Source organism: Nerophis lumbriciformis, linkage group LG30 (genome assembly GCF_033978685.3).
Source record: "Nerophis lumbriciformis linkage group LG30, RoL_Nlum_v2.1, whole genome shotgun sequence".
Lineage (NCBI taxonomy): Eukaryota > Metazoa > Chordata > Actinopteri > Syngnathiformes > Syngnathidae > Nerophis > Nerophis lumbriciformis.
This window is the reverse complement of record NC_084577.2, coordinates 2,125,533-2,197,621: the sequence shown is the minus strand read 5'-3', so window position 1 is coordinate 2,197,621 and position 72,089 is coordinate 2,125,533. Positions and strand designations below refer to the sequence as shown.

Sequence of the window (72,089 nt, the reverse complement as noted above, 5' to 3'; positions counted from 1 at the left end):
TATGTAATCAGGGAAAGTCCAAACAAACGAGGAGGCGTACAATCTTTCGCCACAGCGTGGTGAGACCGTACAAAGAGTACCGTCCAGACGTCTCTCCTCAATTGAGCCAAATTTAATTCTTTCTCTGTCTATAACAAGATCTGATAGCTCAGTTACAGCTCTTTTTATTACCAAATCTGTGTTATATGTGTTTTATGTTACACGATTGCACCAAGAAAAATTCCTAGTTTGTGAACCCGTTCTCAAACAATGGCAATAAAACGATTCTGATTCAGATTAATTCCTTGCTTCTTGTCTTGTTTAATAGATGTCATCAGTGTTTGAACCTGACATATATATATATATATATATATTTACATAAAAAACATTGTTGTGGTTTGACTCCGCCGTTGGGGTATTCTTTCATGAGATACGGCTTCAGGGGATAAGCTGGGCCACCCAAAAGAAAAACAGGGACTGGATCTTCATCTTCCAGCAGTTGTTTGGGACACGAGGGGATGGTTCCATCTTGCGGGCATCATGCACACTGCCTGGCCATTGCACAGTCACATCCATAAAGCAATATTTGTAGCCACACACTGCCTGTATCACATCCACGGGAGGAAGGGACCAAGTTCACTTGCCGTCTGAGATGTGTTGTATCCGAAATAGCTGCAATCGCGTGTTTCCTTCTCTTAAGGTATTCATGTGTGATTTCCACAAGCGTCTGTAGAAACACGGGCATGTCTGGATAACTCGCCTTCATCTTTTTAGCTTCGGTTATTATGAAGCTGGCTGTGGCGCGTTCTTTCTGTCTTTCTGGTGTCACTTCCTCTCCAAACTCACTTTGTAAACGATCAATGAGTCCATACAAAGCTAAGTGCCGGAGATTCAAAAATTACACGGCGCACTTAGCCGAGTAAAAATTTGTCCGAGGAGGGGGACCTTAAACGCTGGTTTAGTGTGGCTGAAACGGGGCTTAGACTAAATAATTATTCGTTTAAGGGGTTAAACGACTTAGTGTAGACATGGCCTTAAAGGACGACGGATGTTTTTCCTTAAATGCATTCTAAAGAGGAAATAAATGCGATCAAAAGTCTGCTTACAATGGAGCCTATGAGACTCGGAGCCGCTCCATTCTGCCTATAAAGCCCTTAAAAAAAACATACAAACACTTAAAAAAACATACAAACACCTCCATTAATATTTTACATATCGTACATGATGTAAGTACCGTATTTTTCGGACTATAAGTTGCAGTTTTTTTCATAGATTGGCCGGGCTCCAGTGCGATTTATATATGTTTTTTTCCTTCTTTATTATGCATTTTCGGCAGGTGCGACTTATACTCCGGTGCGACTTATACTCCGAAAAATACGGTATATATGTAATGTAGTAACACGCACATTTATAATAACATTTAATATACAAAGACTCTTGAACGCATAATAATAGTCCCTTCAATTCCCCCAAAACGGATTAACTCACTGGACTATAAAGACAATATAACATACATCCGTAAACGTGGATGTGTATATATGTATATATACCGTATTTTTCGGACTATAAATCGCAGTTTTTTTCATAGATTGGCCGGGCTCCAGTGCGATTTATATATGTTTTTTTCCTTCTTTATTATGCATTTTCGGCAGGTGCGACTTATACTCCGAAAAATACGGTATGTATATATATATATATATATAGACTTTTCTGTTACAAACAGAAAACAAGGAAATGGGATACAATTGCTATGATATGAACAAGGGTAGGATTAAATAAACTCTGCTTCTTCCTACTCCTTTTTGGACGTGCTGTAATGAAACAACTGGAATTTTGTGATGCATTACATGGTTTGGTTTAGTTTAGTTTAGTATTTATTTGAAGCGACAATGCACAGAAACATTAAGCTCAAAGACAGATTCTGTACCAGATTATAGCTAAATAGCTCATTTCCATCTGCAGTCCCTGGCTACCTAAATTAAAGGGATACAAAAATCATGCAATAAAATGATGACGATAAAATCATACTATAGCATGTAATCAAATTATTGTATCGTATATGCATGTTCCAAATAAACTGAAACTGAACCGAACTTTATTCAAATATTAAAAATGGAAGGAAAGTGTGTTTATAGTTAGTTTCTAACACAAAGCCTTTGCTATAAGGAGTTTCTCGGAATTCTAATGAGTTTACAGTAATTCTACTTACTGTAATTCCAATTACAGGAACAATTCAATTCAGTTCAAATTGCACTTTTTTTTTTTTAAATTAAATTGACATTCCAAAATCCAAAACATTCCGTTCTACTTTCAAAGTACTCAAAGCACTTTGACATTATTTCTGCATTGACACACTGAGGGCGGACAGCTGCCATCAGGAGCGAGTATGACTCAGAAATCTGCCTCTCATGTCCAAGCTTCAGCACCGTTGCTTATGTGTAGCAATGTTGCCCTCTTGTGGTGAATATGAAAAACGCATCCATAAAATAAAATGCAGTGTTTTCCATACAGAACAAGGAGACCTGGGTTCAGATGGTAGCATCATACAGCATGATTGTTTTTTATTAAAATATCATTCATATATTTGTATCATAATTAGTTTATATTCATATTTTTAACATGTTTGACCTTAGTATTTGCTTGAAAAAATGATGGCCCTTCTACAAATGGGCGATACTACAAAGTAGGAATTGATTTGATACAAGGCTAGAATTGACCTTTGATTCAACTTTTAAAAAAAATATTTTGATATTCCTATTTGTTAATCATAATTATAATCAGGATAATTCATGTGATAAAGACCACGCCTTGAGTTGATTATATACACTATCAGTGCACTTCAAAAATGCAAAGTGTGCACATTTTGACCCTTTTGTGCGGTTTCACATATGTGACTGTTGTAGTGTTCTCACCGGTAAAGACGATCAGAGATGGCGACCACAGAGGGCGGTAAGGGTCCTATGGTCCACTCCATGGATGTCCACCCACCATTGGTGGACTCGGTGCAACATCCGGGTGCTGATGGAACACTGCATTTCGCCAACCTTCTTAGATGTCAACATACTTGTACGGTATACCGGTATTAGTATAGTACCGCGATACTAATGAATCATATTGGGTACTATACCGCCTCTGAAAAGTATCGGTCCGCCACCTACCCGCGCGCCCGTCACGTCGTGTCATTCATTGCTCATTTACGAGTGTCAGGCTTGTCCCTGACAGTTTGGTTAGGTTTTAGTTTTTTCCTGTGTTTGTTTTATTTCCTGTCAGCACTCTTATTTTGGTTCAGTTTCCTGTTTGTCTCTCTGAGTGCTATCCCCTCAGCTGTGGCTGATTGACACCTGGCCACACCTGGTGTCAATCAGCCACAGCTGAGGGGACAGCACTCAGAGAGACAAACAGGAAACTGAACCAAAATAAGAGCGCTGACAGGAAATAAAACAAACAGAGGAAAAACTAAAACTTAACCAAACTGTCAGGAACAAGCCTGACAACGAGCTGACGAGCATGTTCGGCAGCGCACAATCACGGAGTACTTACAAGCAGACACAGTGTGTAGACAGAAAAGGGAGAACGGACGCATTTTGGCTTAAAAACTAAAGATAAAGGTAAAGTTATAACATTGAAACGCCCACCGGAAGAGGTACTTTAAGACATGCCAGTCCAGCCCCAGTTGGCAGTGTTTTAGCTTCTTCTAAATCACTAATCCTCGCCTCCATGGCGACAAATAAAGTAAGTTTCTTACAAGTATCATCCCTGCAGGACGAGGAATAGCTAAACATGCTTCACTACACACCGTAGCTCACCGGCGTCAAAATGTAAACAAACGCCATTGGTGGATCTACACCTAACATCCACTGTAATGATACCAAGTACAGACGCGTCTCTAGTCGATACTACTATGATTACGTCGATATTTTTTGGCATCACAACATCTTCTTTCATTTTTTTTTGTATTTATATTATGTTTATAAACTCGGGAAATATGTCCCTGGACACATGAGGACTTTGAATATGACCAATGTATGATCCTGTAACGATTTGGTATCGGATTGATACCCAAACTTGTGGTATCATCCAAAATTAATGTAAAGTATCAAACAACAGAAGAATAAGTGATTATTACATTTGAACAGAAGTGTAGATAGAACATGTTGAAAGAGAAAGTAAGCAGATATTAACAGTAAATGAACAAGTTGATTAATAATTCATTTTCTACCACTTGTCCTTAATAATGTTGACAAAATAATAGAATGATAAATGACACAATATGTTACTGCATGTGTTACTGCAGCTAAATTAGGAGCCTTTGTTTGTTTACTTAATAATAAAAGAAAAGTTGTCTTGTATGTTCACTATTTTATTTAAGGACAAAATTGCAATAAGAAACATATGTTTAATGTACCCTAAGATTTGTTGTTAAAATAAAGCCAATAATGCACTTTTTTGTAGTCCCCTTTATGTAGAAACGTACTGAAAAGTACCAAAAAAGTAATTGAAATAATTTTGGTACAACAACAAACACAAGAATATAAGACAATTAAATGATATCAACAAAACAATACAGTTATCTATTTGAGCAAATTGAAGTAAATAGTACAAAATAAATCAAGCTTTCAGGTTGTAAACAATCTATTTGAGACGCCGCCGAGACTTGCTGACAGAGGTCAACAGTCTTTGACGCCATAGCCAACGTCTTTCTCAGGCAAATACCGGCTGCCTCTTTCTTTCTCTTCGCCTTACTCATGCTTATCCAATCACCAGTCGGCGGTCAGCCTGTACTCGGGATGTAACGATAAACGCTAATAATGATAACCGCAGTTAAAATTACCGTATTTTTCGGACTATAAGTCGCAGTTTTTTTCATAGTTTGGCCGGGCTTTAGTGCGATTTATATATGTTTTTTTCCTTCTTTATTATGCATTTTCGGCAGGTGCGACTTATACTCTGAAAAATACGGTAGCAGTATTATCGTTTCAAATGATCGAAGAACGGTGATTGATAGCTGCAACTTGATAAACTTACAGACTGACTGGTGACAGCTTGCTAAATGAAATGCTAACATGAAAACAAGAGACATTAACGTCTTTCCCCATTAAGAAACGACATACCTCAATCTAAACTTATATAAACACATTGCTATCTGAGCAAATAAGATGTATAATTGTGCACATTGAACCTACAAGCTGTGCTCTCTTAGGACTGAGTGATCGTTATATACTCCCAGGAATACGAGACACAGGTGTTTTTAAGATGTGTTTAAGAACCGCTGAACAGAGTAAGATGCTACAACCCCTGCCAGAAATAATGAATAATAACAATGTATTTTATTTGCTGTGCATGTTCTCTTTAAATACATTTTAAAGTGCTACACTACTGTACAAACTAAGATTTAAAACAATAAAAGCCAACAAAACAGACAAAATACTAAGATTAAAACACTATCAGTGAAGCATAAGAAATATAAAACATGGAAAATAGTGGCTTTCCCAACAATGTGTAAATTTATTTTAGTTATAAAAAAAAAAAAAAAAAGATTTCAGAGTGTGTACTTTTGGAGCAAATTCAACAATACCGCAATAGTAATGACTGTGAAATGACATTTTAAACAAATCACAGCCTTACAGAAGGTCTTGAATGATACATTTCTTTAAATACAAAGTCAGTGTGGGGCGTAGGTCTACACCAGTTGGGAAGCGATAAGGTGACGGAACAGAGGACAGATAATAGAGCTATTCTTTTTTTTTTATGTTTATTTGATGTTTTACTGCATTTCTGCCCTTATGTTTTACAGTGATGTTAGCTGTGTGTGTAATAGCAGGTGTTTAATAGTGGGTTTTATGGTGGTGCATTTAAGGCTGTAATGTTTCACAGTTTTATTTTAAGTCACACATAAAGAAGTTGTCATAACATTAAAATCATAATCGCACAAACGTAGCACAACTGTTTCAGTGAGATTTGGACACAATACATTACCTAAAAGCCTTTACAGCAGTATTATTTAAAATTTTTTACAAACCCCGTTTCCATATGAGTTGGGAAATTGTGTTAGATGTAAATATAAACAGAATACAATGATTTGCAAATCATTTTCAACCCATATTCAGTTGAATATGCTACAAAGACAACATATTTGATGTTCAAACTGATACACTTTTTTTTTTGTTGTTGCAAATAATCATTAACTTTAGAATTTGATGCCAGCAACACGTGACAAAGAAGTTGGGAAAGGTGGCAATAAATACTGATAAAGTTGAGGAATGCTCATCAAACACTTATTTGGAACATCCCACAGGTGTGCAGGCTAATTGGGAACAGGTGGGTGCCATGGTTGGGTGAAAAAACAGCTTCCCAAAAAATGCTCAGTCTTTCACAAGAAAGGATGGGGCGAGGTACACCCCTTTGTCCACAAGTGCGTGAGCAAATAGTCAAACAGTTTAAGAACAACGATTCTCAAAGTGCAATTGCAAGAAATTTTGGGATTTCAACATCTACAGTCCATAATATCATCAAAAGGTTCAGAGAATCTGGAGAAATCACTCCACGTAAGCGGCATGGCCGGAAACCAACATTGAATGACCGTGACCTTCGATCCCTCAGACGGCACTGTATCAAAAACCGACATCAATCTCTAAAGGATATCACCACATGGGCTCAGGAACACTTCAGAAAACCACTGTCACTAAATACAGTTTGTCGCTACATCTGTAAGTGCAAGTTAAAGCTCTACTATGCAAAGCGAAAGCCATTTATCAACAACATCCAGAAACGCCGCCGGCTTCTCTGGGTCCGAGTTCATCTAAAATGGACTCATGCAAAGTGGAAAAGTGTTCTGTAGTCTGACGAGTCCACATTTCAAATTGTTTTTGGAAATATTCGACATCGGGGAAGTGAACCATCCAGACTGTTATCGACGCAAAGTTCAAAAGTCAGCATCTGTGATGGTATGGGGGTGTATTAGTGCCAAAGGCATGGGTAACGTACACATCTGTGAAGGCACCATTAATGCTGAAAGGTACATACAGGTTTTGGAACAACATATGCTGCCATCTATGCGCCGTCTTTTTCATGGACACCCCTGCTTATTTCAGCAAGACAATGCCAAGCCACATTCAGCACGTGTTACAACAGTGTGGCTTCGTAAAAAAAGAGCGCGGGTACTTTCCTGGCCCGCCTGCAGTCCAGACCTGTCTCCCATCGAAAATGTGTGGCGCATTATGAAGCGTAAAATACGACAGCGGAGACCCCGGACTGTTGAACGACTGAAGCTCTACATAAAACAAGAATGGGAAATAATTCCACTTTCAAAGCTTCAACAATTAGTTTCCTCAGTTCCCAATCGTTTATTGAGTGTTGTTAAAAGAAAAGGTGATGTAACACAGTGGTGAACATGCCCTTTCCCAACTACTTTGGCACGTGTTGCAGCCATGAAATTCTAAGTTAATTATTATTTGCAAAAAAAAAATAAAGTTTATGAGTTTGAACATCAATATCTTGTCTTTGTAGTGCATTCTATTGAATATGGGTTAAAAATGATTTGCAAATCATTGTATTCCGTTTATATTTACATCTAACACAATTCCCCAACTCATATGGAAACGGAGTTTGTATGTGAAAAATGTATAGTGTCTATCTTTTTTTTTTTGGAGCACAGCAAATAAGCAGACTTCCAACCAGCTAAATGCTGATTGTACCACTTTTAGTTCGCATTCTTGGCTCAACTAGCTTGCCTGATGTGAATGGACCTAAATGAGCTCGACTCGCTTTCTTATGTGTATTTATCAGTAAGCGATTTATTGACCGGCAGCAGCTTTTTAAAAGCCATCCTGTGCCTCATTGCGAGCCAGCAAACTTCCAGCAATGGCATTTTGCACGGCATTTACAATTTCCGTACTCCAGTATTTACAGTACAAATGACTACATATACTCTACGTGTTATCATAACTAACGGTACACCCAAACATCTAAGAAGAAAAACAACAACAACTCTTTACCTGTTGCAGCAATGTGTTGCCCTTTTGTTTAAAGGGAAACTGCACTTTTTTGTAATGCTGCCTATCATTCCCAGTCCTTATGTAAGACAAGCACACACATGTTTTTATTTTTTTCATGCATTCTAAATAGTAAATACACGTGAGCAAAAGTCAGCTTACAATGGAGCCTATGGGAATTGCTCTAATCTAAGAAAGCCCTTAAAAAAACATCCAAACACCTGCATCGAGGTTCTATATACATGATGTAAGTATATATTGTATGTAATGTAGTAAAAAGCACATTTATGATAACATTTAATAGTTAAAAATTTTAATAATTTTAGGCATACTCGGCGGATTCATTTCAAAACTGCATCGCGACAATCACTTTTACCTTGGATAACATTAGAGATGTCCGATAATTTCGGACTGCCGATATTATCGGCCGATAAATGCTTTAAAATGGGATATCGGAAATTATCGGTATCGGTTTCAAAAAGTAATATGCATGACTTTTTAAAACGCCGCTGTGTACACGGACGTAGGGAGACGTACAGAGCGCCAATAAACCTTAAAGGCACTGCCTTTGTGTGCCGGCCCAATCACATAATATCTACGGCTTTTCACACACACACAAGTGAATGCAAGCATACTTGGTCAACAGCCATACAGGTTACACTGAGGGTGGCCGTATAAACAACTTTAACACTGTTACAAATATGCGCCACACTGTGAACCCACACCAAACAAGAATGACAAACACATTTCGGGAGAACATCCGCACCTTAACACAACATAACAAATACCCAGAACCCCTTGCAGCACTAACTCTTCCGGGATACTACAATATACACCCCCCCCCACCTCAACCTCCTCATGTTAAAAAAAATAATGCACTTTGTGACTTCAATAATAAATATGGCAGTGCCATGTTGGCATTTTTTGCCATAACTTGAGTTGATTTATTTTGGAAAACCTTGTTACATTGTTTAATGCATCCAGCGGGGCATCACAACAAAATTAGGCATAATAATGTGTTAATTCCACGACTGTATATATCGGTATCGGTTGATATCGGAATCGGTAATTAAGAGTTGGACAATATCGGAATATCGGCAAAAAAGCCATTATCGGACATCTCTAGGTAACATCACTCATTATTACTCATGAAGACTTAATGAGAACCAACTAACATAATACAATATAACTTACTGTACAAGGTCTGCTCTCATTGGGATGCCGACTAATAGAATGTGGATATATTGCCATTTAGATGAAGAATGACTCATAATCCTAGCAAAGAAAAAAGGGGGTTGGAACCAAGCATCTTTTCGTGTCTTTTTCCTGCATTTCTGTGTCTAAACTGGCTGTCAAAGTTGACCAACTTGTGAGATTACATCCTCATCCTTCTACTATCCAGGTGAGAGGCACTATTTATGATCTAGAATAGACTTTCACGAGCTCCGAGGCGAGTAAGCAGCTCACCAGTTGATGACTTCAATACAGCAGCATAAGCTAGTTGGCTCTCTGTGACAATATGCCGCTGAAATAGCTCCTAAACGTTAGCCCTTGTAATAACAATATCGCTAATACTTGGTAATATTCAGGTCAAAAAATGTATATGAGTTGTGGGGGTTTCCCTCTTGTGGGTTCTCCTGACCGTGATACCACTTCTTGGAAGCCCGGGAGTCTGGGTTGAACAATCTTTGATTTTGTATGCACACGCCAGGATAGCACTCCGCTCCACAACTTTTCAGTATATTCATGTCCAGCGTGCGTTTGCTCAGAACTCCCACTCCCAACCACGGTGTCTCGGCCCGGCTGCTTCTAATAAGTATGACAGGTGAGTGGATGATCAGCCCCAGCTGGGTAATCCAATCACCTGCCAGCTGTGCTTCGAGGCCGTTCCTTACACACCCCGCGCCGCGGCAGGCCCACAGACCACGCCCCCCTCCACAGAAGTATTGTTGGCGCTTTTTGGATGTTTATTTAGAGGGCCTCCCATTGACTCCATCGTGAGCTGACTTTTATTTACGGATTAGAATGAAATTAAAAAAACAAAACATGTTTTTTCCTCGAATAAAAATTGTGAATTAATTGTGAAAAAAGTGCAGTTCCCCTTCAACAGCGATAAATAAATAAAAAAGACTTAAATGAGTCTACATGATTTTGGTTCTTCCCTGGGGGAAAATATATTGTTTTCACAATGTCATAATTGTGAGAAATTACAGATAATATCGTCTCCGATAAGGAATCACGCCTTCTAGTTTACCTTTGACCTTCCACATTCAGTAATCAGCTCATCAGCAGATAATCAAACTGTTATTGCTGGTTAAAAAAAAAACCTACACTGCAGCTTTATTTTCATGTGTTTTGTTGACCAATATATCAGTTTGCGCTAAGGTTCCGCAATATTTACAATATAAATGATTTTGCAGACAATCGCCATATTCTCACTGGTAAGTTAGCGGTGCAAAGCTGCTGCTGAGTCAACATTCCTCACCTCCATACTACATTACTTACATGTAGTATTATCACTGCAGGACGAGGATTAGCTCAGCATGCTACACGACACACCGTACGAAGATATGCTCACCGCTAAGTTAGAGCTCTTGAATGTAAACAGAGGTGGGCGGATCGATACAAATATTAACAGTAACGATACTAATATTTTGTTGTTTTTGCTATTGTTTACAAACTCAGAAAATAAGTCCCTGGACAAAGTAGGAATTTAAGGGCAAACACCAAAGGATTTCAATTGCAGCAAATAGTCAAATTTAAATATTTAATTGATATTGTTACACCGCCAACCTGTGTTTCTGTTTGATTATAATTGTGATCAAAAATTAATCAATCAATCAATGTTTATTTATATAGCCCTACATCACAAGTGTCTCAAAGGGCTGCACAAGCCACAACAACATCCTCAGTTCAGATCCCACATCAGGGCAAGGAAAAACTCAACCCAGTGGGATGACAATAAGAAACCTTGGAGAGGACCCCCCCTTCTAAGGCGACCGGTGCAATGGACGTTAAATTAAAAGTTCAATTAGATTGAAAACTTGAAGTACCAGCACTTGGTCTTTGATCGATACCTACTGTAAATTTGTAGTATCACCCAAAACTAATGCAAATTATCAAAACAACATGATAATAAGTGTTTATCACATTTTAACAGACGTGTCGATAGATGCATGTTACAACAAAACGTAACCAAATATTAACAGTAAATTAGAAAGCAGATTAATATTAGTTTTGACAAAATAATACAACTGGAAATGACGCAATATGTTACCGCAAACAGTGGGTCTAGGTTAGCTTTTGCCTCATCCATCACTTAAAGGGGAACTGCACTTTTTTGGGAATTTTGCCTATCGTTCACAATCATTATGAGAGACAGGAACGCAGGGTTTTGTTTTTGGTTAAACGTGAAAGATGCGGCTAATGGGAATCATCGTTGTAACCTTTAAAGCCCTCTGAAACCCTCCATCAACGTTTTGTATACACACTGCAAGTCTACATATAATGTAGTAACAGACGCGATCATAACAATGTGTAATATGTTCAATATTTACCGTATTTTGGTCATTTTAATCATTGCCGGAACTGACTTCTTCCGTGCATTTATTTTGGTTTCCATAGCAGCGCACGTCCGAATCCCGGCAACAAAACACTTGTGTGTGTTCAAATCATGGCAGGCTTGGAAACAAACAACGAAGTCGACTATTTTTGGACAAATGAGGATTCACAACCTTGTCTTTTTGAATCTGAATTAACGGAGGATGAACTGCTGTTTCTAGAAGCCAGCACGAAGAAGAGGGTGAGACGTTGGAGCAGACGGAAGCCAAGAGAGTGCGGTCAGAGTGACACTAGGCTGCAAATGTGGACTTTGGAGACAAGCTACTTCGACATAAATGGAGTGCCTACCCCCAAATAATCCGGAAAAAACGTCCCCGGCCAGCTGGACCAAACAGACAACTGTCAATCGAGTGAGTCACACTTTATAATGATGCGTGTATCGTGACAGACAGCATATGCTGTCTGGCTAGCTGTGTACACACAAAACATGAAATGTGGGCTAATACTTTACAAATACTGTAATGATTGTTCATGTTTTTCAGTCAGTACAAATTAGTGTCTTATTGAAGTGTTGTGCATTACAAACGCAAACACGTTTCGTGCTGACGTAGAATTTAGCCTTTCCGTAGCTAGCTTTTACGGCTAATACCGTAGCACGCTAGAAAACGAGTTCCTTAATGATCGCTCTTACATTAACAATGTTGCTACAGCTTGGTTATTATACAAGTTCCGGAACGTAAATTAAGTATTGGTAAAGGGTTTTGAATGCATTTTTAAAGTGATTTAGAGGTAGAATTGATTGCTCCTATTAGCTGCATTGCCAGCCACCAAGAACGGGACTATTTTTACATGTTGGAATGCAAAAAAAAACAAAAAACTTTTGTCTTCCCGTCTCTCATAAGGATTGTGAACGATAGGCAAAATTCCCCCCCAAAAAGTGTGGTTCCCCTTTAAAACGTGAGTGAAGAATGCATGAGGAATGTATTACCGACCTGATAAGTCGGAAATAGAAAGAGATGATACGTTATTATCTGCTCACAGATACTACCTGGTGGTTGTCCTGGATAGTCCCACTCCTTAATGCTTCAAACACACAAAGGATTCTCACAAGAATGAGGCAAAAACGAACCCAGACCCACTGTTCATCAGCAGCCTTTGTAACACGTTTTGAAATGGTACCTTTAATATTTATACCAAATAATATACTGTGATAAATACTTTCTAGATCAGTAATTCTCCAACTGTGGTATGCGGGCTCCATCTCGTGGTATGCCAATCAATCACTTGATTAATACAGTGTTTTACTTTCCTATATTTAAAATGTGTGATGTTAAAGTGGCCAAAATTATTAAATTAACGTGTTAAAAAAACTGGGTAAAACACGGCACACTGACAAAGCTTAACCTATGGTTACTATAACAATCTACAAGGTTAATATAGTTGGCTTCTCTTTCTTCCCCTCCATGTACCTGCTTTCTTTTGTATTTCAAGTTATCATTACATATATGTATTGTAGCATTTGAAACATAGAGATAATTATTGTTATTATTCATAATCAATAGTGGGTATTTCTATTGGTATTTATATTGCTCCATTTGTGCACAATATTGTTCATTGTCATTTCTGTGTTATCATTTATTTCACTAACTGCTTCTTTGCTATCACTTTTACCATCATATTTGTACTTATCCTATTTGCTGATGTTGTTCTCTTGTTGTTGTTGTAGTCTTATCCCTGTAATTTCCCCCTCTATCTTCCCTTTTTTTCTCCTTCTTTCCCCTCCTGCTCCGGCCGGCCCGGCTGCACCAAATAATAATATAAATCCATTTAATAAATTCAAATACAAATAAGGCAACAAGAGAAGTGTCCCACACTTCTCTTTTGTAAAGTAAATTTGTACAGCCGATATGGGCATTTACGTTAAATAAAACCTCTGCCTTGTTTTTAATTCTTATTTAGGCCTACTATGCTACTGCTTCTTAATGTTAGTCATTATGGTGGTACTTGATGAGCCAAGTTTTTCCTGAGGCGGTACTTGGTCAAAAAAGTTTGAGCCCCACCGTTCTATAGACCATATCGCCCATGCCTATTCTCTGAGGGTAAAATCCCATTCTCTTACATCAGGCACCTTAGAATGTACGTTCTGGTGCCAGTAACAGCTCCCTGAATGGGAGGGAGAAGGGATGTGTTTCCTCAGTCTGCACACTCACACTTGCTACTTTACTTGCATGGAGGATGAGGCGGAGAACACTCCCAGTCTGTAGTGAGGGAGTGTGTTCACAAAGCACCTGACCTTTATATCTCATTGTATCTACGATGACTCCAGGCAATTATCAGGCGGACCCTGTCCTTCAGTCCACACATTCAATCAGCGTCTATAAAAAGGCTCCGGCCGTAGATTTGGTTTTCCTCAGCGTGACGGCAGGGACTAACCTCGACACCCACACACTCATCAACATGCCTGCAGACTACAACGGACGCTGGGAGATGGTGAGCAATGACAACTTTGAAGACGTCATGAAAGCTCTGGGTAAGATGGGTATATACTCTTCTTTTCTGTAAAAAAAAAAAAAAAAGAGGCTGTGGTAGTTTGTACAAAAAAGAAACCGCAATTAGGAGATTAACAGAAATGCGCGGTGAAAGATTTGGAGAGATTGAAAGCCTACATCCTGCTTTCAAGTCAAGTGAATCTCCTCGCTGAACTGCAGATGCCTCTCATTACCGCGCCAAACTACTATTGATCGACCGCTTCCTATTTCTAAGGAAGGATGAGAAGATTCCCACTCAGGAGCCAGCTTGTTTAGGTGCATTATTGATCAGGCCACGCACTTTTCATTACATTATCTGAATTTAGCTCTCCACAGCACCTCATTTCTACCGATTAAGATTTGGGTTGGAACGTTTCCAAAATGTGGGACTATGTGAGAATGCCATCCATCCATTTTTCTACCGCTTGGCCCTCTCGTGGTCCAAGGGGGTGCTGGAGACTATCCCAGCTGCACTCAGGCGGAAGGCGGGTACACCCTGGACTGATCATGAATACATATGATTAATCTAGTATTTTGCAAAATATTATTTGTCTATAAAATTAGTATTTTGCAACAGAATTATGCTTATTCATGTACAGTACAGGCTAAAAGTTTTCTCATTCAATGCATTTTCTTTATTTTCATGACTATTTGCATTGTAGATTGCCACTGAAGGCATCAAAACTATGAATGAACACATGTGGAGTTATGTACTAAACAAAAAAATAAATAACTGAAAACATGTTTTATACTCTAGTTTCTTCAAAATAGCCACCCTTTGCTCTGATTACTGCTTTGCACACTCTTGGCATTCTCTCGATGAGCTTTTCACTTCCTGTGACAGCCTCTTGAAGCTTATGTGTCACAATCGTAATTTTTGAATTGGCCATAAATTGTTTGAAATAAATAAATAAATGTATATATATATATATATATATATATATATATATATATATATATATATATATATATATATATATATATATATAAATAAATAAATGTATATATATATATATATATATATACACACACACACACATATATACATACATATATACCGTATTTTTCGGGGAATAAGTCGCTCCGGGGTATAAATCGCACCGGCCGAAAATGCATCATAAAGAAGGGAAAAAACATATATAAGTCGCACTGGAGTATAAGTCGCATTTTTTGGGGAAATTGATTTGATAAAACCCAACACCAAGAATAGACATTTGAAAGGCAATTTAAAATAAAGAATAGTGAACAACAGGCTGAATAAGTGTACGTTATATGACGCATAAATAACCAACTGAGACCGTGCCTGGTATGTTAACGTAACATATTATGGTAAGAGTCATTCAAATAACTATAACATATAGAACATGCTATACGTTTACCAAACAATATGTCACTCCTAATCGCTAAATCTGATGAAATCTTATACGTCTCGTCTCTTACGTGAATGAGCTAAAAAATATTATTTGATATTTTACAGTAATGTGTTAATAATTTCACACATAAGTCGCTCCTCTGTATAAGTCGCACCCCCGGCCAAACTATGAAAAAAAACTGCGACTTATAGTCCGAAAAATACGGTATACAAATATATATATATTATACACACACATACAGTACAGGCCAAAAGTTTGGATACACCTTCTCATTTCAATGTGTTTTTTTTAATTTTCATGACTATTTACATTGTAGCATCAAAACTATGACACCTGTGAAGTGAAAAACACTTCAGGTGACAACCTCTTGAAGCTCATCGAGAGAATGCCAAGAGTGTGCAAAGCAGTGATCGGAGCAAAGGGTGGCTATTTTGAAGAAATTAAAATATAAAAAGTACCAATGATTGTCACACACGTTTTCTGTTATTTCACCTTTTTTTTTGTTAAGTACATAACTCCACATGTGTTCATTAATAGTTTTTATGCCTTCAGTGACAACCTACAATGTAAATAGTCATGAAAATAAAGAAAACACATTGAATGAGAAGGTGTGTCCAAACCTTTGGCCTGTACTGCACGTATATATTGCAATTATTTTCGAGTGCATATGTAAGCACATGAGATGTAACGAAAAAATAATATAATATATTAAAAAAGCCAAATTTCAATGAAACTGTGGAAGAGCCAGTAAAAGGCAATCAGACCGTGTGTGTAGATTTTACACCTTAGCAGTGCAGCATTACACCCGCACCCTCCCAAAAAGTACTGAAAAGTTCAATGTTGGTCTATCCTTGTGTGCAGACATCGACTTCGCCACCAGAAAAATCGCCTCCCATCTGCACCAGACAAAAGTCATTGTCCAAAACGGTGACAAGTTTGAGACGAAGACCCTGAGCACCTTCAGAAACTATGAAGTCAACTTCACTGTGGGGGTGGAGTTTGAGGAGCACCTTAAGGCCCTCGACAGCCGAAAAGTCATGGTGGGATACTTCTTATATACAGTACCGGTACTGTAGTTTCCGGACTTTACGCTACTTTTTTTTTTTACACTTTGAACCTTGCGGCTTATAAAACAGTGCGGCTAATTTATAGATTTTTCTTTTCTAACGGTCATAATTTTTTGTATTCAACAAATAATTTTCATAAAATACAGACAGACACTGAAAAAGTGTGTTATTGTCTGTACTATTGTGCCATTTTTGGAGAAGTTCACTTGTTGCAGGTGCTGCGGTTTAAACGTCTACAATATTTCCTTTTGTTTAGCGCCTTGAACTGGAAGTACAAGTGCCATTCCGTCTACTAGTCCAGTGGTCCCCAACCCTTTTGTAACTGCGGACGCTTGAAAATTTGGGGTGGTGGTGGTATTTTTTTTTTGTTTGTCATAAAAAAATACAATCATGTGTGCTTATGGACTGTATCCCTGCAGACCTCAATCTCGTTACCTTGCGTAATGACAATAAAGCTGATTCTGATTCTGACTGTGTTGATCTATATTGATATATAATGTAGGAACCAGAAATATTAATAACAGAAAGAAACAACCCTTCTGTGTGAATGAGTGTAAATGGGGGAGGGAGGTTTTTGGGGTTGGTGCACTAATTGTAAGTGTATCTTGTGTTTTTTATGTTGATTTAATAAAAAAATATATTTTTTTTAAATTTCTTGTACGGCAATCGATCCACGGACCGGTACCGGGTTAGTCGACTAAAGCGTTTCTACTTGAATGGTTTCTTCATTCATCACTCCAAGCGACGTTTGTAAGTTTTACAATACAATTAATAATTCATACTTACTAAACCGTCACGTTTGATAGGAGTATTTTCATGCATATTTGTAGGTGCTATTGTAATGTGATCAAGCCAGCGTCGTTAGTATTAGCTAATATGCTAACAAGTGTCTGTGTTAGTATTAATCGATGGCATTCTTTTTGTAGTGTTTGTTTGACAAATTTGTCAGTAAATTCCCCGAAATGACACTGTGGCGTTATTGTAGCTGATTGGAGAGCTCACCTACGCAGCTGGTGGGTCCATGACGATGACTTCTGTTTTGTTTGATCAGCTGTTTTACTGCCGTGTGACAGGCACTGTTTTAAAACAATTAAGTCATGTAAATAAACATTTACAAAATCTTTCTGTGTAAATAACTCATTTCACAACGTATATATTTGCGGCTTGAGTCCGGTGCGGCTAATATATGTTTTTTCTTCTAAAACTTATATACCGGTGTGCTCTATAGTCCGCAAAATACGGTAGTTATAGCAATTGAATTAAGAGTTACTGAGTAGTATTGTTATTTGTTTCACTTCATCATGACAGACACTGGTCAACTGGGACGGGGACAAACTGGTGTGTGTTCAAAAGGGGGAAAAGGAAAACCGTGGATGGAAACATTGGATTGAAGGAGATCTGCTACATCTGGTATGAACGGAACAACTATGATCAAATCAGGAAAATACTGTTGATGTTAACGTGACATTTTTGAGTTGACTCAAAGGCAATATTACGAGACGACAGCAGATAAAAGATCAGCCTGATTATGTAAGGTAAAAGTGGTATGTTGTCAGTCTAAAGGTCTCTCTGTTTTTTCAGGAACTCCATGTCCTGGACAAAGTCTGCCACCAAGTATTTAAGAAGGCTCAGTAAGCTTCGTGTGCACAGAACGCCACAATAAAGCTTATTTCTAAAGTAAACCAATAAACTGATAACATATTTAAAAGTGTCACTTTATTGTGTGTTTGTTTCTAAGTCCTGCAAAAGTAAACCATTTTCAATAAACTCAAGTTAAATATTAGGACTACAAAGTGGGATAAGACGGAGATCACCTATGACCCTGAACAGAGTAAGCCACAAAAAATGATTACCCGTAAATATAAACAGAAGGGCAATTTCCAGATGTTCATTTTATTTGAGTGCAAACTATTCTTTGTATGATGCATGAAGAAATATGATATAATAAGACGGTTTGTGTTGACAGTCAGTGGCATGTTGCATGTTTTGTAATTTCCGGACTATAAGCAGCAACTTTTTCCCCATCTTGGAACCTTGCCTTTTATACAATATTCCGGCTAATTTATGTATGTTTCGGGGTTCACAAGTTCCACATGTCGCCAATAAATTTAGCCTCGTCACATTAGACCAATGGAATCGTTCACATTAAAGAGGTCATATTATGATTTTTTTTCTACATTTAAAACACTTCCTTGTGGTCTACATAACATGTAATGATTGTTATTTGGTAGAAATTGGGTATAGATTTTGTTTTACAGACCATTTTCAATCTGCTTTCTGACGGTCTCTTTAGAAAGCACCATTTTGTGGTTGGTCCTATTCACGTGCCAAAGCCTTCCTCCATGCCAAGCCGCATTGAACTGTGCCTACACTAAAAATGTGACATCACTAACGTATTGTTACATTTGTTAATCTACTGGTTATTTTGTATCTATCGTCTCAATAAATTGTAGGAACGGTCTGAGCAATTAAAATGTAGTTTTTGGTAAATCCTAGGGATCTTAGTCTTAGTCAGCTGGCTCTGTGCTTCATGTCTGGCTGCAATGTCCACATTCTCTCTGGCTCTGCATCAGATGCACCGAGGAGGTACATTGTCACAAAGCACACAAGTTAACCCGGGATTTCTTAATTCTTCAGATGAGACGAAAAGTTTGTGTAGTGACCTGTGCTGGTTAATACAACCAATAAAAGAGCATTTTCGGTCATCGGGTTGCATTGTTGACATATTTTTGTTTAGACTACAATTGAATAAAAAGTAGAGATGTCCGATGATATCGGGCTGCCGACATTATCGGCCGATAAATGCTTTAAAATGTAATATCTGAAATAATCGGTATCGGTTTCAAAAAGTAAAATTTATGACTTTTTAAAACGGCGCTGTATGTAGTGGTACACGAACGCAAGGAGAAGTACAGAGCGCCAATAAACCTTAAAGGCACTGCCTTTGCGTGCCGGTCCAATCACATAATACCTACGGCTTTTCACACACATAAGTGAATGCCAAGCATTATTGGTCAACAGCCATAAAGGGCACACCGAGGGTGGCCGTATAAACAACTTTAACACTGGTACAAATATGCGCCACACTGTGAACCCACACCAAACAAGAATGACAAACACATTTCGGGAGAACATCCGCACCGTAACACAACATAAACACAACAGAACAAATACCCAGAACCCCTTGCAGCACTAACTCTTCCGGGACGCTACAATATACACCCCCGCTAACCCCTACCCCCCCACTAATCCCGCCCACCTCAACCTCCTCATGCTCTCTCAAGGAGAGCATGTCCCAAATTCCAAGCTGCTGTTTTGAGGCATGTTAAAAAAAAAATGCACTTTGTGACTTCAATAATAAATATGGCAGTGCCATGTTGGCATTTATTTCCCATAACTTGAGTTGATTTATTTTGGAAAACCTTGTTACATTGTTTAATGCATCCAGCGGGGCATCACAACCAAATTAGGCATAATAATGTGTTAATTCCACGTCTGTATATATCGGTATCGGTTGATATCGGAATCGGTAATTAAGAGTTGGACAATATCGGAATATCGGATATTGGCAAAAAAACATTATCGGACATCTCTAATAAAAAGTATAAATTACAAATTACCAAAGCGCTTCAGTTACCTTTATGGATTTTATATGGAGATATCCAACAACATCAAATATGTAACAATCCTCTCAAATTCAAAACTACTTATTTGGAAAGAGGCAGAAGTCTTTCATTAATATCTCTGTCATGACTCCAGGGTTTTAATTAATATTTTCTAGAGTTTTGGGGATCCCAAATACACAAAAGCAAGTGGAAATAGGAAAGAAAAGTTGATTTCGCATAATATGACCTCTTGAAATCAAATGCACTCACATAATCATTCAATCAGCCATTTAGCATGGTATGGACTCCCCCTCATCATGGAGACGAAACAAAAAAATGGACAAGACAGCCCCAAAGCCGAAGGCCATCGACAAATTAAACAGCTTGCGCACGAACGGAAATCCCCCACCATTAGCGAGTATGGAAGACAACCTCTATGGTTTCAGTGCGCAGGTGAACAAGGACAAAGACAACGCTCAATGACTTCTCCATTAGGCTACTGTATGCCGTGTTACAGGCTCTGTGTTTTGTTACATTTGTGAAAGAACACAAGCGCCTGTGTAAATATTTCATTTTATAAGTGTACACATGCGGCTTTCAGACTTGTGCGGCCAAGATATGTACAAAATAAAATGTGTCCAAAAATTATATTATATTTATGTGTGCTCAATAGCCCGGAAATTGTGGTATGTAATCATACATACGAAAGCATATGCACACAGATTTGTGGACATCTTTTGTCACTGCAGTGTTTACGGCAGAACATTCCCAAAACATTTCTGATTGGTGAAGTCAGAAACATCTGATTTAGTTATCGAGCTCGAAGATCACCTTGCAGCCTAGTGCGGATGTTTGTCTTGACCTGCAAATTCGAGTAACACGCCATAACATATTTCCTGATATAAAGATAGGGGAAACACTGTTATTCTATCACATTTACAAATACATGTTTATTCATTTCTTTACAATATGCGGTTATGATGCAAACTCTTTAAAAAAACAACAACAGACCAGGATTTGTCAAAGAAGAAGCTATGTTGCCTGTCCTTCAGGTTTCATTGTGGGTTTGTAGAACACGCAGTGGGAGGAAGCGGGTCAAGCAGAAGCGCTCTTACCCACAGTCTGTTGATATGCCTGCAGGGCCAGCTCAATGTAGCCTGACCTCTGGGATTCGTTCTGGGCGTAGATCTGCAGAGACATAAGTCAAGCACACCAAGGTGAAATAAATGTCCCATCTATTGCCTTAGGATGGAGCACATCCTGTTTTGCACATCGATAGTAGTTTTGGAGATTAATTTGAATATTGCATCCCACGGCAACGGGCAGTCAAAAAAGTCCTCCCATTTTCCATATGTGTTATATGGGGCAGCCTTCAGAGATTTCTTTATTAAATTAAAATGATATATTTTTCTATTTATTTTTGTTCCTTTTTGCCAACTAGAATTTCTTATTAGAGGTTTACAAACTAATAATTTGGTAGTTCCATAATTAATTATTTGTTTCCATCTTTTCCCAATTCCTCCAGTTAATTGATTAAATGAAAAGCTTGAACAAGCATCACCATACATAGTTCTAAATTCATCATACTCCATAATCTTACCATTCTCATTGATAATGTCATTGACAAAAATGATTCCTCTTTCAAACATATTTTTCCAAAAGAAAGGCTTTCCATCTATTACAGTATTAGAGTTCATCCATATTATCTACTGCCAAATGTCATCTCTTTTTTCTGGCACATAAAATTGAAAACACCACCATGAGTGGATTGTTTCCTTTATGAACCCCGCCATGTTTCCCAGCAGACTCTCTACATAAGGAAAATGGGAGGGCATCACTTGTAAAAACGGATACAATTTATTTTGATACAGTACATGTTTTTTGTCCAACAGGACACTTGTGTAGCACTCAGTGTTTAGATACATCTTTGGAAACAATTGATGCTTTTAAAGACACATAGCTTCAAGGTTAAGAAGTTTCAGGCCCCCATATTCATATTAATTGTACAAAACCTTTCTTTTAATCTTTTCTGGTTTGCCGTCCCAGACAAAATCGAAGACCCTGCGCTCATAAACTTTAAAAAAGTTTTGTGATGGATCTGGTAATGACAAAAATAAATAAATAGAGGAATAATTAAAGAGTTGACAATAGATATTTTACCATGCAAGGTTAAGGATTTCCCTTTCCATAATTGCAGAATTTTATCCAGCTTTCTTAGTCGATTATCGTAATTTATTGAGCCTAGATCTTCCAGATTCTCTGGGACAACAACACCATGTATGTTAACTGGTCCATCTGTCCACAAAACAGGCACTTTGCATTCCATTCGAAAGGATGTTCCCTTTAAATTTCTGATCCTTAATATTTTACATTTATCATTGTTGTGAAAAGATGTCCAAAAGATTTAGAAGGTTCTGCAAACAATGAGGATTGGGGCTGATAAAGAAGCTTGTATCGCCTGCATAATTGTTATTTTACTTTCAATATTATTATCACTGAGCCCTTCAATATTTTTATTCAATCTAACTTTAATCGTCAATATTTCCATAGCAATAATAAATAAGTATGGAGACAAAGGGCACCCTTGTTTTAGACCTCTTAATAGAGGTATTGCCCCAGAGATGTATCCATTATTGATAATTCTACAGTTTGTTTTATTATATAGCTTCTTGATTCAGCGTAATAAGGAGTTGCCAAAATTGAAAAAAACTAAGCTTTTACAAATAAAATCTAAGCTAATTTTGTCAAATGCCTTCTCCAGATCGGCAACAAAAATGTATCCTCTTTTATTTTACATATTATAATTTTCTATGATTTCTAATAACTGTCTCATATTGTTCCCTATGTTTTTTCCTTGTAGGAAACCTGATTGATCTTGGTGAATAATATTTGACAAAACAGACTTAAGTCGTGTAGCCAAACATTTTGCCAGGATCTTAGCATCGTAATACTGAAGTGTTATTGGTCCCCAATGTTTTAGATAAACTGGGTCTTTATACCAAACATTTATTTCCAGTTTCAATAACAAAGAAATAAGACCTTCTGTTTGAGAATTAGAAAAAAACAATGTTTTATATGAGTAATTAAAACTAGAAAGCAATGGTTTCTTAACCTCTTCATAAAATACTTGATAAACCCCAATAGGTATTCCATCTAATGCTGGGGTTTTCCCTGGATGAAAGGACTTCACATGAATGGCTTTCTTCTGAGTTACATTATTTTTCATAATTTTATGGAAAAAAATTTGTAGTTTCAGGAGGGATTACTGGATTTCAAAAAATATCTTTAAAGTAATTTTCCATTTCTTTCAACAATGTGGTGTGTGTAGCCAATACCTTTCCATTTGTTTTAATAGGCTTGGAAATGTTCTTTTTAGAATGATTTTTTTGTTTGGATATTCAAAAATAATTTTGAACACTTTTCATCCAGATTGCTCTGTTGCAGTCATAACTCTTCAATAATTGTTTTTCAACTAAGTCTGCTAACTCCTCTTGTTTGGCTGTTAAGGAATTCAGATTATCATGACTATCAATGAGTGTTTGTAAATTCTCAATTTCTTTCTTTAATTCCTGTTCTGCCATTTTAAGTTGTTTTATTTTCCATGAAGAGTACGCAATGGCATATCCACTAAAATAACATTTGAAGGCTTCCCAGACTATTTGGGGATTTGATGATCCTACATAATTTGTGAAAAAGTCAGTAATAAATTGCTTTGTTTTTTCAATAAATTCATCATTCTGTAGAAGCATTTGATTAAACTTCCAATATCCGGCCGGGCCCACGTATCAAAAAATAGTCATTACGACTTTCCTGGTTTTGTCTTCTCCATGTATATCGTACAAATCTAGGATTTTTGAATCTCCAGATATCAATTAAATCAAATGCATCCATAACATTTTAATTGAGGATGATAATCCATTGAAGAATTCCCTTTTCGGTCCAGAACTTTATTCAAGGCAACATTAAAGTCCCCCACAGTAATAATTTCCCCGTGTAGTTCTTGCAACATATCACTTATTTATTCAAAAAAGGAAGGTTCATCAACATTTGGCCCTTACAGATTCAAAACACACATATTTTGACCCTGAACAATCATATTCAATATTAACCAGTGTCCTTGTGAGTCTTTTTCCATAGAGTTAAATTGAAAATGTAATTGTTTTTTTTTTTAATCAAAATCATAACACCTTTTTAATTTCTGTGACCATATGAAAAGAAAATTGGACCATCCGATTCTTTTCTCCATTTTTTTTAATCAAAATTTGTTGGATGCATTTTTTGAAGACAAAAAATATTTGTTTTTTTCCTTCAGCCACATAAATGTAAGTTTTCTTTTTCTGTTGTCTGCAAGACCATTGCAATTATAACTAATTATTACAACTTCATTATCGTTCTATAAACCATGTGACCTGAGTAAATTAATTATATATTTTATTGATTCTCTTAATACCATAAGTTTCATAAACATGAAAATCTTGTAACTAAAAACTGCAGTTTTACCTGCTATTTCCGAGGAAACCAATAACCCCTCTAATAAACCCAGACACACCATTCACACCACAGCACACAAGACAAACAAACACATACTACGCAAAATAAATTATTCGCTGACCGTTTCCCCAACATCTAACTACATTGTCCAGTCCCAGATTAAACTGAAAAGCTCCAAACAAAATGTCAATTCATATCCGTCAAGTCGTCACCATGGCGATGTCACGATGACGCAATCACTGCGCGACTTTGTTATTGTTCCTCACATGCTTCTGTACAGCTCACCGTTAACGTACAGTTTATCCACAACAAATGGGTTGTACTTGTATAGCGCTTTTCTACCTTCAAGGTACTCAAAGCGCTTTGACACTACTTCCACATTTACCCATTCACACACACATTCACACACTGATGGAGGGAGCTGCCATGCAAGGCGCTAACCAGCACCCATCAGGAGCAAGGGTGAAGTGTCTTACTCAAGACACAACGGACATGACGAGGTTGGTACTAGGTGGAGATTGAACCAGGGACGCTCGGGTTGCGCACGGCCATTCTCCCACTGCGCCACGACGAGCTTGTTGTCCTTTCTGCCTTAAGGACTTCATAATTGGAATCAACCTACGTCGTTTCTACACCACTTCAGTTGGGTATTGGCTGGTCATGAAGAATGTAGTACCTTTCAGTCTTCTGGAGAGAGCAAGCACTCCGTCTTTGCATTTGGAGTTGGTAAACTTCACAACCGTAGGTCTCGGATTAGCATCCTCCTTGCGTTTGCCAATCCTGTGTGCTCGTTCCATTTGGATCCTCTTGACTTCTTCCTCCGAGATGCCGAGTTGCTCCTGCAGAAAGACTCTAACGAGGTTCTCCGCGATGCTGTAAGTTTCTCCTACATCTTCGCTAATCCCCATGATCAGCAGGTTGTCCCGCATGCTCCTGCAGCGGAGTTCCAACAAGTCCGCCTTTAATTTCTCGTTCTCCGTTGTCAGTCTAGTAGTTTCGAGTTTCAGGCTTGTTACCTCTACTTTTAGCGTTGTCTGTTCCCTTTCTATCTCCTACATTTCAGCGTGATTGTACTCGACTGATCTTTTCAGCTCTGAGACGTCAGTTTTTAGTTCATCCAAAATGTCCAGTTTTCCAAGTTTTTCAACCATAGCTTGCAACATTTTTCGATCGTCCGGAGTAAACGTTGCATTTTCGTCCAAATCACTAGAGGACAATTGATCACGGACACGCTAAGATTCCTTTGATCCGCGTTGTGGCATGGTTGCAGGGGAACAATGGGCCACTCAGCGTTCGAGGGACCTTATCTTCAGCCAAATCACCCTTGTGAGTAGTATATATCTCACCAATTGCGTAGAGGTGGATATATGTAGCAAAAACTACTTCAATCTTGTATCACTGCCATTTATATCATTAAATACTGGGACTTATGTAGAGACGGTCTCAGCTCACGTTGCTCACGGCGGCCATTTTTTCTTTCTGTTCTTTAAGAATTGCCATTTTTAAACATTACAGTTAAGAATGTCAAGAGTGAAAATAAATTAACTAAATGACGTCTTTATGAAATTTGCAGAACGTGCCTTACTACGACTCCGTCTTCTCCCCATCATCCATGTTGTAGTTTTTAGCGCTTCCATAGTAAGTTTATTGACAGATAGAAGTTTGAACGACAATATATGCTAATTTGTATTAAAAACAACAACAGCGGTGGATGCATGTGCATGTACAAGCCAGTCTGCCCCACAACATGAGGATAGAGAAAAAGAAGAAGCTTACTCACTACAACACAGACTACAATGGCGGACTCGCGCAAACCACTTTAAGTAAATGTCTACAATATCTGGAGATATATGCTGAAGTCACAATTGGGAAATATGTCACAAAAGGGGTAAATTCCAAACGGCTCATTTGGAGGAAGTATGAAGGAAGGCAAGATTGTTTTATAAATATCTCTGCAATGCCTCCATGGTTTGATTTAAAATTTTCGGGACTTATGCAGATACCAAATAAACAAAAACAGGTACCAATAGATAAAAGTTGGTTTTGCCAAATAGTTTTCCTTTAAATTGGGTTTGCTAAATACCAATCCATGTTTTGGAAAGGATAGCTCTGTGGTTGGTGACCCTGCTTCATATGTTAAAGTTAAAGTTAAAGATAAAGTACCAATGATTGTCACACACACACTAGGTGTGGCGAGATTATTCTCTGCATTTGACCCATCACCCTTGATCACCCCCTGGGAGGTGAGGGGAGCAGTGGGCAGCAGCGGTGGCCGCGCCCGGGAATCATTTTGGTGATTTAACCCCCAATTCCAACCCTTGATGCTGAGTGCCAAGCAGGGAGGTAATGGGTCCCATTTTTTTTATAGTCTTTGGTATGACTCGGCCGGGGTTTGAACTCACAACCTACCGATCTCAGGGCGGACACTCTAACCACTAGGCCACTGAGTATGGCAAAGAGCCTGGGTTCAAGTCCTAGTCAGGATAAAATAAAACATTGGTGGTATTTATTTTTTATAATAGATGTAACAGTGGTTTGCTGATGACAATTGAATCCCTTTTTTTTTTGATTTACCATATTTTGTAATGCACATGTCGGCAGGTAGAGTATGCACATGTGAGCAGAGGACATCAAAGTACAAAAATTTTACAAAATTATAAGTTACATTTTGAAATACGAATGAACCTTTTTTGGTCGCTTTTTCTGGTGTTTTTTAATTGATGTGTAGGGGCAGCAGAACACGCTGCTTGTCAAGAGCAATACATACTTTTGTGCAAGTCTCCTAAAGTGTCCAATAAGATTAGAACATTTTGCTAGGTTTGAAAAGAAAATCTAGATGCGTCTGAATACTCACTAAGTATAGCGACTGATCCCACAACTTCATTCTCTAGCAGACCAGGTGATTATGAAGTGTGTTAAAAAGCAGCATTACAAAGTCATCTCTACTGGACAAAGCTGTATTCAGACCGTCCCATTAAACATATACTGAACAAAAATATATACGCAACACTTTTGTTTTTGCTCCCATTTTCCATGAGTTGAACTCAAAGATCTAAAACTTTTACTAAATACACAAAAGACCTATTCCTTTCAAATATTGTTCACAAATCTGTCTAATTGTGTGTTAGTGAGCCTTTCTTCTTTGCCTAGATAATCCATTCCACCTCACGGGTGTGGCATATCAAGATGCTAATTAAACAGCATGAATATTGCACAGGTGTGCTTTAGGCTGCCCACAATCAAAGGCCACTCTGCTTGATCGGAGGTGACATGTCCCGTGAGTATGAAGGTCCTGCAAGAACTGGCATGGTTTCAGCTTCCAGGAATTGTGTGCAGATCATTGCAACATGGGGTCGTGCATTGTCATGCTGCAACATGAGGTGATGGTCTCGGATGAATGACACAACAATGGGCCTCAGGATCTTGTCACGGTATTTCTGTGCATTCAAAATGCCATCAATAAAATGCACTTCTGTTCATTGTCCAAAACATACGCCTTCCCATACCATAACCCCACCCCTAACATGGGCCACTCGATTCACAACATTGACCTCAGCAAACCGATGTCCCACACGACGCCACACAAGCTGTCTGCCATCTGCCCTGAAGAGTGAAAACCGGGATTCATCCGTGAAGAGAACACCTCTCCAACGTGCCAGACGCCATGGAATGTGAGCATTTGCCCACTCAAGGCCGATTGGATGTAAAGTCAAATTCTCCGAAACCTTTGGAGACGGCTTATAGTAGAGAAATTAACATTCAATTCACAGGCAACAGCTCTGGTGGACATTCCTGCAGTCAGCATGCCAACTGCACACTCCCTCAAAACTTGCAACATCTGTGGCATTGTGCTGTGTGATAAAAGTGCACATTTCAGAGTGGCCTTTTATTGTGGGCAGCCGAAGGCACACCTGTGCAATAACCATGCTGTTTAATTAGCATCTTGATATGACACACCTGTGAGGTGGGAGGGATTATCTCGGCAAAGAATAAATGCTCACTAACACAGATTTAAACAGATTTGTGAAAACTATTTGAGAGGAATAGGTTTTTTGTGTACCGTATTTTCCGCACCATTAGCCGCACCTAAAAACCACAAATTTACTCAAAAGCTGACAGTGCGGCTTTTAACCCGGTGCGCTTTATATATGGATAAATATTAAGATTCATTTTCATAAAGTTTCGATCTCGCAACTTAGGTAAACAGCCGCCATCTTTTTTCCCGGTAGAACAGGAAGCGCTTCTTCTTCTACGCAAGCAACCGCCAAGGTAAGCACCCGCCCCCATAGAACAGGAAGCGCTTCTTCTTCTACTGTAAGCAACCACCCGCCCCCGGAAGAAGAAGAAAAAACGCGCGGATATCACCGTACGTTTCATTTCCTGTTTACATCTGTAAAGACCACAAAATGGCTCCTACTAAGCGACAAGGATCCGGTTCATGAAAAGACGCAATCTCTCCATCCGCACACGGATTACTATTTCACAGCAACTGATATTCCTGTGAACCGCACTGTGGAACGGGAGCACGTACGGTGAATATTCGCACCACAGGGAATGAGAAGTCATCCTTCACTGTGGTTCTAGCTTGCCATGCTAACTTCCACCCATGGTGATATTCAAAAGGAAGACCTTGCCAAAAGAGACCTTTCCAGCCGGCGTCATCATAAAAGCTAACTCGAAGGGATGGATGAAGAAAAGATGAGCGAGTGGTTAAGGTAAGTTTAAGTTTACGCGAAGAGGCCGGGTGGCTTTTTTCACGCAGCTCTGTCCATGTTGATATACCGGTACGTATGTTTGTGATTGCACATTTGCGTACATTTTGGGAGTGAACAGAGTTGTTAGAACGCTGGTTTTTAATATATTATTAAAGTTTGACTGACCTATCTGACTGTTTTTTTGACATTCCTTTAGCGCAGTTAGATGCGGCTTACAACACGGGGCGGCTTATTGGTGGACAAAGTTTTGAAATATGCCGTTCATTGAAGGCGCGGCTTTTAACCCAGGGCGCCTTATGATGCGGAAAATACGGTATATAGTCAAAGTTTTAGATCTTTGAGTTCAACTCATGAAAAATGGGAGCAAAAACAAAGGTGTTGCATTTATATTTTTGTTCAGTGTATATGCAATGTATTTTATGAGCAAGGGCATAACTAATTGCAACAGTCCTGGTCCAAAAGTATTTGTGTCAGACCACCATAAATAACTGAAAAAATGGGAAATACTTTATGCTGATTGTGAGATTTTATACCATCTCTAGGGATTAATGATGGCAGTAGAATGATAAACATGTCTACTGCACTTCCGTTTTTTTAAATTAAATGTTGTCACTTTCCAATGCATCAAGGCCAAAGAGTTGTGAGTACTACTACGACATGATGTGACCGAAACCTGGACCTCAGCGATGCCAACGCAACCTTGATTTCTGCTCTTAACAGCAAGACTGCAAGAATCAACCTGGGAACGCCTTTTATCAACCCAGGACAGTTTTGACATTCACAAGGTTAACACTCAATAACCTTGGTTGCAATGTTCTCACCGTGAGAAGGTCAGTGCCTGTGGCCTGCTGGCTGGAAGCCTCCTGGGCCGACTTGCTGTGAGGGTGTACGAGATGGAAGAGAGATACGAGGCTCACCGCATCCTGCACCCTGAAACACAAAAACATGTTTGTTTTACCTCGTAGGACTTTACATTGGCTTGTATACTGGACAGAAATTGGCTATTATTGGACAATTAGTATAATTGACTCAATCTTATGTTGGTTTTGAAGCTGTAATAGCTTGACATATTTAATTTTATCAATCAATTAAATTTAAGACCTTTCTCACACCTCATGCTCACATTTACACAACTAGAAAGACTTCGTGTAGTTACTTATTGATGATATTTTTGGCTTGTAAGTAAAACAACATGTGTAATTTATGGAATATAATCTCCTCTTGGAAGAGGATTTTATTGATGATTTAGCTATTATTTGTATTTATTATTATAATATAAATGTATCATTACTAGTCAGAATAGTCCGCTAGGTAATTATCTCCAAATGCATTTCATTAATATTGCCAGAGAATGTACAGTATTTATCAAAATCAAAGAAAAAAACAGGAACAGTTTTTATACTGCTTATAGTGTTTTGGTTGGCTCAATTGTCCTTATCACAAATCTGTCAAAATGCATTTTAACGAGGGCGTCCAATGTGTTACTGATATCGGAAATCAGTCCAATATCAGCAAATAGCAAGTATTAGATTATATCGGCTTGCATCTAAAATCTTACACAAGCTGTCCTTGTGCAAAGCTGCACAGTCAGTTGACATATAAATGTCATCCAATAAACACACAAGGTTGGTCTTGTCTTGCATTTCAGTGAAGTCATTTATAAAAGGTAAACATGGTAGGCTATAGTCTACTAGGAGCGAGCAGCTATGCAACAGCTAAGCACACAATAAGTATCCTTAATTCAGCAAATTCAGCAGTCTAAAAACATTTGTCATTAAAAATATCAAAAAATTATATTTGCATATTACTTACATATACAAGTGTATTAAAAAGTATCCAGTACCGAAAGTGTCCGCATCATTTAACTTATGACATCATGAGCTTAGTTTATTGAATTATTGTGGCTACTGTTGCCCAAAAAAATAAAAAATACTACTCCACTTCAACTTTAAGACAGCATAAGACCATTCCAGACAGCTAATAAATAGGTTTCTGTTTTCATAACTACCATTGTTCTCTGAGTAATTTCACGTGATCAAGCCTTTTCTAACAATGAACACTACAAACAAACCAACAAACCAACTTACAAACCAAACAGTCCAGTTGCGATCGATTGAATGCCCTGAGAATACAATAACCTGGATGAATGAGACCAGCCATAGACAATGCATCCATCCATTTTCTACCGCTTGTCCCTTTCGGGGTCGCGGGAGTGGTGGAGCCTATCTCAGCTGCATTCAGGCGGGGGTACACCCACACTAGGAAATAATAAAAGCACTGGAAGTATGATTTGTGCTGATATCGATATTGTTAGTATCCGTATCGGTCAATACTCAAAGCTCCAATTTTGGGTGTTGTATTGGAAGTGAAAAAGTTGTAACGGGACACCCCTAATTTTAACTGATGTCATGTGGCACAACAGTAAAGAGACGCCTGCTAAGTCAATACTGGCCAAGTATGTAGAAAAGCAAAATGCAGCATAGGAAATAATAGAGAATACATTGAATAAAGCCTTGCATGTAACATGTAAACTGTTTAAAACTCACAATTCCTTTTTCAGCATGTCCACAATGAGGCCATCAATCCTGTGTGCGTTGACCAGGTACCAGGCCATGCCACCGAAGTGCCTGGTGGAGCGAAAGAGATCATATTTCCCATGTTTGTCCAAATCCTCATAGGTGGCAGCGTGCACCTGAAACACACATTTGGCAAATCCTATTGTTTATGTAGATGCCCATATCTGCTGTACAGATTTAATTTAGAAAAGAGAAGTGTGGCATACTTCTCTTGCTGCCTTTTTTGTATTTGACTTTATTAAATGTTTGGGTAGCATTTTATTGAACAAAACAGTTTTCTTTTAAGTAATATAAACATTATATAAACAGACACCGTCTTTTAAAAGGCGCACACTCGCACTCACATGCTTCTCTCCTAAACTTCTCTCAATTGCATTTGACTTTTATTTAATTTTTTTTTTTTTAAACGTTAATTACTCTCCCTACTAATTATTTACATTTATTAAAGAGTACTTTCATTAGTAATTAAATTACTTGTTTGGTTAGGTAACAAGTAAATATAAAAGCAATTTTCAGAACACTGGTAGTAACGGTAATGTGGTGTTGTGTTTAAACAATTTGCACATTTTGTTTAAAATACAGATACATATTGTATATAGCGAGGATATCAGTTTTGGTCCAAATCACCCAGCCCTGGGTGAGGCCCTGAAGGTCATCATGTCATGTGTAATGAAACAGTCTAATAAAAAGGCTATATAAACATAATACATATATTTTAAGACAAATCTGTATGTTTTTGTTCAATATTAGTATTAACATTTCATCATTTCTATTTCCTGCCGCCAGGGATGTGAAAGTGCCTGATTTGATATGCAGTTGAGCCTGCTTTTTAAACGTTAATATTGCTGAAGATCACCATTATTTAATCATGGAAACTAAAATTGTTGTGATTAAAATGTGATTAATTGGGCAGTCTTGGACTGAATAACCTTTGGGGATTTTCCTCTCATTTAATTTCAAATTTTATAAGACAATAAAATTAAAATGTCAGCACGAACACTGATATTAGCTATCAGCACATCTCCACAACTCTGCAGCTTAGATAAGAGCGAAGTCAAGATTAGCTCACCTTGATGTACTCTGATGAGTCAGGTTCAAATTGAACCAGGCATAAGTCCAACACATCCTTGTGTCGGTCCTGGGAGAATAATATCTTGGGGAAAAAAGGAAAAAGTCTTTATTATGGTTCTGAGGCCGTACAACCAACTTTTTTTTTACCCATTTTTAACGGTTTAGGTGTAATTGGGATCCCGATAAATCCCGTAAAAGTGAAATTAAATCATGGACGCAGAGATATTTATACAATAATCTTGCCTTTTTCCAAACTTGCTACAAACGAGCCGTTTGGAATTTGAGACTTTAGTGATTTCCAAAAAACATAAAAATCACGTATAATGTTTGGGCTTCATAACTATTGATAAAGGTGACGCTTTAAGCGCTGCAAGCGCGGCTTTAAAACATGCCTCGCTAAAGGTGGCAATTATTGTTACCACGTTAGCGTCAAAGTTAGGTAAACATTTAAATAACAAACATTCAGATCTACACAAGGAGTTTAAAGAATGACATGTAATATTGTAGTTAACTAGCTCCCCTGTTGGGCTCATACAGTTACGGAGATGCGCACACAGCTGCTTGGCTTGTTGCCAATTATTATTAGCGCAGTCCAAATCGGCACCACCCACGTATCGTGAACTAATGCAAGTGAAATGACAGAATTTTGTAACAAATTCCTCCGATTTGTGTTTTATGTTTTACAATGTGTGTTTTACCTGCTACATGTGGACTTTTAGCCCCAGTATTTTTTTTTAGTATTTACCGGTACTAGTCTACAGTCCCCCGCAACCCCAAGAGGGACAGGCGGTAGAAAATGGATAGATGGTTGTATTTGTTTTATAGCACAGAGTACATACAGACCAAGAGCGGCAACCATAAATCATGGAGCATTTAATACAATGTCAGTAAATATTTCTATTGTGTTATAACCTGCGGTAATCTGAGATTATGGCAGACTATGTTATAAATTGTTCCTTGAGTGCAATAATAAAAAGTCTAGTGCAATAGGAAAACGTATGTTTATTGTATCGTAATATTTTCTGTTAAAAAGAAGCCAATAATGACATTTTTTGTGGTTCCTTTTATTTGGAAAAGTATCGAAAAGTATCAATACATTTTTTGGTACCAGTACCAATACATTGGTACCGGGACAACCTTAGCAGTATATTAATTTCACAGACACTTCACAACGTTTGCTTTTCCCTTCAACAAATACTAATAATCATGACAGACTTCATGAGAGATAAATATGACTACATTGGAACAAATGTTGAGCCATAACCTTATATTTTTGAGCCTGAATATACGGAGTATGATCTACAAATTTTAAATTGCTAAACAGATGCAGCTTTAGTGAAACATTAAGCATAATGCAGCAGTATTCTTAAGTGCTGAACAAGATATACAAACTATGAACATAATAAAACAATCACATACTGGACAATGTTTGCTCTTACTGTGAAGCAGACAGATGAGATGTTCATATCTTCCCGTTTAGATGAAGGATTAATCATAATCCTCATGAAGGGTTTAAAAAAAGTGCTGCAAACAAGTGTTTTTTTCGTGTCCTTCTCGCTATTGGATGTCAAAGTTGACCAACTTCTCAGTTTATGGCCACAGCCGTCTACTATCCAGGTGAGAGGAATGATTTATAATTTGGAATTAACTTTCACCAGTTTGCCGGCTCAATAAATCAATATAATAGCATAAGCTAGTTAGCTCTCTGTGATCAATGCACCGCTAAAAATAGTTTGTCTGTGTTAGCGCTTATAATAACAATGGCAGTTTTTGATATTTTTTCTAAAAGGCTATATGAGTAGAATAGAGGACCTCCCATGAGCTGCATTGTTAGCCACCTTGTACTTGCCGTATTTACCAACTTAGAATGCAATAAAAAAAAACAGAAAAGAAAACCATAAATTCTTGTCTTACATAAGAATTGTGAAAGATTGGCAAAAAAAAAAAAAAAAATTGCAGTTCCCCTTTTAGTTTAATAAGTTAATTGCTGTACTACCATAAAAACCAGATTGACAGGAGTAGAAATAATCATAATGTGAAGAGTATTCCACCCTGCCTAGTCTTACCTTTACATTCTCCTCCTTGAAGAGGGGAGGTATGGTAATTCTGCGTCCATCTTTTGGGAAGTACACTTGAATCAACCGGTCTCTTTCCTCCCAGGTTGCTTTCCTTAGCTTCCCGTCGGTCTCCCTGACAACAATGAACCTTTCCTAAAAAAAAAACATTTATTTCACACAACCAAACTAGGAAACATAAGGGAGCACAATCACATTTGATTTCAGTACACATGACATTTACACACTTAAGAGTAATTGAGTACTGTACTACTTTTACCATAGCAGTGATGTCCACTTGACAGCTATCATCTGCATTTACATCTATATAATACATTCAAAAGTGAGCAAAAAAAACTGACTATACTGACATACAAGGGTTTCCCAAATTGTCACATTTTTCTTGAGGATCAAAGCACTTCATTTAATCAATCAAATCCACAATCTTTATTTAATGTTCCTATTCTGAATTTCTTGTTTATATTTTGTCTCTGGTAAAATACAATTACAACAAAAATAATTATTTGTTAAGTGGAGGATCAAATAATTACTTTTCCAACTGTAATATTTGTAATTAAGTTAGTTGTTTTTTTCCATTTCTGATGGCACTATCAAATAAATATTTTGTGTCGAGCGTTTCCCCTAGAGTGACATTACATGTAGCGGTGGGGGCGTGGTCAATATGACATCATTTGGATTTGCAATAATGCATTTATTTTCTTTAAAAAGGCTAAACACATATGTTATGTATGTTTAAAAACAAATGTGTTATTAGTTATCAGTAATAACTAGTGATGTCCGATAATTGCTTTATTGACGATATCCGATATTGTTCAACTCTTAATTACCGATTCTGATATCAACCGATACCGATATATACAGTCGTGGAATTAACACATTATTATGCCTAATTTTGTTGTGATGCCCCGCTGGATGCATTAAACAATGTAACAAGGTTTTCCAAAATAAATCAACTCAAGTTATGGAAAAAAATGCCAACATGGCACTGCCATATTTATTATTGAAGTCACAAAGTGCATTATTTTTTTTAACATGCTTCAAAACAGCAGCTTGGAAATTGGGACATGCTCTCCCTGAGAGAGCATGAGGTTGAGGTGGGCGGGGTTGGGGGTTGATATTATCGGACAGCTCTAGTAATAACATATTTGTTCTTATGTTATCAGACTTAGCTTTATTTGCAAAGTATGTTTAACAGAATTTGACTTGGTAGACTGCTGTGCTCTCTTTGTTCAATGCAATTTCAATTGTTGCTGCTTATTGGAAAAGGTAAAACAGGCAACACTATAGTATGTCCTCCTTGAATGTTGCAATTTACTTTGCCAAATATGTAAACAGTCCTTTGGATTAGAGATGAAAAAAATAACTTTGGGCTTTGTTGATATTCTCTACAATGAAGTCACTGTAAAACTAACCACATTAAGGAAAGTGCATTATATATACACATGAAGTGCACATACATGTAGTAAACCGTTAAATTAATAATTTTGTTTGGAATAAACTGAAAAAAACAATACAATTATGCAGGATGAAGGTTGAGCTCTGATGCCGTGTGCTTAACGCTTATGTATAATGGACAATCTCTGTGACAGGCTAACCAAAATTAGCATGGACGATCGCAGGGCACATACTGTACATAGACAAACAATTATTCACACTCACATTCATACCTATGGACAATTCACAGTCTCCAATGAAACTAACATACTTATTTTTGGAATGAAGAAGGAAGCTGGAGTACCCAGGGAAAACCCACACACGTTCGGGACACTAGTGATGGGTCCGGCAACACCGATGCATCGGCGCATGCGTCGAGCTCAAAGAGCAAAACCCTGTGTCGGAGCGCGTACCGCTTTTAGAAAGTCACGTGACCGAAACAGCTCATGATCGGTCACGTGACCGATACGCAAACTGTGTCGCACACCCGCCTCCTCTGTGCCCTGTGAGCGGGTCTTTTCTACAGCCGGAGAAATAATAACTAAGAAGAGAAATCGTCTAAAATGTAATGTGTTGGAAAAACTGTTTTTTTTTTAATAAAAGTGTGTAAATAAAAAAAATTAAAAAATCCCAGTCCACAAGCATCCTCATTCACAACACGTTCTCTTAGATTTCCATGTTTTGATACATGTTCACATTATTTATTGACTGTATCTAAAAAAGATAAAAATATATTTTTATTTAAATGAAGATATTAAATAATCCTAAATGAAATACAATGACTTGGTTTATATTATTGTGTATACTAGGTCATAAAATCAGTGTCAGTTGAGTCGGTCCATAGGTTGCCTGTAGGGATTTTTAATGTCCAGCAGATGTCAGTATTTAGTGACACATTATCAATACAGTTTTGCAATGTGTCGAAACGCTTCATGACGCCTCATCAACCCATCACTACGGGACACCATACATTCACTACACAGAGACGTCCTAACAAAGGTTCGTAGACGCAGTTTAAAGTTAGACGTTATTGTTGGTAGCAATGTCAAATGAATTTGGGTAGTTTACACAGACTTGAACAAGAAATGCTTAAAATAACTTGAACTACCTTTCTCTTTAACTTTATCTCCTTAAGTTTGCTGGGTGTCAACTCCGTTCCTGACAGGAGATTTAGATGCATGTTTTTTTGTATGATATTTGAGATGTTTTTCAAACGTATGTAAATAATAGACTATGAAGTATATACCTGTATATGTATACAATATATTACTAAAATTAGTTTCATGTAAAAAAACACGTATTATGAATGTGTGGCGGCATTTATCTTGCAGTGGCAATGCGCCACAGTCATTTACAAGTAGGGGAAACCATGGTGTTACGAAAACATCTTCAGACAGCTGGAACAAAATGTGGTTAATCATCCTGTTAGAATAATTTACCCTTTTAATTGCATTTCTACACAACTGCAGGCTGTGATTCAAACTAAGAAGCATTGCTGCATGCATTGTATCGTACGTTAGAAGACAATTATAAAAAAGTTGAACTCCTTGCAAGAGTACAAGTGTACTGCACTTAATGAAGTACATACCCTGTGTGGAATATGATAGGTTATGTCTGTGAAGACATATTTGGCTGTATCCATGCCATCCAGGACTGTGTCCACAGACAATACATCATTGATGGGCTTCCTCTCTGGTAGAACAGGAGGCATTTGCAGCATCTTCTTAGCCTTCTCTTCAGCTGACTTCATTGCCTGGAAACATATTTATGTGAAACACTTTTAAGTTGCATGTAGGGATGTATAGCTGTATATTTGTTGGTACCATTTCCTTATGAGTCAGTACAAGAGGACCGTTAACATTCTGGACTAACAATAAGGCTATATATACTTTTCTTTTATCCAGCTGACCGTCGGAATTATGACACGCATGCTGTCCAATTGTTTTAGGTGCCACTGCAAAGCATAAAAAAGACACGGCAGAAAAAGCCAATCAGAGTCAAATTTTTACTGCCCCCTTCCGGGTACCAGGTACGCAGAAGTAAGCCGAATCATAGATTTAGGAGTGATTGGAATCGCGTCAAACAGAATCGAAATGTGTAAAGTCGTGGTAACGGGCTTAATGTGACTGAGATGCTGTCATTGAGAGGAAAAGGTGAAATCATGTTTACGTGGACCCTATATTTGACAAACACTCCCCTCCATGAAGCCTGGCCAGCACTCTAGTCGGCAACCCCGCTCCCTTCTCGGGCCATCTCTGTGCCTGCTTCTCTTTGACACGCGGCACAACCAAACTAACTCCAAAATGCAGAGCCAAACCGTTCCTAAATTACTTCTACGTGTCAGGTGATATGCTTCTTTTGCAAATTTGATGACTACTTGTCATCCAAAAGCTGTGTGAAAAATGAATTGGTAAGGTAATGACAACTCGACAGCTTCTAATACTATAGTTGGACCATTAATTACTGATGCATCTTTGCATGTGCTTTCTTTTACTTGAAAGCATGTGAATTCTAATTTATTGGTGTATAATTATGTTATTTTGCTTTTTCTTATTTAGTTTAGTTTTTTACTTGCTAATTATGTTAATACAATGTTGCACTAATCCTGAGTTGATTTGTTTTTGTACAGATGCTGGCAGGTTAAAAACAATTAAAAAATTAGTGATATTAATCGAAATTGGATGATTTTTTTGTTTGCCATATTGCCCAGCCTTAGAGTCTGATTATCAGCCAAGAATAATCCCAAATAAGGAAGCAATCATATAAAAAAAATAATACATCTAATAAAAAAAAATGTTAAACTCTGCCTCTCTTTGACATGCAGCACTACCAAACTAGCTCCAAATTGCAGAGCCAAACCGTTCCTAAATGACTTCTACGTGTCAGGTGATATGTTTCTTTTGCAAATTTGATGACCACTTGTCATCCAAAAACTGTGTGAAAAATTATTTGGTAAGGTAATGGCAACTTGACAGCTTCTAACACTATAGGTGGACCATTAATTACTGATGCATCTTTGCATGTGCTTTCTTTTACTTAAAAGTATGGCTGGGCGATATTACCTTTTTTATATTTTAAGGCCATATCGCGATACACGATATATATCTCAATATTTTGCCTTAGCCTTGAATGAACACTTGATACATATAATCACAGCAGTATGATGATTCTATGTGTCTACATTAAAACATTCTTCTTCATACTGCATTAATATATGCTACTTTTAAACTTTCATGCAGAGAAGGAAATCACAACTAAAAAAATCACTATTTTTTTCATACGGTGTTGATCTGGAAATGTTTACCTCTGCATTTTGATGGTGTGGGCGTGTGGCACCGAACGATGTTGACGTGCGGAGTGAGCACTTTTCATTCTCTAGCAGGTGACTTTTCAAATGATGCTACATATTAGCAGTGTAGCCGAGTGTCCTGGGTTCGCCTATACAGTGTATTTATCTAATAAAATAATAAACGGGAGACATTAGAGCAGGTTTGGTAGCCACCGCTTCTTTAATGTCAACATCACACACCTCCTTCCACAACCACACACACCCTACGTCACAGCCCTACGGCAACAACTCTGGAGGGACAAAACCCCTCCTCCTTACCTAACACACCTGAACTGTTTGTTACAGCAGTAATGCTACTTTTTATAGCAACGCTTTTGCCCCACACTTGACAAATTACGGTTGTCTGTACGACATATTCCCACTTGAAGTCAAACCACCGCCAGACGATGGACCCCCTGCTGTTTTTCTTGGGAATTAATTCTTCCTTCATTTGTTACCAGATTCGCACCTTCTTTCTCTCGTATTACCGCTGGCATCACAGCTAACGTTAGCTATGCTGCTACCTCTCTGCTCGGGGAGGGCGTGTACGTATGTGACGTATGTAAGAAGGCGAGCTTGTTGTCTGTGAGAAGCAGAGACAGGAAAGAGCGAGGAGAGCTTGTAGTGTAATGTCCGCAGCTAAAAGCAACTGCTTGAGAACGTATACTTGATATCACGATATAGTCATTTTCTATATCGCACAGAGAAAACCCCGCGATATATCGCGTATATCAATATATCGCCCAGCCCTACTTGAAAGCATGTGGATTTGAATATATTGGTACATAGTTATGTTATTGTGCTTTTTCTTATTTAGTTTAGTTTTTCCACTTACTAATCCTTTTAGTAAAATGTTGCAATAATTCTGAGTTTATTTGTTTTTGTACAGATGCTAGCAGGTTAAAAACAATGTAAAAATGTGTGATATTAATTGAAATTGGATGTTGTTGTTTTTTTTTTGCCATATCACCCAGCCTTAGTCTGATAATTGGTAACCTGACTCTCGCCAGATTTTTGTAGTTTGCTGAGCTCCACACATGAATCTGGGATTGAGGGCAATGCAAAGTCCTTCAAGATAGAATAAAATAATAACCAATCAGGATCGCCGGGCGGGATTTCATAGATGTGACGTAGCGCCGAAGCGACTGTTTGATTCAAACAACAATGGCGGCACGCAGCGAGGAGTCGTTTGCTGACATTGATTCTGCTATTGCAACTGTTTTGTCGAATCAATCAGATATTCATTCTTTAAAAGATGAACAGAGAACGGTTTTGAAGGCATTTATTAACTTTTCGCTCTGTCGTTAACCAATATGTCGGCTGTTCTGTTTTGGATTTCCCAGCTTCGCTCTCATCAGCATCACGGGTTGATTTTGATGTGAGTGGTTGAAGTAGCACGTCATTTAAGATAACGAACAAGTGGTTTATCCAATCACATACAATGATTTTTTTTTTTTTTTACAAGGCCCCACCTTCTGAAATACATCTCCTATCGAGAAGTCCCAGATCCTTGTGTGGAGCTCAGCGAACTACAAGGATCTGGCGAGAGTCAGGTTAGATAATCGGCTAAGAATAATCACAAATAAGGAAGCAATAATATACAAAAATAATACATCTAATGAAAATTGTAAAAACTGCATTTTATTTCCACATCTTCATTTACACTAATTGTAGAGATGTCCGATAATGGCTTTTTTGCCGATATCTGATATTCCGATATTGTCCAACTCTTAATTACCGATTCCGATATCAACCGATACCTACCGTATTTTCCGCACTATAAGGCGCACCTAAAAACCACAAATTTTCTCAAAAGCTGACAGAGCGCCTTATAACCCGGTGCGCTTTATATATGGATAAATATTAAGATTCATTTTCATAAAGTTTAGGTCTCGCAACTACGGTAAACAGCCGCCATCTTTTTTCCCCGTAGAAGAAGCGCGCGGTGCATGCTGGGATATGTGACGTTTCATTTCCATTTGTGTGTTTATGTAAAGACCCCAAAATGGCTCCTATTAAGTGTGTTGTCTGTCTAATTATAAATAATGCAGACGAGGCGTGTTAACTGAGTTCTCAACGTTTACTTACAGCGTGCTCATAACCACATTCTAACTCCCAGCATACAACGCTTCTCAGGGCTACCGCGCATGCTCGTAACTATCGTTGCATGCTCGGTAGTGTAGTTGTTATATTTGCTAGCTCATAACAGCACATTGAGAGACACGCTTACGCGCTTAATTCAATACTCGCCGTCATTCCGGGTGGATTGACAAAAGACCTCCAGCCGCTAGATATTGGTGTCAACAGGGCATTCGAAGCTAGACTGCTAACTGCGTGGGAACAATGGATGACAGAAGGCGAACACACCTTCACTAAGACGAGGAGGCAGCGCCAGACGACGCCAACATCTGCCAGTGGATCGTAAATTTGCCCAACTTTTCACTTCGGACACCGAAGACGAAGGATTTACGAATGAAGAATAACTTCAGAAAGTGAGCGCTATGTTTATTTTGTGTGTTGTGACATTAACGTTCGAGCAACATTATGTTGCTATTGCTCTGCACTATTTTGAATTTTACTATGTTTGTGATTGCACATTTGCGTACATTTTGGGAGTGAACAGAGTTGTTAGAACGCTGGTTTTTAATATATTATTAAAGTTTGACTGACCTATCTGACTGTTTTTTTGACATTCCCTTTAGCGCAGCGTAGGCGCGGCTTATAGTCCGGGGCGGCTTATTGGTGGACAAAGTTATGAAATATGCCATTCATTGAAGGTGCGGCTAATAATCCGGTGCGCCTTATAGTGCGGAAAATACGGTATATATACAGTCGTGGAATTAACACATTATTATGCCTAATTTTGTTGTGATGCCCCGCTGGATGCATTAAACAATGTAACAAGGTTTTCCAAAATAAATCAACTCAAGTTATGGAAAAAAAATGCCAACATGGCACTGCCATATTTATTATTGAAGCCACAAAGTGCATTATTTGTTTTAACATGACTCAAAACAGCAGCTTAGAATTTGGGACATGCTCTCCCTGAGAGAGCATGAGGAGGTTGAGGTGGGCGGGGTTAGGGGCGGGATTGAGGTGGGGGGGTATGGGTTAGCGGGGGTGTATATTGTAGCGTCCCGGAAGAGTTAGTGCTGCAAGGGGTTCTGGGTATTTGTTCTTTTGTGTTTATGTTGTGTTACGGTGTGGATGTTCTCCCGCAATGTGTTTGTCATTCTTGTTTGGTGTGGGTTCACAGTGTGGCGCACATTTGTAACAGTGTTAAAGTTGTTTATACGGCCACCCTCAGTGTGACCTGTATGGCTGTTGACCAAGTATGCGTGGCCTCTCTTGTGTGTGTGAAAAGCCGTAGATATTATGTGATTGGGCCAGCACGCAAAGGCGGTGCCTTTAAGGTTTATTTGCGCTCTGTGCTTCTACCTACGTCCGTGTACACAGCTGCGTTTTAAAAAGTCATCAATTTTACTTTTTGAAACAGAAACCGATAATTTTGAAACCGATCATTTCCGATATTACAATTTAAAGCATTTATCGGCCGATAATATCGACAGTCCGATATTACATCTGATAAGAGCACCTATGAACACACCAGTTTCGATAAGGAATATCGATATTGGTATCGATAAAATCCTAACGATATACATCCTTAGTTACATGTGGGAATAAAAAAAATGAAGGTACCTGCTGTAGTTGCTCATCTGTCATAAGTTTATAAGTAGGTGGCTTCAGCTCCTGTTTAAGGGGCTGGAACACTTTATGCAAGTCCAGACCTGTTATCCTGCTGAGGATGTCCTGCACAACTGGATGTGTGAATTGAGGCTTTGCATTGTCTTGGACTAAGAGAGAGAGAGAGAGAGAGAAATGCACTAGTTATTATTTTTCACAATTTATTAATGGCATGGGGTGAACTTTGCACATACACTTCATGCCTCCATTACAATGACATGTGATCAATGTAGACCTTGTAATAAAATAATCGGACATCCAAGCCTATGCCAACGTATACATGGTGTTTACGTGACGTCACACATCCGGGTTATCCCGGGTCATCCGCCATCTTGGGAGGCAAACAAAACACACCTGGCCTAGTTGACACGCTTCACGATTATTGACAATAGCTTCGAGCAAACACTGGTGAAAGGCGCATAATGGTTATTTCCTGTTGGGTGAATGGATGTACAAATCGACGGGATGGATCAGTGCAGCGAGGATTTTTCAGTATTCCTAAAATTAGACACAACGAAGGAGAACAGACAAGGAAAATCAGCGAGGAGAGACGACGCTTGTGGTTGGCAAGCATCAACAGGAAAGAGGAGCCATCTCAACATTCCAAAATATGTTCTGATCACTTTGTAACAGGTAGGATTACGTCTCAATCTGTTTATTAAATATTTTAGAACGATGTATTGTTTATTTTTTTGTCAATTTGCTATTCTCGAAGCCCTTTATGGGATGGACCACGAAAGCCCCCCCCCCCCCTCAGGATATATAGCGCCCATCTCAGCCCAGGTTGCTTGTACACGAAATGAGTTGTAGATCTCAATGGATAAAATTAAATAATAAATTAACAAATTTATCACATATATAAATAAATATAAGTGGATGGGAGAGGACAGGCTTGGGCAGACTCCCCTTATCCTAAGGAGTCCGACGTGTCCTCGCTAAACACATGGTTTTAATGTACGTTATATATACATACCCTGCCCACTACAAGCACTTTCTCGTTTGCAGTCATGCTTTTAACGTCGCTGACCCATCCATTAATAAACTGGTTGTACGCCTCCAGAGACTTGAATGCCCTCAATTCCTCCATTGTATAGGCACTGGTGTAATTGACGAGGTAGTTCAAAATGTCTATGTACGTTATGGCCGGGAGGCATTTGTGGTCATACGTGAAACTTTGTTTCGGCACTTCGTACGGGTCAACGCCTATGCATTGTGTCTTCTGGTTGTATCTTTCCAACGTCTGGTTGTCCAAGCCTTCTTTATACTTCTTTTTTGCTGGTTTCTCGGCCATTATGCATACGTTTGTGAACGGGTTCGTATATATGAATTTGCTGATGTTGTACCGGTGCGCTTGCCTTTCAAAATGGCGGATCGCGCGGAGCATCATGGGAAATCAGTCGGGCGTGAAAACTATGTATTAACTCTCACTAATAAAACATAAAAAAAACAGATGATGAAAAAGCAATTTGAAAAGAAAATATTTTTAGGACAATATAGAAGATGAAGATGTGTACTCACGACACATCACAAGGTCAGTTGTTTGTTTTAAACGTGTTGTCATTAATACCGTAAAATGCCTACCGTTTTCTTGACTATCGCTGCAAAATCTTCTGGTGCTACATTTTAACAACAAGCTGTTGCTCCTCTGGACATTTTTTATCCAAAAATAGCCTCGAAATAAACACCGCGCTGTATCATGTGCTGCCATGTTTGTTCTTCTTCTTCGACTGCCAGCTCTTCTTTGTCTTCTTCTACGCCGCTAGACATTCTGACCAGTTTTGCCCTATACTGCCACCCTCAGCTCAAGAAAATGTGACTTCCAATTTAAAAAGCAAACAAAAGTCCATCCATCCATTTTGTACCGCTTGTCCCCTTTTGATTAAATAATATCAAATAAATATATAAATAAATTATAACATTTGACCAGCAAGTCTTAAATTACACATGAGTGTGAATGTGAATTTATGTGGCGGGGGTTTGATTGATTGAGACTTTTAATAGTAGATTGCACAGTACATATTCCGTACAATTGACCACTAAATGGTGACACCCGAATAAGTTTTTCAACTTGTTTAAGTCGGGGTCCACATTAATCAATTCATGGTAAAAAAAAAACAACCTGTTAATGTTTGTTATTTTAATTTGTATTTTATTATTCCAAATTAATACATTTAGATCATTAAAAAAAGGTTCACCATTGGTATTTTAGTTAAAATGTTATGAATCTGTGTCAATACAATTATTTAAATAATGTAATAATGTTCATAAATAAAAATAGTTGATTCATTTCATAAATGTATGATATTTTATAAATTACTATACTTTTATAGTATATGCAGTGGTATATTTATAGTCATTCTGCTAAAACAATAATTCTGGATTTTAACAAATACAGTGATTTGTTGTATTGGTCTATTTAGACCGTTAGGTGGCAATGTGGTAACATGGTAGAATTGAATGCAATTTTCAAAAACAACATAACAAAAGTTCTCAATGCAAATATATCAGGATTGTCTTAAATTAACCAAATACTAGTAAATGAGTTCCCATGATGCATCAGAGCTCCAGTAGTTTGGGTCTGTCCCCTGTAGTAGGAGTTAATGCCTCCAAACAACCAGTATTACAAGGAGTAAAAGTGACAAAAACGTTGATCTTTTTGGTAGTGAATGTACATTATCATTCTATACTATACCTTCTACCATTATTACTAAGTACACACCATCTATACGCTGACCAACAATTACTCTCGGTTATATTTGAATTTTTATGATATATATATATTTTTTTCTTGAAATAAAACTGGTTTTAAAAGCTATTTTTATTGTTATAAGTCAGATCTTCACATAAACACATATATATATATATTTTTTTTATTTTATTTTATTTTATTTTTTTTAAATTTATTGTATTTATTTATTTTTTTTAAATACTATAACTTAACTCAAATGTACTTTCATATGAAAACATTTGTATCGAATACACAGCTTGCACACCTCAGAATATTAACTCCTTTTTAGGTAAATATATATACCGGTAATCAAATTAATTTAATGTACATTTTGATGACATTAATTCATTTTAGAGCTTTAGGGCTGAAAATTGCACTAATAATACACAACTCTATTTATTGTACACATTTGTCCGGTTTGATTTTATACATATTTCATTTTGTTATTTCAAATCATTGCTTTTGTCTCATTTTTACACAGATTGTACACCGTTCTACAGTATTTTTTATTCACATAATAAACTGTTTATCAAATAGTACTTTTTGTTCTAAAAGGTGCAAAGTATGTTTTCCCCAATGTAAGCAGGAGGTGGGTCTCAATTGCTAATGAAGTGAAAAGTTAACAGTAGCGAGTCCAGAGGCTCACACATGGTTAGAGCGATGTGTTGATTGAGCTGTAAGAGCCCCCACAACTCAACACAACCAGATGTATGCAGCTGGCACACTGCTGACAGAGAACTACAAGTAACCTTGTGACCTTTACGCCTATCCATCTATTAATACACTATTACTTTACACACTGAGATTATAATACTGGATTTTAAATACATATTGTCCATATATGTCTGGTAACATGTCCAAAACTCACACATAGTTAACTTATAAAATAGTTGGTGTCTATTTTTATGTGTATTACAATTAGCACATCAAACGTGTCATTTTCTTGTTGTAACCCTCATTTTATTTTCATCATTAATGTATTTAATTTATTTCCTTATGCACAATGTGCCTATATTTGCACACACACACACACACACACACACACACACACACACACACACACACACACACACACACACACACCTATACAGTATATACCGGTATATACATTATATATACATATAATATATATATATATATATATATATATATATATATATATATATATATATATATATATATATATATGTATGTATATACCGTACATATATGTACATACAGTAAATATACAGTAAATTATTACATTACATGGTAAAGTCTACTTTTTGGAACTAATGCTATTTTACCACTGTTCATGTATTGTTTAAGTGAATCTTTTACATTCTATGAATTACTGTAAAAATGCAATCAGATCAATGACCATGACTTTTAATTAGTAAGAAATTGCAAATTTTACAGTTAATTTTATTGTGCATGCATACATTGTGTTTCCCAAAGAGGCAAATGAGGCATATTCATTGGAATTGCCCATAAACAAGTTACTAAAAAAAAAGAAGCTTATTCATGTCAGCTTTGTGTCATATTTGTCATCCATCCATCCATTTTCTACCGCTTATTCCCTTCGGGGTCGCGGGGGGCGCTGGAGCCTATCTCAGCTACAATCGGGCTGAAGGCGGGGTACACCCTGGACAAGTCGCCACCTCATCGCAGGGCCAACACAGATAGACAGACAACATTCGCACTCACATTCACACACTAGGGCCAATTTTTAGTGTTGCCAATCAACCTATCCCCAGGTGCATGTCTTTGGAGGTGGGAGGAAGCCGGAGTACCCGGAGGGAACCCACGCAGTCACGGGGAGAACATGCAAACTCCACACAGAAAGATCCTGAGCCTGGGATTGAACCCCAGACTACTCAGCACCTTCGTATTGTGAGGCAGACGCACTAACCCCTCTTCCACCGTGCTGCCTCATATTTGTCATAATAAATAATAAATAAATGGAAACAAAATGAAATAATAATAATGATAATAACAATAATAATAATAAATGCAATTACATGTTTGGTTTATTCTGTAAATATGCAATCAGTTCAATGGACAATACTTTTTGTTCTCCATAAGTAATAACAATACAAATAAATACATAAATAAATAATAATTAGTGAAGTAAGTTATATTTCATATGGTGAGATAAGTAAGATTATCTAGAAAATGAATGGATGGATTAAATAAATTCAGAATGTTTATCATTGTTCTTCTTCTTTGTACTTTGTAAACACTTTAAGTTTGAAGAGTTTTTTTGAAGTGGATTAGATTAGTACATTGTTTGATTTCTTTGCTTAATCCATTCCATAATTTAATTCCACATACTGATATACTGAAGGTCTTAAGTGTTGTACGTGCATACAAATGTTTTGTCAAAGAAAATATTTTTCAGAGACGTTCAGGGGTTGCAAAGTGTGTTTTAATGTTAATTTTTTTTATTTAGAAAAAGTCACCAGCCAATAAATAAAAAAGAATGCTGGCTACCCATTTATAACAACAACAAATATGCATAGGAGTGGCATTGATAACTAATTCATAACTAACACAGGAGCAAATGTCAACTAGCTGAGTCTGTGTTCAGTGTATTTTTTTTCTGAATATCAATTTTTCTTTCTCAGCAGCTAAAAAAGAATAAATAAAGACAATGTAAGAATGTGTTGCAGTAATCACTTGCATTAATTTTAAACAAATAGTGTATCATAAAAAAGTACAACGACAAATATGCTATTATACATGTTTTTTTTTTTTTACATACACAATTAGAACTAGTGTGTGTCTGCGTTAGATGGAAGGTGAGAAGTGAGAAGAGAGAAGAGATGGGGGTGCAGGGGTCCAAGGAAGGGCTCCTGGTGCATGAAAGGCGGTGGGTTGGTAGGTGGGCAGGCTGCCCAGTGAGCGACGGCAGTGGTGGTAGTAGCAGGGCACTGACTCGCCTCCTCTGTTTATTTTGCTTTCTTCATGTTGAACAGAGAACAGGTTCAGCGTGAGGTGAAACGGAAAGGTGTGTGTGTGTGTGTGTGTGTGTGTGTGTGTGTGTGTGTGTGTGTGTGTGTGTGTGTGTGTGTGTGTGTGTGTGCGTGTGTGTGTGTGTGTGTGTGCGTGTGTGTGTGTGTGTGTGTGTGTGTGTGATATATATGAGATACATGAGCTGCAAGCAATTGTTGCATATACTGCTGAATTATGTCAGGGGATAAGGGAACACATACTTCTCAATGTATTATTGTTATTGAACTACTCAGTAAAATAGAGCACATGCAAACTTACAGCCGAGATCATAAACATATTGTTGAATTAATACCATTCAAAACTACAACTAAAAACTAGGGATGTCATGTCAAGTTTTTTTTTTTTTAACTCAGATCTGATTCTCTGACAAAAGTTTATAGAAGTGAAAATATTTGATAGAAAGAAACTAAAGTAAACACAATAACACATTTTTACAACGCTTATCCTATTAGATTTAGAATTTGTTGGTGTTGGTGTAAATCATGTAATGCATTACATTTGTGGTATTAAATGTTTAGATTCATTTTCTTCAACAAAATAAAATAAATAGTGCACAATAAGCAAAGAAAAGCAAAAACTAAATAATTCCCTCAAAGCCTTCCTCCAGATTTTTACACCCTGAGTTTGTAAACAATACCAAAAACAACCATAAAAATGATTCTGTAATAATAAGAACAAGAAAAAGGAAAATATCGATTTAATCCCTTCAGTATACTGATACTACACTCGGTATCTATAGTATCGACATATGGATCGATCACCCCTACTTTACACATAAGCTTTAGCGGTTAGCTTCTTTTGTCGTCCTGCACGGTGTGTGTGTGTGTGTGTGTGTGTAGCATGCTTACCCATTATTTTTCCTCTAGTCCTCAAGTGGGAGAAAACTTTTCGCCATGGATTCATATCTTAGAAGTGGCTTCGCACTGTGGATAGACAACACTTTTTTTTTTTACAGCTTGCCTCTCAAATTGGAGCCGGTGTTCTGGCAAGACATGCAACCCGCTGAAATTTATGCAACTCCTGCACGCGTGTAATAAAAAATAAAATACGGAAATGTAATTGTGTCTCCTTGAGCGTGAATCCGTTTTGTAGGAATCTTTTACACGAGTGCGATTTTCAGACATGTAAACACCGAGACAAAGCTGCTGTAAAAATCTGGGGTGTTTGGTCTGTTGCCTAGCAACGGCGGCATGAATGGTGTCGCAAGCAGCAGCCTCGTCTGCAGACGGAGGGATGTACACTCCGATGAAGATTGCAGAAGTAAACTCCCTTGGCAAATAATATGGTCGAATTACAACATACTGTATATATGTATATATATATATATATATATATATATATATATATATATATGTAATATGTAAATATTACATATATGTTATACTTTATATTGCTACTATGGTACATTTTTAGTCTACTTAATGCCTGCATTATCCTTTCCATCCTTACCCTTTCCATCCTTTGAAGCTGAGCTACTGTGTGGAACAATTTCCCTTGTGGATCAATAAAGTTTGTCTAAGTCTAAGTCTAAGTCTAAAATATGAAAAATCGTTACTAAAAAAACTAACTAAAATGCTACTGGTAACGACAGGGGCAGTTTTAGCTACAGGGCCATAATAGTGTAGTAGCTGCCCATTCTTTAGGGGGCGCCTAAAGGATGAAGGGGGGGTGGGGGGGGACCATTCATATTTATTTGTGCTCGGCGTTTTGCTCATCAGATCAGGATACGTGTGTCAGATGGGCGCCCTCAAGAGAAACACATAAAACCAAACCCAGTCTCAAACATATAGCGGTGCGCTTGAGTTGCAACAGGAAATATTCAGAAATATTTCCCCTTGCTTTGAATTTGCACTCTTTTATTTGCTAATGGCATCTTACCAAACAGCCACCCACACAGCACTAAACTACATAGTCACCAACTCCAACCACTATCTCATTGACGCTGCAATCAACACAAACACACGGCGCCACTAAATAATAGTTTGGTTTATACCAGGGAGTCTCAAACTGGGGTACGTGTACCCAGGGGCGCTGCTAGGGATTTTGGGCCCCATGAAAAGAATCTTTACAGGGCCCCCAACACAGTGTCATTATTTTTTCTGTATTATAATTTCATCATCAGAGGCCCCCCTCCATCATGGGCCCCTAGAATCCGTCTCCTTTACCCCCCCTTTTCGGCGCCCCTGCGTGTACCACTAGTGGTACTCGTGCTCCAGCTAGTGGTACACAAAATAATCCCTTAATTAAATATTCAAACACAGTGTTACTGTTCAAACTGTGCGTAATGTTACAGTGGCCAAAAATATTAAATATGTGTGTTAACTTAAACCTCTGCCTTGTTTTTATTGAATACTTAGGCCTACTACGCTACTGTATTTTAATGTTGGTCATTATGGTCGTACTTAGAGAGAGCCAAGTGTTTTCTGAAGTGTTTGAAAACCACTTGTTTATACATTGCAAGATTACTGTTCTACATGTTCCAAAAGGAGTGGGAAGAAGCAGAGGGGATTTAAATTATTGGAATTCTTCCCCATAGTTACTGATAGTTTCATTCCTGTCTGTACTGAATGAGTACGAGGTTGCCTTTTTATGTAAATAGTAAAATAAAAAGAATAAATATATTTAATACTAATGTTAAAAAAACACAAGATACACTTACAATTAGTACACCAACCCAAAAACCTCCCTCACCCATTTACACTAATTCACACTCATTCACACAAAAGGGTTGTTTCTTTCTGTTATTAATATTCTGGTTCCTACATTATATATCAATATATATCAATACAGTCTGCAAGGGATACAGTCCGTAAGCACACATGATTGTGCGTGCTGCTGGTCCACTAATAGTACTAATAGTTAATTTTACTCATTTTCATTAATTACTAGTTTCTATGTAACTGTTTTTATATTGTTTTACTTTCTTTTTTATTCAAGAAAATGTTTTTAATTTATTTATCTTATTTTATTTTATTATTTTTTAAAAAAAAGACCTTATCTTCACCATACCTGGTTGTCCAAATTAGGCATAATAATGTGTTGATTCCAAGACTGTATATATCGGTATCGGTTGATATCGGTATCGGTAATTAAGAGTTGGACAATATCGGAATATCGAATATCGGCAAAAAGCAATTATCGGACATCCCTACATTTAATATATAAGTGCAATCTCCCTTATGTGAAATGTTGCTGTTTTTTATGGATTGTAATTGAAACCATTGTGCAATATTACGCTAACTGTGCAATATTACTCTTCTCATGGCAGCTAAATGTACATTCCAGGAAAAGTTGTTCTTATTTATTTATTTAATTCGTTTTTTTTATTTGTTTGTTTTTTTCTGCACTGAATAGGATCGCATGCAACAAAGTTGTACGCTGGCCCTAGTGTGTGAATGTGAGTGTGAATGTTGTCTGTCTATCTGTGTTGGCCCTGTGATGAGGTGGCGACTTGTCCAGAGTGTACCCGCCTTCCGCCCGAGTGCAGCTGGGATAGGCTCCAGCACCCCCGCCACCCCAACAGGGACACGCGGTAGAAAATGAATGGATGGATGGGCTCTACAATGACTATAAAGGTTGTACTAAATCTTGCAGATGCACTCAATTTTAAATTGACGCCTTGTGCAGAATTAGCTATTTTTGGAATTCCACCAAACTATCAAAAAATTAAGCAGACTTTTAGGGATAGTATCGCCTTTGCATCATTAATAGCTCGGAGAAGGATTTTATTGGAGTGAAAATCTCAGTTTGCCCCCAAGGCCTCTCTATGGCTTAAGGACCTCATGTTTTTCTTAGATTTAGAGAAAATTAAATTCAATCTAAGGGGTACACCAAAACAATTTGACTTGACCTGGGGCTGCATAATTAGCTACATAGCTAAATTAAAGACACTATTTGATGGATGTAACACTCACTGTTGACAATGAACCTTTCCACTTACCTCAACTCTTTTGTTGTTGTTGTTGTTGTTGTTGTTTTTATTCAGTGAACCAAAATAAGTGTCTGTTTTCTCAGTACCTGTATTATGATTTCCCTATCAAATGAATAAATAAATATTATTAAAAAAAAAAAGGTTGTACTAAATAAAAGACTAAAGGTAACACAAATAAATACGCACAAAATGTATGATGCATAATACTTTCATTAAATAGTACAAAAATGAAGAGTAATTTAAATAAACTCTGTCGATAAATTGATAAATCCGGCATTAAATGTATTTAATTAACAAATAACTGTATAATAGGTCCTTGTCAAAAACTAAACAAACACTGCAGGCTCAGCATTCTCCTTCCTCAAATCCTGCAAACAAGTTGAACTGTTTCTTAAACATTATCACACTAGCTTACAATCGCAATGACATAAAACAGTACAATTTCATACATTCCCGACAGTCTATAAAAATAATAAAAGAAGATAAACCAACCCAGACGCTGTGATATTGGAACATTACCCTGATGCTGTTCAGTCGAAATTGACAGGGCAGACACCCCTTTGTTTCAATTTATGTCAGTCCCTAAATAAACTGAAGTTGGTATAAGACAATTCCATATTGTGTTTGTGCAATTGTGAGCGTGCGTGTGTGTGTGTGTGTGTGTGTGTGTGTGTGCTTGCACCTGCATGTGAAAAGTTGTGTCTTGGGAATGAGCACTCAAGGCCAGTCTTATCCCCCACAAAGAGGAGGAGGAGGAGGAATGAAGATGAGGAGCGAGCCGAGTGAAGGCTAGAAGAGGCACAATGATAGGAGCAATGAGGGGAAGGGGGGGTACTGGGGGGGGGGGGGGGGGGGGTAAGCGTTTGGGTGGACCACGGGGCACAGTGACATTACATCTGCCCTACAAAACCTCCCTCTGAAGCCATCACGAGCAAAACAATTATAAATATTTTTAGAGCCATATAAAGTATCAGGGGTGTTCACACCTTTTACATTTAATTTGAAAAAAATTAAATGTTGTTTAAAGCCATGGAGATATTCTTCACATTATTAAATCCATTTAATGTGCGTCAAAAAATGCTAAGCCAGAGGTCTTTAGTAGGGTCTGGGAGGCCCAGGGGGTCTGCAGAAGTACTGCAGGGGTGTCGTGAAATTTTGGTTGAGTAGACTTTTTTAATATATATATATATATATATATATATATATAAACATATAATTGTGTGTTCTTCTGCAATTGTTCCATTAATTGAAATGTCTTTATGTAGACATTAACATTGATCCAACACAATGTTTGAAAATAGCAGTGTACCTTGCATGTTTTAAAATAAAAACATGAATAAATATTAATACTTTGATGGTCATTTTAGCATTTAAGATAGCTAGCTGTATTTGTATTAGTTTGATTGTCTGAAAAGTGATGTAAACGTTTAAAAAGACGAACACAATTAAAGAGTATAGTCTTTTTCTTTTTTTACAATTTTATGAAAATGTAGTGAAAGTGTCGCTCAACTTTTCATTCAACAATTTTATTAATCAATAAGAACCCAGGCGCATATTTGCTTAAAAATGATGCAATATATATCACATATTTTTCATGTTTTAAAAAACACAAATTCATGTGAAAGATGTGCGGTGTACACTATATCCGTCAGCTTGACAGCTTTTGTGCTTAAGAACTTGTATTTATTCCAAATTAATGGATGCTATTTTCTTTAATATTAACATATTTTCAATTATGACAATTACGCCACCTCAGACATTTGTCACGACTATTTTAACGGTCGACTAATGATCGATTATCTTAACGATTAGTCGACTACTCGGACTGTAAAGCGTTGAGGTATTTTGAGGCATGTGCTAACGAACAGTAAAGAAAGACAATAAAAATGATGACTATTTCAGAAATATTTATGTAACTGTGCTGCTCATTAGGCTGGTAGAAAATAAAAATGACAATTCAACTTTTGTTAATTTAAACGCAAGGACAGGAAAAGAGCTAATTACTAAGTATCTAGTTTTTATGGAAACAAAGGACAGTCAAAATAGCAGCAATCACAACAATTGCACAAAACAACACCAAAGCTTTCTGTTTTTCATAAATAGACAATGTATTTTGTAATGTTTAGAAAGATGAACACATTTATATAAAAAAAGTTTAGCTGGCTAAAATGATAGTTAAAGCAAATTTTTACGCAACTCTGTATCTCTGTTGTTAGCTAGTTAGCTAACAAGCTAACTAGACTTACCTTCAGATGTCCGACAAGCCTCTGCTTAAAATGCTCCCGCATCACAGACATACTGCCATGAAAAGTTAAGTCCACTTTGATGTTTTTAGGGAGAAATGTTCCCATACTTACAATGTTTTCACCTGCCGTGTTGTTGCAGTGCTAACAGCTATTTATCTATTTCTGTTTCTTGGCAGTCATCGGCCGCATTGACTGGCTCACGTTTGTTTCTGACACGAGCAATGACGTCACCGACTATTATCAACAAATTTGTCATCGATACATTTCACCGTATTTTCCAAGCTATAGAGCGCACCGGTATTTAAGCCGCACCGACCAAATTTTTGTATTTTTAAGTTGATGTTTTTACATATATTAGCTGCACCGGACTATAAGCCGCAGATATAAGCCGGGCTGAAAGATTTTTTAAATGTTTATTTACAAACCTCAATTATTTCCAAACGGTGTCTGAAAGACGGCAGTAAAACGGGGGATCAAACAAAACGGAAGTCATTGCTATGGATCCACTAGCTGCGGAAGTTAGCTTTCCAATCAGCTAAACAGACTAAATAACTCCACGGTGACGTTTTGGTGAATTTACAAAACTGAAACAATGCAAAAAGAATACCATTGTAGGTTAATAATACTAACACAGACATGTGTAAACTTGTTAGCATATTCGCTAATGCTAACAACACTAGCTTGATTGCATGTACACATGTGCATGAAAACACGCCTACGGACATGACACATGGAACGGTTTAGTAAGTATGAATAGTTTTACTTTTATGGTAAAACTTACAAACGTTGCTTGGAGTGACGAATGAAGAATCCTTTGAGCATAAACGCTATAGACAAGGGGTCCCCAAACTTTATGACCCGGGGACCACATTGGGTTAAAAAAAACTGGCTGGGGGGCGGGCTGTGGGTTTGTATGTGTGTGTGTGTGTGTATATATACATATATATATATATATATATATATATATATATATATATATATATATATATATATATATATATATATATATATGTATATATATATATATATATATATATATATATATATATACATATATATATATATATATATATATATCCATCCATCCATCCATTTTCTACCGCTTGTCCCTTTTGGGGTTGCGGGGGGCGCTGGAGCCTATCTCAGCTGCATTCGGGCGGAAGGTGGTGTACACCCTGGACAAGTCGCCATCTCATCACAGGGCCAACACAGATAGACAGACAACATTCACACTCACATTCACACACTAGGGACCATTTAGTGTTGCCAATCATGTTTTTGGAGGTGGGAGGAAGCCGGAGTACCCGGAGGGAACCCACACAGTCACGGGGAGAACATGCAAACTCCACACAGAAAGATCCTGAGCCCAGGATGGAACTCAGGACTACTCAGGACCTTCGTATTGTGTGGCACATGCACCCCTGTTCCACCGTGATGCCCATATATATATATATATATATATATATATATATATATATATATATATATATATATTCAGAGTGCGATGATGTCCCGTTATCGATGGGAAAATGCTTTTTTAGACAATATGATTTGCCTGAACGTCTAGGAAACACCCAGACTAACAAGCGATAGAAAATGGATTAGAAAGGTCAAATTGAAAAATTTAAAATAATACATGTACATACATATAAATAGTCTTGTGATTTTTTTCCCACACATACATATACATATATATATATATAATATACAATTCCATAAATAAGCCGCATTGTTTTATAAGCCGCATGGTTCAAATCATTGGAAAAAAGTAGCGAATTATAGTCCGTAAAATACGGTATTCACGATTTTTGGCAAACAAATTGGACTAATTTGCACACCTGCTTTCGATCGCAATTGAAAGGCTAACATTTGGATGTGACGTAGGCCTCTGCAGTCAGACACAAACTGACGTCAGCAAATACTGAGAAACTTGAGCTTTCATTAACAAACTTTACCCAGTGAGGAGCATGACGTCATGAAAAAAGAAAAACAAGGCAAATAAATGCCGCTCATTTTGCATTAAACCTGTTCATAATCTGGTCCTTTTGAAAAAAAAAAAAAACAATCATTAGAAACGGAGCCACATGCACATGCACATGCTCCCCGCCCCATGCTCACCTTGGTCCATCAAGTTGAAAGGAAAACTAACATGAATGCAAGCACACAAGCCAGGCTCACTTTTGTTATTTTTATAATTTAAGAGGGCGTTGACCGGGAGATGAGGTGACAGGAGGAGCGTGGCACTGAAGGAAGCTAACACGCTGCTTTTTAAAAGGTCAAAAGTCATCTGTGCTGCACAGGGGGAGGTTTGGGGTGTGATGGAAGACTGGGGTTGTATTAGTGAGATATGAAGGCTCTGTTTGGTTGTATATTCATACAAGCCATTTAACATGTTCAAACAGGAGTAGGTATAGAAGCAGAGTTTATTTATTTAATTATATACACCTTCTCCATAGCTAGAACTGATTTATTTACTTATTACCATATGAAGTTTGCTCATAGACATTAAGTGTTACATTTTTTTAATTAAAAAGAAAACAAGAAAGCAGAGGTTTTTCCACAGAGGGCTGCATAATAAAAAATTTAAGGATTTTGATCAATTAAACTTTCAAAAGCAGTACAATATAAATCCTTTTTTTTAAGAAAGACAACCTGAATGTCAGCTTTGTGTTATTGCCAGAGGTGGGTAGAGTAGCCAGAAATTGTACTCAAGTAAGAGTACTGTTACTTAAGAGATTTATTACTCAGGTAAAAGTAAGGAGTAGTCACCCAAATATTTACTTGAGTAAAAGTAAAAAGTATGTTGTGAAAAAACTACTCAAGTACTGAGTAACTTAGACTTAGACTTAGACAAACTTTAATGATCCACATGGGAAATTGTTCAACACAGTAGCTCAGTTACAATGATGGAAAGTGTAAGGATGGAAAGGAAAATGCAGGTATAAATAGACAAATATAGCGATAAAAAATCTAACATATATACGAAAATATACATAATATGTGTACAGAATCATATATACTGATGAGTAACCTGTTCGTTTAATGATGACGGCAGCAAATAATGCACAAAAACATAAAAATAGCAATGAGCAAATTCAGAGCCAGGAATATCTCTTAAGCAACTAAAACAATAATATATATTAAATAATAATACATTAACATAAAAAAAAATTAAGGCAAATTGAGCCACAATAATTTAACAGCACCATAGGCTCAGTAAGCAGATATTACAAAGGAAAATAACAAGTCAGCCTCTATGCAAACCATAAACTGATTGGTGTGGGCTGCATCTGGGAACACTGTGCACTTCTGATTGGTGTTTCTATGCATGCGTGTGTGTTTGTGTGTGTGTGTGTGTGTGTGCGTGTGAGTGTGTCTCTGTCTGTCTGTCTATGAGGCTGCAGTGCGTTAATAAATGTCCCCACACGACGTACATTTGACAGTGATTCATAGCAGGGAAGCTAACATCAGCCTACGGTGACAGCCAAAATATCTACTAACGTTACTTACCACAATGTGCTTCCTCAAATTTGACGTTGAGTTCATGTAAGCTTAAGCTTGTTGCCGCTGAAACTTTATGTGCAGTTAATCATGTGACCGCCTGGCTCTGTTTGATGGGTGAAACGGAGTCAAACGTCACCAGTGACTGCATTTGATTGGTGAAACGCAGGCATGCGATAGATCCTATTTTGAAGGTCTGTCTGACAAACCAAAACAAACAAAGCGTGCATTAACAGATCGATAAAAATCAGTAGCGAGTAGCGAGCTGAATGTAGATAAATGTATGATAAATGTAAAAGTAGCGTTTCTTCTCTATAAATATACTCAAGTAAAAGTAAAAGTATGTTGCATACTACTCTTAGAAGTACAATTTATCCCAAAAATGACTCAAGTAGATGTAACTGAGTAAATGTAGCGCGTTACGACCCACCTCTAGTTATTGCCTTCAACATTTACATTTTTCTCATGACGTTACACCAGTTTTCTCTTTGATTTCACTTTTTATGTCTTTTAAAATAAATGTTTTCGGCATACTAGAACAAGAAGCTGCCCCTTTAATAAATTAGCTCCGGCCCACACTTTGGACACCCTTGAAATAGAGAATGTATAGCAAATGATTCAGTTGATTATATATTATATTATATTATATTATATAGAATATAAATAATTGTTTACAATGTATATTTTCTGCTGGATCTACTCTCTATTTTATGCTACCCTTTTTTTTTTTTTTTTGCTGCAGCTGTTATTTATACTGTAAATGGTAAATGGGATTTGTTTTATATTGTATATATTATATAAAAATGTAATATAATATCATAATATAATATATCAGTATATATTATATACTGTATATATAATATGTAAATATTACATATATGTTATATTTTATATTGCTACTATGGTACATTTTTAGCCTACTTTATACCTACATTATCCTTTCCACCCTTACCCTTTACATCCTTTGTTACCTAGCTACTGTGTGGAACAATTTCCCTTGTGGATCAATAAAGTTTGTCTAAGACTAAGTTAGAACTAATTCAGTGATGAAGAAAAAAAAGGATGAAGGAAAAAAAATCTAAGCAAATATGAGTTAAAAAAACGACAGTATACTCTAAAACTCATGCAATGTTAAATGATAAAGGAGAAATAAAGATACATATGTAATAATAAGGGTAATGAAATGCATTTAAAACAAAAACAGAATTGATGACAAATATCAAATAAAGCATGTTAGAATAAGTACAGTAAAAACAATGACAGTATGTATATATATATATATCCATCCATCCATCCATCCATTTTCTACCGCTTATTCCCTTCGGGGTCGCGGAGGGCGCTGGAGCCTATCTCAGCTACAATCGGGCGGAAGGCAGGGTACACCCTGGACAAGTCGCCACCTCATCGCAGGGCCAACACAGATAGACAGACAACATTCACACTCACATTCACACACTAGGGCCAAATTTAGTGTTGCCAATCAACCTATCCCCAGGTGCATGTCTTTGGAGGTGGGAGGAAGCCGGAGTACCCGGAGGGAACCCACGCAGTCACGGGGAGAACATGCAAACTCCACACAGAAAGATCCCGAGGCCGGGATTGAACTATATATATATATATATATATATATATATATATATATATATATATATATATATATATATATATACACACACACATGGTAAAAATCTGCTGTACAGTGTGTGTGCTTGGGTTCCTTTTTTCAGGAAGACTAATACAAAAACACCATTATGTCAGACAGAATGCTAAAACGTTATGACAGACTAACTCAAAAAACAGAATATATTTTTTATTTTTTTTACTGAAGGAGACACCCAGAATGAATATGAAAATACAGAATGTGTGATTTACAATATTAACTATGACGATAAAACACTGAAAATTAACAACAAATGTACGTCGCTCCTCTTTACTTTCAGATTACCCCCTCGATCGACATCTTTTACAATCAAACAAAACGCAACAAAAATACAACAAACGCAGGGAAATATGAACGCAAAGGCTAGAAAACACCAACAATCTGATATAAACAAACCCCGCTCACTCTGCTTGTTGCCTCTGAGCTGCTGTGACGTAGATTACCGTAATAACTCGTATATCACTCAAAAGTGCAGATTCCGACCATGGAAAAATGTTCTATAGTTCAAGACTTGTGGTAATTTCAAAACAACGCTGCACATAATGACGGCGACAGTTTTGATGGTAAAAGTTTAAAAAAACGATTTGGAAAAGTCCGACAGGCCGGTTTTGAAAATCTTAAAATCTGCAGGTCATAATTTGCCCAGTTTTGCTCTAATTGTGAACCTTAAAAATATAAAATGATATAAAATGAAATAGGTTGGACTAAGTACATGTATTTCAAATAAATAAACACAATATAAATATGTAAAAAAAAAAACTGACAGAGTACTATAGTGTGTGCAATTTTAAAAGAAAAAGAAGAAATATAGATGAAAAGAAATAATAACATTAAACAATATATATATTTTTTAAATGGAATCGATGATCAATTTCAAATATGTTAGGATAAGTACATGTATTAAAAATAAATAAATGAAATATATATGAGTAAAAAAATGACAGTATACTTTAAAGCAGTGGTTCTTAACCTGGGTTCGATCGAACCCTAGGGGTTCGGTGAGTCGGCCTCAGGGGTTCGGCGGAGCCCAAGACCAGAGGTGGGACCAAGTCACTGTTTTGCAAGTCACAAGTAAGTCTCAAGTCTTTGCCCTCAAGTCCGAGTCAAGTCCCGAGTCAAGACAGGCAAGCCCCGAGTCAAGTCCAAAGTCAAGACTGGAAAGTCTCAAGTCAAGTCCTAAGTCCTGCATTTTGAGTTTCGAGTCCTTTCAAGTCCTTTTAACCACAGACTAATATATTAACACAGATTGTGTATGCTTATCAAACGCTGTATTTATTTATTAAAACAAGTGCATTTTAAATTGCAGGAAAGAAAATTGTGCTGACATTGCACTTTATAATAGCACTATTAACCAGTCATTTTAAACATTAACTCATTCCTTTACAGAACAAACACATTGGAAAATAAAGTGCAAATGTACTTATTTGTACAAAAGTGTTAACATTGAAAAAACATGACATATACGTGAACATAACAAAAAAGTTGTACTTTTTATATGTCAGGGCCCTATGCTGCATTGCATTTGCAAAAGACCAAATTAGCCAAGAGTCTGTCAGTCATTTGTGCACGATGGGGGCGTAGTATGATGCCACCATGGCTGAAAACTCGCTCCACTGGAGCACTGGAGGCAGGCACTGCCAAGACTCTCATGGCCACTCGGAACAGTGAAGGAAGAGTCTTCATGTTCAATGCCCAGAACAAAAGGGGGGAGAGAGTTGTTTTGGGTTGGTGCACTACTTGTAAGTGTATCTTGAGTTTTTTATGTTGATTAAATTAAAAAAAGAAAAGAAAAAAAAAAATTCTTGTGCGGCCCGATACCAATCGATCCACGGACCAGTACCGGGCCGCGGCCCGGTGGTTGGGGACCACTGAGGTAAACAACCAACAGTATGTCAGAAAGCTAGCTAAAACGGTACACATATTCATAATATAGTATACATTTTAACTGACCTTTATTTTACTATTTTTGTCTTTTTTTAGGTGGCTAAAATACGCGGTGCTGCTGACCGCCGTCTAACGTTACGTGTGATATATTGACTAACGTAACCCTGCTTAAAAAAAATCACTGAACAAAAAGTATGAATAAGGTAGTGAACTGCAACAGATTCCCGTGTTTGCAATAACGTTATAACGTTAGCAGTGAGTTTACAGCCTCACTGATTTAACTACACAGCAAATAAAAGTCACGTTACTTAGCCAATAAACGTTATCTTACATTCAAAACTTACCGTTCTTTGTGCAACTTCAAATGCCGGACAAAGTTGGAAGTTGTTGCCTCTCCATCAGTAATTTTCGAACCGCATGTGTTGCATACTGCAAACCGTTTTGTGTTGACCACCTCGTAATTTTTATACCCAAACAAAATTATTTTAGGTATCATTTTTTGTTCACTGGCGTGTGGTTTGGACATGTCTTCTTCAATGGTTGTCCTGCAATTTGATTGGATGAATGCTGTGTGATGAAAACAAAGTAGATCTAATTTGATTGGCTGTTGTACTGAGAGCACACCAGCTGACACACGCAACGCTGATAGACAAGTACACAATGAAAAATACGGAGCGCTCCCGAATAACTTTTTCATCTTTGGGTTTTGGGGAAAGTAGCAAGTCATGTCAAGTCATGTCAATTCAAAAGGCTCAAGTCCAAGTGAAGTTACAAGTCATTGATGTTAAAGTCTAAGTCGAGTTGCAAGTCTTTTTACATTTTGTCAAGTCGAGTCTAAAGTCATCAAATTCATGACTCGAGTCTGACTCGAGTCCAAGTCATGTGACTCGAGTCCACACCTCTGCCCAAGACACACCCAACTCGTCGTTTAAATAAAAACTTCTCCCTATCGGCGTATGATGGATACCCCCAAACAATTTTCCCTCTGATTTGCAGGTGTGTAATTTGTTACGTGTTCATGCACTGTGTTTGTGTTGTTCTTTGAACAAGGTGATGTTCGTGCACGGTTCATTTTGTGCACCAGTTAAAAAAAACATAACTTTGTCTTGAATTTGAAAAAAAAAAAAACATTTAATTGTGGTGAAGGCACATATGAAACTGGTGGGGTTCGTTACCTCCAACAAGGTTAAGAACCACTGCTCTAAAGCTTGTGCAATCTTAAAGGAAAATGAAGAAATAAAGATAAAAACTATTATTAAGATTGTTAAAAAAATAAAACAGAATCGATGATACATTTAAAATAAAACACTTTTGAATAAATGCATATATTAAACATATATAATCAAATATATGAGTAAAAAAAACTGACTGTATACTCTAAAGCTTGTGCAATGTTAAAGGAAAAAATAGGAAAATAAAGATAACAATTGAACAATAAGAGTAAACATTAGATTTAAAACAAAGCAGAATCAATGATAAATATACAATAAAATATTTCAGAATAAGTACATATATTAAAAAACAAATGAATAAAATATATACAGTATAAGTAAACAAATTGATAGCTATTTAGTACACTACGATTACATAGATTAGACAAATTAATGTATGTTAATAAATAATAGTTAATTTTAATGTTACAGTACATTATTGACGATTAAATAATAATAGCTATATTATAATAGATTAAAAAAGGTATTTTCTTTAAATTTAAGTGGATTTAACATTTAATAGATAGATAGATAGATGGACAGTACTTTATTGATTCCTTCTGGAGAGTCCCCTCAGGAAAATTAAAAGTATAATAAAACTACAAGTACAACTGACAATAAATAAGAACAAGTTAGAAAAAGTAGAGACATTAACGATACATGATTAGGAGTAAATAGACGCAGGAGTACATATTTTGACAGAAAGGCGGAGGGATAGCGTGAGGACTTTTTACAACACAGAATCTTGGGACCATTAAGAGGAAATGCAGTGGGATCAGTTGTCTGATCTGTACTCACACACACACACACACACACACACACACACACACACACACACACACACACACACACACACACACACACACATACATTACACACTAGCACCAAATTAGTCCGATGATTGAGCCGGCTTCTAAGTTTAGCCTCCCAGCTTCCAACTGGCAGCCATTACTTCCTGCCTCTAAAAGGGGACAGACGGAAGCAAAGGTGATTTATAACAACTGTCATGGTAGTGCATGAGGGGGAGATGCGGCGGTGCTGATGCTGGAAGGGAAAGGGACTTACACGCGAGATGCTAACAGCCATTGTTGTCGTTGAGTGTGTTGTGTTGTGCGTCACTTGTGGAACGGAACTGCTTGACGAAGTGTTTGTTCCTGCTTGACGCAAAAAGATCAACAACATTATCCATCAGGATAAAAGTGCCAATGTTTTCTATTTATGTGGTTATAAGCGAGAGAGTATGGAAATGAAAGAAATGCAAACGATTTGGTCGTTTATTAGTGTAAAAAGAAACCATAAGAAAACAAATTGGAGGGTGTCAGTCAAATAAAAGTCAGATGCTGAGAAACAAGTTGATTTAAAGTGGAATCATTGTACTGTATTAAGTAAAAAACACATTGGAATTAGAAAAAGACAAACTCTCCAGTGACCTTCAGGCAAATGTTATGTAGAGCAGTGGTTCTCAAATAGGTACCTTCAAGTACCCCTGGGGGTACTTGAAGGTATGCCAAGGGGTACGTGAGATTTTTTTTTTAAATATTCTAAAAATAGCAACAATTCAAAAATCCTTTATGAATATATTTATTGAATAATACTTCAACAAAATATGAATGTAAGTTCATAAACTCAGTGAAGCACAAGCTCAGGTTTCTCACTAAAATGTCTGTCGAAAAGAACTGTGAAAATATTCAATGTTGACAGCTAGATTTTTTGTGGACATGTTCCATAAATATTGATGTTAAAGATTTCTTTTTTTGTGAAGAAATGTTTAGAATTAAGTTCATGAATCCAGATGGATCTCTATTACAATCCCCAAAGAGGGCACTTTAGGTTGATTATTACTTCTATGTGTAGAAATCTTTATTTATAATTGAATCACTTGTTTATTTTTCAACAAGTTTTTAGTTATTTTTATATCTTTTTTTCCAAATAGTTCAAGAAAGACCACTACATTTGAGCAATATTTTGCACTGTTATACAATTTAATAAATCAGAAACTGATGACATAGTGCTGTATTTGACTTCTTTATCTCTTTTTTTCAACCAAAAATGCTTTGCTCTGAATAGGGGGTACTTGAATTAAAAAAAATGTTCACAGGGGGTACATCACTGAAAAAAGGTTGAGAACCACTGATGTAGAGTACAGAATCATGAACTTTTTCACATATGCAATGCAAATGTTGCTACCAAACTACCTGACTTAGTCTGAAAAAGTATTTTACATTATGGTAAGATGTTTTAATATTCATCTACTGGAGAGCAATACAAGCAACATTATTATTATTAATATTTGTTTTTTTATTAGTAATAGTAGTAATATAGTATTATTAGCCCTGCGATGAGGTGGCGACTTGTCCAGGGTGTACCCCGCCTTCCGCCCGATTGTAGCTGAGATAGGCTCCAGCGCCCCCGCGACCCCGAAGGGAATAAGCGGTAGAAAATGGATGGATGGATAGTATTATTATAATTGTTATCATTAGTAGTAGTAGTATAGTATTATTGCTGTTGTTGGTATTATCAATATATATCTTTTTTCTTAGAGCTGTCAATAACAAGTTAACTCGTCATTAATCACAACAAAATAATTAATCATTTATAGACAAAATTAATCCTTATTTATTTTTATGTTTTTTACCAAGTTTTAAGCAAATACAATAAATGTAGTGCATTCAATCGCCGCATGACATTCTGACAATAAAATTGCATTTGCGTCTTAATCATGGGGTCCTTTTTTAAAGTTATTTGAAATTATGCAAGCGAGTAATTAATTTTTTATTTTTTTTTCAATGAATTATCGATGATTAAAACATGTTGATTGACCATGTAATTTCCCTTTGAGGATTAAAACTATTATAATAAAATATGTATTTTTTCAAATAGAAACAGTTAGTTTAAGCAACATAGGCTGTTTGCTCATAGTTAAAAAATATGAAATTAAGTTCAAAGCTATAATGTTTTTTGTTTTTTTACACAGTCATTTTGTCTTTCACACACACCTTTTTGTCAACTCGTCAACGTCAAGGGCGACATCTTAACTTGCAGCAACATGATCAATATTTAGACATGTCTGTCAACACCTATCAATGTCGCCTTAAGTCTGTTTTGAACAACACAAAGTTCCTGCACCTGTTCTGCTAAAGTGGCCAGTAAAGACTGTTTATTTAACAAGATGGAGGAAAATGACACTCATATATATGAATCAACCACAATAATAAATGATACATGACAATGATCATTAACATTTTTTCTAAATTATATGGTAGCTCTTGGAACTCAATTAATTTAGTTAGTTTACCATATTTCTAGATTAGTGTTTATTACACAAGCCTCACGGTCTGGAGACCTGAGTTTAATTGCCAATTGTAACATTTCTGTGTGGAGACTAGTTAGGATTGTCCAGAAAATAGAAAATAAATCAATGTTACACTTAACAATTTTTTACAGGATTTAACTTATTTTTGCAGTATTTTTTTTTTTACAGTAAAATAGTGTAAGGCAAGGCAAGGCAACTTTATTTGTATAGCACTTTTCATACACAAGGCAGACTCAAAGTGCTTCACAGCACAACATGTGGGACAACAAAGTGAAATGAAAGAAAATAAAAGCAAAATTAAAATTAAAATTAAAATGCAGACAATAAAAACTAAAAACAGTGCGGATGTTAAAAGTTAAAGATTAAAAGATTTAGTTGAAAGCTAAGGTGAACATAAAAGTTTTCAGTCTAGTTTTAAAAGTAGTCAGAGTTGGGGAAAGTCTGACATCTTCAGGAAGTTTATTCCAGCTATTTGTTGCATAGTGACTGAATGATGCTCTTCCTCGATTTGAGTTTAATCTGGGAACCGCAAACAGATTGGTCTCAGAAGATCTTAGTGATTTAGAGGGCTTATTGTAGTGGGAGTATATCAGTGATATACTTCGGCCCTAGACCATGTAGTGATTTATATGTGAACAGGAGGATTTTGAAATCAATTCTCTGATGTACAGGGAGCCAAAGTAAGGATTTAAGAATTGGTGTGATATGCTCACATTTTTTTGGTCTTTGTCAGAACTCTAGCAGCAGCGTTCTGAACAAGCTGTAGCTGCCTGACAGTTTTTTTGGGACGACCTGCAAGGAGAATTACAATAGTCTAGCCTACTGGTAATAAAGGCATGTAATCAAAATCTACCTTAACATTACTGCATATGACTGTAAAAATCAAGATAACCTTATATTTTAATTAACTGTTACTTTACAGTAATAATACTGTAATCATAGTCCTCTGAAATATTGCAACAAATGACTCTAAATTTAAACTGACTTGTTTTTAAAGGTTTCCGTTGACTAGGGATTCTTAAAAAATGTTATGTCAGAGCCCAACATATTCAATACAGAGGGGTCCGGGGACGACTCAAATTGTAACACTGAATTAATCATCTGCGTATGGGATAGATAGCTTTGGATAGATAGCAACTAGTTAGCCATAATTGATTGTGTGAGCTTGAAAGAGATTAGCATGAATATGCAATACTTTTGGAAAAGCCACCCAACTTACTGAGCATGCCAGATTTGGAACGGGGTTAAAATTTGTTATGGTTATTAGCTAATGATCACGATTTGGCTAAGTTGAGTTAATAACGCTAGCTGTCATTAAATGTATTTCAAACTGTGGTACGGGTATCACTAGTGGTACGCGGGCTTCATCTAGTGTTACGCCATAGAATCACTTGATTAATGTACAGTGTTTTATTTTCCTGTTACTGTTCAAACGGTTTGTAATGTCACAGTGGCCAAAAATACTAAATATACTACGGTACATTAAAAAAAAGAAAATACTTATTTGTTTTTTAACGAATACGTAGGCCTACTATGCTACTGTATTTTAATGTTGGTCATTGTGGTGGTACTTGGAAAGCCATGTTTGTCTGAGGTGGCACTTGGTGAAAAAAGTCTGAGAAACTCTGACCTATTGTAACAACAACAAAAAAGACTAATTTTTTTGTGATTTCCACAACAGGATTTTTTAGTAGTAATAGAGACCAGTTTCAATTTTATGCTACAAAAGCAGTGTGCATATGGTGAATAACAGCCATCAGTGCCACGCTTTGTCCTCAGGCCGACAAACATTTTTTGTTGAATATTATTAGCAATTGTGTAACATAGACATTTAAAAAATGTATGTTATTTTAAAGCACAAATTAGAATAGCAGATTTTCATATTCATCCTTTGCCGAAATAATAAATTGTCAAATGCACAGGAAAATTGGGTGATACAAAACCGAGAATCTATGTTTGTTTTAGATCAGGGGTATCCAACCTGTAGATTGTGAGCTACTGTATTAGTAGCTCGCCAAGTGATTTTGTGTAGCTCTCCAAAGCTTCAAAAATGTTTGCTGAGAATCTCAGTAATTGCATAAAATCAGTTCAATTCAGAGAATATGCCTCTATTTATTGGCAAATGACCATAAAATAGCACAAAGACAATGGCTGCACTGTTTGGGTGGCGATTTTCTTCCTAATTAGACACAATTTAAAAGTTGCCCGTCATATAAATAAAACATAAAATCATTTAGTTTTGCCAAAGTAGCTCTTATAGTGATATATATATATATATATATATATATATATATATATATATATATATATATATATATATATATATATATATATGTATATGTATATATATATATATATATATATATATATATATATATATATATATATATATATATATATATGTATATGTATATATATATATATATATATATATATATATATATATATATATATATATATATATATATATATATATATATATATATATATAAAAACTCAACAAGAAAAAATACTGACGGAAATTCAAGATGAACAAAATTGATGATTGCTTGTCATTGTCCATACCTGTGGTGCATTCATGGACCTTTGATTATTACTAGGTTTTAAAGACAAAGGAACACTTAACTCCAAGAATGTGCACTAATAATAACGCAATCATAACAATAAGTAAGTAAGTAAGTACATTTTATTTATAAAGCGCTTTTCACAGATAAAATCACAAGGCGCTGTACAAAACATAGGTAAAATAAAACAACAATTCAACGTAAAACAACAGGGGCAACATCATAAAAAGGATACAAAGTGGATAAAAAATGTATAGTTAAAAGGTACATTAACTAAAAGCTTTACTAAAAAGAGAAGTTTTCAAATGTTTCTTAAAAGTCTCAAAACAGCCAAGATCACGGAGGGACTGGTGCAAATTGTTCCAGAGTCTGGGCGCTATAGCCTGGAATGCCAGGTCTCCACGGGTTTTAAAACAAGTTTTTGGGATCTTTAGAAGACCCTAGTCTGAAGACTGGAGTCTGCGCCCTGAAGAGTAGGGGCATAGCAAGTCAGTGATGTACTGAGGGGCCCCACCATGCAACGCACGGAATGTCAGGACTAAAATCTTAAATTTAATGCGGAATTTAACTGGAAGCCAATGAAGACTGGATAAAATGGGGTTGTTGTGGGCTGTTCTGGGTTCACCGGTCAAAAGTCTGGCAGCTGCATTTTGTACATTCTGAAGTCTCTTTAGTGTTGACTTGTTGAACAGATTGAAAAGAGAATCGCAATAGTTAATGCGAGACGGAATTAACGCGTGAATGTTAATTTCGAGATCCAATTTGGACAACAAATTTCTCACTTTAGAAATATTTCTGAGATGATAAAAACAGTTTTTGGTCAGTTGATGGCAGTGACTCTCCAAAGACATGGACTGATCAAACACAACCACAAGGTTTCTGAGGCTGCTTTTAACAGATGCGTCAAGAGCACCAAGGGCGTTCTTGATCAGGGGGATCTTTTTATCGGGGGCAATTATCAGAGTTTTTGTTTTGTTTGAATTTATCTATAATTTATTCATAATAATGTGTCTTGTGTTTGGGGGCCGAAAATTTGGTGCTACGCCCCTGGACACCACTGCTCTAAAGCTGTGCCCTGTTGTTAGAAAGACTAGAACAATGGTTCTCAAACTTTTTTCACCAAAGACCACCTCAGAAAACACTAGGCTCTTCAGGCACCATCAAAATGACCAACATTAAAATACAGTAGCGCAGTTGGCCTAAGTATTCATTAAAACTACTTAACGAGTATGTTTAGTAATTTGGGCCACTGTAACATTACACACATTTTGAACAGTAACACTTTGTTTAAATATTTAAATAAGTGAGTATTTAGCGTACCACTAGATGGAGCCTGAGTACCACGCGTACCACAGTTTGAGACTCTATGGACTAGAGCAGGGGTGTCAAACGTACGGCCCGAGGGCCGGATCAGGCCTGCGAACAGGTTTTTATCCGGCCCGCCAGATGAGTTTGCTAAGTATAAAAAGGAACCCTGAAATTTTTGAATGAAAGAAGCAGCTGTTCTAAATGTGTCCACTGGATGTCGCAACAGCAATTCTTTGTATATTTGTAGATGATGCTACATATGTACAAAATAAACCACATGATATTAGTACATCAGTCGAGGAAAATGATCAAACTACATAAATAACATCCTGTAATTTGATTTTGATATCATTTTTTTATCTTGATAGATTGAAAATGAACACCAATGAGTTGACTGATGAACATTATCACATAATTTATTCACAAAATATAAATAACGACAAATAAAGATAGAATACTATTAACCGCAACATGTAAGTGTAAAAAAACAACAACATTATGATTTGTACATTTTCAGAATGTGCTTGTTCTGTTTTTAAACAATGAAAACAATCTAAAGTTGTCTTTATTTTTTAGTTATCGTGCCGTGATTTTACCAGTCTGCCCCACTTGGGAGTAGATTTTTTCTCCATGTGACCTCCAATCTAAAATGAGTTTGACACCACTGGACTAGAGTGTTGCTGGTAGTCAGTTTAGCTCCTGATGACTGCAGTTGTAAGTCATGTTCGAAATGCACTTGACAGAATGAGACTCAGTCATTTGGTGAAGTTTGCCCACAGTGTGCACACAACGAAGCGTGTGTTTGCATGGCTCGTGTGGCTGACCTCAGTCTCCACCGCACTGTTTCCACGGGCCTGCAGTGCGATTTTCGAGTGGGAGACTCCGTGAGACGTTTGATGTTGCTGACAGTTGCCTCCTCTCTCCGTCTGGCTTCAGATCAGTGGCCCGGGCCCGCGTGGGCCGATCCGGTTGAGATGACCGCCGTGGTGATGGTCACTGGCTCCGCGAGCAGGCCTTCCTTGGTCACATGAAGTGGGTCACGTGACCTGGAGGGGCAGCCGATAGTGATGTTGGCCTTGGCTCTTCATGCGGTGGGAAAACACTGCAACAGCTGGCTTCAGAAGGTTCCAGAAACATCTGCTATATCCACCACTGGTGAGAATCGTACCCCCTGCTGCTTTAGAACATATCTGTTTGATAACAGAATTGGT

At 37.1% G+C, this 72,089-nt stretch overlaps 2 protein-coding genes and 1 long non-coding RNA gene across 3 annotated transcripts; 1 reads left to right on the top strand and 2 right to left on the bottom strand.

Annotated features, from left to right (window-relative positions):
• The first annotated feature begins 13,803 nt into the window (after positions 1–13,803).
• On the top strand, positions 13,804–18,197 carry LOC133572559 (retinol-binding protein 2-like). The gene is made up of 4 exons (XM_061925375.2): positions 13,804–14,061; positions 16,294–16,472; positions 17,808–17,909; positions 18,081–18,197. The coding sequence occupies exons 1-4, from the start codon at positions 13,848–13,850 to the stop codon at positions 18,132–18,134; spliced, it is 549 nt and encodes a 182-aa protein (XP_061781359.1). The 5' UTR covers positions 13,804–13,847; the 3' UTR covers positions 18,135–18,197.
• Positions 18,198–21,026: 2,829 nt separating this feature from the next.
• On the bottom strand, positions 21,027–45,314 carry mrps22 (mitochondrial ribosomal protein S22). Its single transcript, XM_061925376.2, has 8 exons — positions 45,120–45,314; positions 43,494–43,648; positions 38,055–38,219; positions 35,024–35,167; positions 32,956–33,039; positions 31,857–32,002; positions 30,132–30,240; positions 21,027–21,292 (listed from the first exon to the last, which is right to left on the bottom strand). Exons 1-8 carry the CDS (start codon positions 45,244–45,246, stop codon positions 21,200–21,202), a joined length of 1,023 nt encoding a protein of 340 aa, XP_061781360.2. The 5' UTR covers positions 45,247–45,314; the 3' UTR covers positions 21,027–21,199.
• Positions 45,315–48,684: 3,370 nt separating this feature from the next.
• LOC133572651 (uncharacterized) lies at positions 48,685–55,663 on the bottom strand. The gene is made up of 4 exons (XR_009810561.2): positions 55,549–55,663; positions 53,874–53,980; positions 50,109–50,183; positions 48,685–49,208 (listed from the first exon to the last, which is right to left on the bottom strand). It is a non-coding gene; the product is annotated as an uncharacterized lncRNA (long non-coding RNA).
• Positions 55,664–72,089: the final 16,426 nt, after the last annotated feature.

What these genes read in the sequence shown, in the direction of transcription:
- LOC133572559 (XM_061925375.2), top strand. Translation starts at nt 13,848, where the DNA reads ATGACTCCAGGCAATTATCAGGCGGACCCTGTCCTTCAGTCCACACAT. An exon ending in TCGACAGCCGAAAAGTCATG is followed by an intron (nt 16,473 to 17,807) that starts GTGGGATACTTC and finishes TCATCATGACAG; the next exon opens with ACACTGGTCAACTGGGACGG. An exon ending in AAGGAGATCTGCTACATCTG is followed by an intron (nt 17,910 to 18,080) that starts GTATGAACGGAA and finishes CTGTTTTTTCAG; the next exon opens with GAACTCCATGTCCTGGACAA.
- mrps22 (XM_061925376.2), bottom strand. Translation starts at nt 45,246, where the DNA reads ATGGCAGCACATGATACAGCGCGGTGTTTATTTCGAGGCTATTTTTGG. An exon ending in CAGATGAGCAACTACAGCAG is followed by an intron (nt 38,220 to 43,493) that starts GTACCTTCATTT and finishes ATATGTTTCCAG; the next exon opens with GCAATGAAGTCAGCTGAAGA. An exon ending in CAGGCACTGACCTTCTCACG is followed by an intron (nt 21,293 to 30,131) that starts GTGAGAACATTG and finishes ATGTCTCTGCAG; the next exon opens with ATCTACGCCCAGAACGAATC.